Here is a 68,872-nt window from a genome sequence, read left to right on the forward strand (position 1 = left end):
GGGCCAAGCTTCCTGGCTTTGGTCTTGCTGCCGGGGCACGAGCACGGGATCCCTTGACAGATGCTCCGTCGCCCCCTCCCATGCATCGCTTACATAATAATAAAAACACATGTAATTTAGTCAAGGCTTCTAGCTTCTCCACAAGGTTTCACTTTTCTTTTCTCGTTTGAACCTTAGAGCATAGTTCTAAGGTGAGAGAACAAGCATCACCCCATCTTACAGATGAGGAGGCATAGGCCAGGTGCAGGGGGACAGTCGAGTCACTGCGGACAGTCGGGGTGGAGCTGTGCACCATCCCAGCCCAGCCTGGGGCTGCATCAGCGATTCTCCAGTGTAGCACAGACATGCAAGTGTCTGGGGTGAAGGCTTGTGAGTAAGGATGGCTTTGGAGGCTGGTTCCTGCACATTAGGGCAGCAGGTCCTCAAAGTGAGGGCCTGAGCCACAAGGGGCTCTGCAGGGCGAGTCCTCGGGCCTTTCCCGCTTCTCAGGAGGGCTGGGCCCAGACCTGAGATTTTCACTGATGCTCCAGGTGCCCCTAACGCAGGCGGACCCGGAGCCGCTTGTGGAGAAGCACAGTGCTAGGGGCTGAGAGGAAGAGAAGGAGGACACCTGGAAAAGCTTGTTCCAGCTCAGGGCGAGGACGGTCGGGAGAGGATGCTAGTGATGGGCACCGTGTGGGCCTGTGGTAGGTGGGAAGAGAAGGGAAGGGACAAGGACCCTTTAGAGCCAGGATGTCTGGGGTTCACGGGGTTCCCAGCCTCCCCAGTTCCGTGCCTGCTCCTGAAGAAGCTCATTCTTTGGAATTTAGAGGAGGAGCTTCTGTGTCTTTCTTATGCAGGAGGGGCATCCAGATTGAGTTGAGGGGGACACGATAGGAGATGGAAAAGGGGCGGGAGCAAGACAGCTGGGAGGCTTGTGCACCTTCGTGGCTCTGCTAATAGCATCAGGCTCACAGCCATTCCTAGTGAACGGCTGGGTTCACGCTGCCAGCTTCAGAGGCAGAAGAAAAGGACTCTGTCCTGATGGGTCATCAGCCAGGAGAGGAAGGAAGGAAGGACCAGGCTGGGGAAGATTCTGGAAAGGAGGGCTGGGAAAAGCAGGAGTTGGGGTGGTGTGAGGGGTTTCAGGGCCCCTCCGTCCCTGGCCAGTGACTAGTCCATCTTATATGGAGCAAGTGAGGTCGGGGGGCAGGGAGCTTCCAAAAAGATGGGGCTTTTCCCCATGTCTGTGGAGCAATTCATTTCTGAGAATCAGAGAATCTTCTCCAGGATGAGTCAGGTTGGGGTTCAAGGACTGTTCAGGGGTCTCCTTTCCCCGAAGTGAGTTGTAAACAGAGTTCCTGGTCTCCACGTCCTGCTTTTTGAGGTGGCAGGGGGGCCTGATACACGCTCACCCTGGCTCTGCTCTGAGACCCTCCTAGGACGCTCTGGGCTACAGCAGCAGCTGTCCCATCACAGCAACTCCCAAATACGCCACCGCAGGTGACACGGTCTACACTAGGGCTGTGGCCGAGGCTGCTGACAGGAAGGGAGCTGGGGAGACCGCAGGTAGAATTGAGAGGCACTTCCCGGGAGACTGGAGAATGATCTTAATGCTCCACAGAGCCATTTGGGCGCCAGGCCATCATGGCCTGAGAAGAGTGTAGCCCCAGTGAAGGATGCTCACGGCTGTGGTGTGGACCCCCTCTCTACTTAGAGTGACGTGCCAGGCCCCGGTGGCACCGAGCCTGTCCTGTTTCCGGCACTCATCCCGGTTCTCGCTCCCGTGAAGTTACTCAGAGCATGAGCCAGGCTGGGATGCATAACCACTGGCCCTCACGCTTGTGACAAGCCTTGTCTGCAAACTACAAACTATGCCCACGATGTCACTGGTACACAGGACACTGAGGAGGAGGTGCCGCAGCATCACGGTTCTGAGCACGGGTTCTGGAGGCAGCTGCCTGGGTCCCAGCCCCGCCTCAGCTCCTGCCGCTGCTGGGATCTTAGGCAAGGGATTTCATTTCCTCTTCTGTAGAATGGGGATGTAACAGAGTGTCCCACCTAGCGTCACGAGGATTCAGCGATCTGCTCTTTGTAAAGTGCTGGGAACAGGGCCGGTGCGTAGGAGGCTCGGTTAGTGTTAGCTGCTTCCGGTCAATAAAAGGAGATCCCAAGACATAGCGGGGTAAGCGAGCTGCCTGGTTTCAGAGCTAAAAGTTGGCAAAAGGCTGGAGCTCAAATGCAGATCACCAGCTCTCAGTCCCTCTTACCAATCAGATCAATATTCTCTGCACAGACTAGTCAGCTCCCGGGCTAGAGGGTCATGGGCTGGAAGCCAGAGCTGCCGTCCTTGTCACCCTGCCAGGCACGGTGCTGGGGGCCTTGTGGTCTTCAGCTCATGTGATCCTCACAACAGCCCCCGTTTATAAGACCCCAAAGTCCAAGGATTGGGACTTGAACGTCTCTGATTCCAGTGCTGTTCTGGGTGCAGATCAGGGAGCCCCAAGGTGCCCCCCTCCAGAACGGCCCAGGGGTCCCCTGCAGGAGGAGGCGCTGTCCGCAGTGCTGACTCTGCTCTCACGATCCTCAGACCAGGGGCTCTCGTTGCTCAGAAATTGGGATGCTGTGTAGCTGGGAGAGCCATCTCTCCTGGGAGGGGCGGTACCGAGAGCTCCCGGATACGGCACAGAGTGTGCAAGTGTGCACGCACGTGACGCGAGTGCTGGGCACCGGCGAGTGTCTTGGAGGCATCAATCCGTATCCCCGTGGTTCTGCGCAGGGCCACATATATGTGTGAAAGCGCGTGGGCGGGCAGGTCCGAACGTGGTGCCACAGCACCTGTCCGCGTGGGCGGTGAGAGCGTGTGTCCCTGGAGTGTGTGGTGTGGAGAGTGAGGACGGGGGTGAACGACTGCAGCCTGTGGTGCTGGCGGTGCAGCGTGGTGAGGAGCCCCGCGAGCTGGGCTTCATTTCCATCCCCGCCCCGAGCCGCTCACGCAGGTGCACACGCGCGCACACACACACCTGCACCCTCAAGCCTGTCCACACCTGCTTCTTCCACATCCACGGGCACAGGCAGCCCAGCAGTGGTGCAGGGCACACGCACACAGAACGTGAGCACGCGCGTCCACTCGGCTGCCGCCCTGCGCCTCCGCGTCCTGACCTTCAGCCCCTCTTCTCCGGAGCCCCTGTTCCTCGTGCTCCCCTCCAGCCCCTCGGCAGTGGCACTCCTTGGCCTGGTGCTCGGGGCAGGTCCACTCACGGGGCTCGACACCTGCCGCTTTTCCTCCAGACGGGCTTACAGGCGGCTCCTGCTGGCGCCACCTGCTGGTGGCCACTCCCCAGTGTCTGCATAGGTCGGGGTGGGGAGCTGGGCCCCCGGAGACAAGAATTGGGGCGAAGCCCAGAGCCGCCCGGATGTGGGGCTCAGGGCGAGTCTGAGGAAGGTGGACGTCACTGGACAAGGCTCCTTGGGGCCTGACTTAGGCAAGAGGACCGGATGCCATGCTGGGTGTCCTGGCTGGGAAGGCAGGAGGTCCGTGCACGTGGGACGCCCCGGGGGCGGGAGGCTGAGGCACCCACCTGCCGTGTGAGAGCTCGGGAGGATGTGCACTCCGCAGGCGTGTACAGAGGTGGACATGACACGTGCGTGGCTGTCAGAAGAGATCCTGCTTATGGAGGTGGGCACAGGCGTGTCCCGCATCACGTGTGTGATTTTTCATGTGTGAGTGAGTCCCTGCAAAGGTGTGTGCACTGTGTGTGTTTGTGGAGAGAGGTGGGTTCCAGTGGTACAAACATGCCACACGGTAAAGCCTTGGCGTTATCATGCCAAAGGCTTCAACCTAGGCAGGGACCTGGGACGGGTCCACGTATTTTCCTGGGCGGTGAACCCCTGACCCCACCCTCTAAACGTGCTGCCCGATTTCCAGCTGCTTCTTCCCTTCTCCCCCTTTCTGCCCCCCTGTAAATACCCGTCGTTCATGGGGGACATTCAGACGCTGGAATTCTGCATAGAGAGAACAACCTCTCAGGGGACTGAAGGCAGTGGAACCAGCCATTGACCTCCTTCTTGTCCACCAGGGAGGACCCTTTGCTGCTGAGACTGCAGACCATCCACCCGGCCCCGTGCCCCGCGCCTTTTTGCAGGGCTCATGCCTCAAAGAACCTCCACAAAGGACAGCAGCCCCGGGCAGAGAAAGGCTCTTTCTCCCACAGCAAATGCTCTTTTCAAACCAGCCCCCCTCCTGTTGGAATGGAGCAGGGTCGTCTTGGTGCCCCTCAATTAACCTTGGGAGGCTGCCAGGAGAGCAGCCGTCATGACAGCCTGCCCCCCCGCCCTCTCTCTGCACAGCCCTCCTTCTATGGGCTCATTGTCCTGGGTCCCCCATGGGATCTTCTCAGCGCCTCAACGGGCCTCTCCCACAAACCCTCCTGCCCTGGGCTTCCCGGGCAGCCATGACTCACCCCCCAACCCCGCCGCCACCACTGTCCCGCAAGGCCATGGGCTTTCCCAAGTGGGTTTCCTAGAAAGGGAGGGGGGAGGGAGCTTAGCTTCGAAGCCCTCAGAAGTTGGGGCTCTGGAAGACTTCTCCTCCTTTCCAAAATGGTGCTCATCGCTGTTTATGTCTTTCTCCCACGCTACCCCAGGGAACACACCCTTCTCAGAACACACGCCAGAATCTCCCTCTAGCTGGCTCTTCCCGGGTTGGGTCGGCAGTCCTCTCCTGTGCAGCTAAATCTTCACTCTGTCACGTTGTTTCCTAGTTTCTAACCACCCAGAAACAGACAATGGGCTGCAGTTCCCCAAGGTTAGAGGTTCAGCCCCATCTTCTAATTTTAACCGGTGCCAAAGCGGCTGCGTCCCACGGGGGCTCTGGTACACCTACTTCTCCAGCTACGGGCTGGCCACTGCGCTGACCCTTTAGCTCTCTGTATGCTTCTGGACAACCCTATCGGCTGTTAGCTGTAAGTTCTGTGACAACAAGGATGTGTCTGCCTCGCTCATCCTGCACCTCGCGGGGTGTTGGGCTCACAGCAGGTGCTCAGTACGCATTTGTGAGTGTCAGCTGCTGATTACGTGGTTGGACGTTTCTGGAATTCCCAGCGAGGCTTAGGGAAGTCGCACAACTTTCTTAGGATGCACTGTTGCTGAGACAAGGCAGGGAGGGGACTCAGGTCTCCTGACTCTGGGTCCAGCAACTGGTTCTTTACACCATATGTACCTTGTGTCCAAGCACCATGGCAACTTGTTGCTGTGGTACCCTCTGCCATGGATGCTTTTTCCAAGAATAAATCCGGTTCTGTCTCCAGGCTCCCCATACGACTCTGAAACCCAATGAGGGGAGCAACAGAGAGGAAGAGAAGGAGAGAAAATTGGGCAGTGAAGGCTCATGATAGAGGGGGCGGTGAAAGAAGGAGGGCGGCAGGGGCAAAGGGGCGGGGTGGGGGGTGAGGGCGGAGCCGCTGGGGGCAGAGGAGGCTGGGGACGGGAGGGCGGGGCTGCATCTGCACCCGACCTCTGGCTCCTGTCTGGTCCCCAGTCCCCCCTCCTGTTTCCTGCACCTGGTAGAGCGATGCTCATGCCAAGGCTCTGGGGGAGGGGGGGCACGGAATAAAGATGCCCTGGGCATGTCCCAGCTCTCCCGCACAAGGCCCTTTTGTGTGGGGGCTGAGAACCGAGTGTGGAAGGGCCCGAGAAAGAGAGGGCTGGGGGTGGAATGTGTGCCAGAAATAGACCCGCTCGAGCCCTCCAGCTGTGGCTGCACCCCACCCCCGCCCGTCCATCTGTGGGTCCAAAGCAGAAGCGCAGCCCCTCCCCTTTCACTGCCTGGGCCCCTCGTTCCCCCCGCCCCCGCCCTTGGCCCCTTGGTTTTACTTGAGCCGATAGAGATGCTTCTCTTCAGCTTGTTTCTCGCCTCCCCCTCCTTCCCCCTCTCCTATCTGCTGGCTCCTCCTCCGCACCTTTCCTGGCCCACCAGTTCCTCGGTCCTCCAGTGCAGTCTCTGCTGTCCCCGTGTCATCGTACCACCCCACCTGTAGGTCCATCCCCACACTCGCCCACTGAACGCCGCCGCCTGGCAGGCACCAGGGTACGGAGAGCAGAGAGTGAGGCGGGCCAGCTCTACCCTCGGGGCGCCCAGACCAGCAGGTTCCCTGGCAGCAGCACCTGTTCCCCATCCTGCCTCCTTTGCTCCTTCACTGAAGGTTTAGCTCATTCCTCACGCCCTCCACTCAGCTCTCACCCGTCTCCGCCTTCTGGAGGTTCGAGCCTGGACCCCAGTCTCTCCCCAGGCCCCCGCTGACAGGGTAATAAGTGCTGCTCAAGTGCTCAGCCTCATCCTTCCAAATGGATGCTAAGCTCCCGGGGGACAGGGATGCTGGCTTGTCACTCTTCCGTCGTCCTCCTCCTCAGTGCCTGGCACAGTGCTGACTGCAAGCTGGTTCCGAGGCTGCCTGTCAGTTGGAGAGTTCCTTCTTCTGAAGCTCCTCGAGCCCTGCTCCTTGATCTCTCCATTTCCTGCGTGTTGGCATGACTTGTTCTTTGGCGGATTCCCCATAAATTCCTGATCCTCCGCTGACATCAATCTTTTGCCAATTTCAGTGATGCCAGGAGCTCCAATCCATGGCTCCATGTGCCTCTGCAGAAGCTTCCACACTATACTAGAATCCCTGGTCAGTCAACAGTCTTGGGATGAGGCCGGGCCCAGTTTTTCTCCGATGTAATGCAGCAGGGGCACAGAACCGGACACAGAGAAATAGCACATACGTCCTTTCAGATTCCTCTCCTGCAGACCCTCATCCCCATTACCTTCTCCTGTCCCCTCTATGGATGGAGGGAGTATGGCTCGGACAAAAGAATGACCCAGACCCCCAGCTTGTTAGGGCCAGAGCTGGAGGGCTCCTTTAGACACCTGGAAGCCAGAGCGTGTAAGTGAGGGCCACAGCTTTCCACCTGCTCCAGCGCCTCGCTGCTGGGCCTTTAGTTCCGGGCAGGCAGGGGCAGACTCCGGTGGAGTCCTGTGAATCACATTTTCTGTGACGCAGCCTTTGGCAAGATGAGGGGTTTCTGAAGAGTGACGACCGCGTATTCCTGTGGGTACGTCACAGGGAGGGCTGTCATTAGGGCCCCTAAGCTCTGTAGGACAGATCTATGCAAAGCAGAGAACCTCTTTTCTGCATTCTTTTTGTTTGTTTGTTTGTTTTTTGCGGTACGCGGGCCTCTCACTGTTGTGGCCTCTCCCGCTGCGGAGCACAGGCTCTGGACGCGCAGGCTCAGTTGCCATGGCTCACGGGTCCAGCCGCTCCGCGGCATGTGGGATCTTCCCGGACCGGGGCACGAACCCGTGTCCCCTGCATCGGCAGGTGGATTCTCAACCACTGCGCCACCAGGGAAGTCCCCTACATTCTTACATTAAGCCACAAAAACATGAAACATGTCTTCTCTGAGACTGTTCAGAGCTGGCCTGGAAAGCCACGAAGGAAGAGGAGCGTGGCTGGTAAGGCTGAGAGGGTTATCATCTGGTTTTCAGATAAAATCATCCTAAATTATGGCTCTACTTTCTTCCTTGGGTAAAAACTTGATCTCTTTTCAGCCAGCCAAGAAACGAATACAGTTTGGCTAAAATTCCAAGAACTGGCACCCACCTGCTCTATCCCACCGTACACACGGTTCTGCAGTATCACGCTCTGTAACAGGTGGGGTCCTGGTAGACCCCCTCCCATGTTTGGGAACCCATCTGGATGAGACATCATAAAATGATCCTATGTGGTGGGGAACAGGTGTCTTAAGCCAGGAAGGCCTGGATCTGTCTCTGGGCCAGTCACCACCTCCATCTCACCAAGATGTGGCCTTCAGGGAAACTGTAACTGAGCAGGAGAATACTGGATATTCTGGGAAATTAGAATCATAATGAAGTTTGAGTTTTAAAAAGAAAAGTCTCCAGGAATTTATTTTTGGAGAGGACAAAGTGGACTGTTAGAATAGCTATTCAGGTCCAGAAAAACAACGTATGGCCAGAGGCTGCAGGTGCCTGCAAAGATCTGTGAGCATTTTGAGCTAAGATGGAAAATTCTTATGATAAGGAGGTTTAGAATCCTGCGAAGATTTTCCCCACTTCTCCTGCATCAGATCTTAAGATGAGATATTTATACTTCGGAAATCCAATTTCCTTTGTTTATTTTCTTCTCTCCTTCCAAGTTCTTTTAAACATGCTGACTGGTCTCTGGCATATTGAGAGAAAACAAGGTGAAAGAAGTTGCTTCATAAATGGGCTAGGCTTCTGTAATGGTCACGCTCACATCCCTGTGTGCCTGGGGCTGGTGGCGGCAGCTTGAATTCAAGCAAGAAAATTCTAAGATCTAGATACTGTCTGTCTACAAATGCTTTCCTTCTAGGGATTTCCTCTAGAGTTCAGTTTTGGCTGAATTTTGGAGACTGTTTTCCTGGCAAATTGTATCATTTCCCAAGTGGCTGCAGCATGACCTCACATCCCACGAGCTTTGGGATGTGGACACCGCTCCTATCAAGAGGTAGGGATCTACATTCCCTGCCTTGGAATCGGGGCAGGGTTTTGACTCTACTGGAAGTGGTGCTATGTGTCTTCCAGGGCTAGGACATAAAGGGAAGTCTATCTTCTGCCTGGTTCTACTGGGATGCCAGCTCTTGGAACCCGGCCACCATGCTGTAAGGAAGCCCAAGCATCCCGCGGAGAAGCCCACCTGGAGAATAACTGCAGTTCTTTGCCTGCAGCCCTGGCTGCCAGCCAGCATCACTTGCTGACCACGTGAGTGAGCCGCCTCCAGCGCTCAGCTCCCCTCCCCCGGTTGGTCAGATGTATGAAGCGGAGAAGAGCTGTCTCCACCATGCCCTGCCCAAATTGCAGATTTGTGAGCAAATAAGTGACTCTTGTTGCTTTAAGTCACTACATTTTGGGATGGCTTTTTTTTTTTTTTTTTAATATGGCAAGATAACCGATACAGTTCCTGACTATAGAAACACTAAACACCCTCTCTGGTGCTCATTGGGGTAAATTACTTGGACTTGGAGATGACTCTCTTCCTCACAAGCAGCTGTTCTGATGGCTGTCCTCACCTAGATTCTACAAAGAGATCTGGGACCACTGAGGAAGGGGGGATGACAGTGAGTGAACAACTGGTTTTGAGTCCTACGTGCTCAGTGGGTGTGAGGAGGGAGTGAGTACCCCCTCCTCTTCTAGATTTGAAGCTTCCGCAGCCACCTGTCCTTCAGGGCTCCAGGGGGATGTGTGGGTAGGTAGCTAGATGGTTTTACATGGAGGAACTGATTAGACTAGCATTTTGTATTTCCAAAATGTAGGAGGGATGACATCTACTCCCTTACCTGATGTACACACCTGCATTATTAGAGACACTGATGACTAACCAGGTACACCCAGGAGCTGCTCCCAGGAATGGCTTACATCCTTCCCTCATGTCCGTCTTGGATGCTGGGGTCCACGCTCACCTTGAGTCCATTACTGGACGTGTCCCATCCTTCTTGGGTCCCGAGATTAGCCATGTGCCAAGAGGGAAAGACTTAATTGTCTCATTCCTCACTGGGACCTGATATTGTACATCTCTTTTGAGTTGATATGAAACCAAACTGAGACATGTCTGAGGATGATGTTAACTTTTCCCTTTGAATCTCAACTTTCCTCCCTTTTCTCTCTGCCTTCACTCCCCTGTTCTGCTGCATTTCTGGTAGATTTATCTAGAAGAAATTTAGTCCCCTTTTCAGATAGATCTTTTGAAACCCTTCCCAGCCGAACTCACACTCTTAAGCTCTTTATTTTTTCCTTTCAGTCTGACAGACAGTTTTAGTTCCCTAGCAGAAACTACCATGCTGAGTAGGACAAAGTCAATGACCAAGCAAATACAGTCAAGATGACGGTGAGAGTGGCTCCACCCCTTTCCTTACCCTTCAGGCCCCTAGAAGAATGTTTCTCACTCCTCTGCCATGTTTATGCCTACAAAGGGCTAGGGGCTGGGGCGGCCCTGGGGGACCCAGCATTTCTCTTTAGGCCAGCTAGCTGCTTAGGGGCTTTAGAAAGAGAATCCTGTTATCGTTAGTTCTGCAAAGGGATCCCTTAAGGCTCATAGCCCTAGGACCCTGGTCACGTGTATATGTTGAGGGCAGAGCTCTAGTTCCTGGACACTCTGGCTGGGAATCAGCCCTTCAGTGGGGGACCAGAGCTTCCAACTCATTTCACACCCCCAAGAAAGGCATCTTGGCAGAGAAAGAGACCCTAAAGTGATGGCTCAGGGAGAACTGTCCCTGCATCACCAGAGTTATGTCTCATGACTGGAGCAGTTGGGCAGGGCAGGATTCTGGTTCTCCAGGTTACATTCAAATGCTAAACGTTACCAGTGTATTTGCTGCTCTGCTGGGGAGGGGTCCCAGCTTTCCATCTCCTGGCTGGCGGTGAGCTAAGAGGGTTCACCTTCCAGGGAAGGCTGTTTCTCCAGTGTTCAGGCCACTTTTGATGCATGGGTGTGTGTGTGTGTGTGTGTGTGTGTGTGTGTGTGTGTGTGTGTGTGTGTGTGTGTGTGTGTGTGTGTGTGTGTGTGTGTGTGTGTGTGTGTGTGTGTGTGTGTGTGTGTGTGTGTGTTCTTAGAAGCAAGTTTCCCTCTTGTTTTTTTTTTTTTTTCCTTTGAGCTCCATGTCCTAGAGCCAGTGAGCTCCCCTTTGCTGCCCCTCTGTGTCCCCTCTGCAGCAGCAGCCCATCCTGGGGAGCTGCGCCCCTCTCACCACTGCTCTCACTCCTTGAAAAAACAGGCGTCTTCACTGCAGCCTCAGAACGCCCGTTTGAGGGGATTGTTTGTAGTAGATGTTTCCATGACACTCGTTTATTTCTTCTGCAAATACAACTGCACTGGGGGAGGGGATGAATTGGGAAACATGAACACCTTCCAGTTTCCTCCCCGTCCTCTACTGAGGGAATAAGAAGTCCACTTTCCCGGGGTCCCTCCATCCCAGACCCCTACACTGCTCCCCAAATCCATTTGGCTTCATGCTGCTGAGATGGGGCCAGGCTCCCAGGAGGTTGGGGAGGGGGGAGGAACCTTGTGCTTGGGGAGACAGCCTTTTTAGGAGAAGAAGAACAATTTCACTGCTCAAAGTCGAGATTTCGTGGTGATGAGCAACTATGACCCGCACTGGGGGTGGCAGTGTGCACACGTGTGTTCCCGACGGGGCCCGTGACTCTCCCGCAGCTGAGCCAATGAATCACCCCAAATCTTAGCGACTTTTAGAGGTCACTTTAGTCATCCCCCTGCCTTTGGGCTGGATGGAGCTTAACGTAATCTCACATTTGGGTGGGAGGGGGTGCGTTGGGGAGAAAAGAGTGGCCGTGTGTGGAAGGGAGGGGGGTGGTGGCGGTAGCGCGTGACCCCTTTGGAAAGATCTCCGGCGAAGGACGTTCCCAGCTTCCCCAGGCTGCCGTTCCCGGGTTTCCCCATCACTGAATCAGCACCGTCCTCACGGGACGCCTTTTTGCTGGATGGAAACCGGATGCTGGGCTCACTAGGTGGGCGGGGGCGCCGACCCCTCAGACCTGCAGGGTACCCGAGACTCCAGGGTCCCGTTAGCCGGCCCGGCAGCCACATTCCCTCCCCCAGAAACTTGCCACGCAGCGGGAGCAGGGAGCAGAACCGAGCGGAGACGCGGTAGCGCCTTCTCCCCGGCAATGCGCATGATTCTGCGGCTCTGGGCTGGCCACACGTCAACGCACCTTGAATAGGCTCGCCCCCCTCGCCGCGACGGGCAGGAGTCCCAGCCAATCGGGCTCCGGGTTCGCGAGCCGCGCCCAATGGGCGGACGGCGGGGGCGGGCCTGGGGCGGTGCGGCCGGGCTTCTCCTCGGCGCTGGCTGCGCTCCGCTCGGGCTCTAGTGCAGGTGCCGCTGCGCCGGGCGGGAGGCTACGCGCCGAGCCGAGCGGAGCCGTGGAGGGATGGGGAGCGGGCCGCCCGGGCTGCAAGAGCCGCAGGAGCCGCGGGAGCACCGGCACGGGGCGTAGGCGGCGCGGGGCACTTTGCGATAGGATGAGGCTCCTGGCTGGCGCGCGGTAGTACTATGATTTGGTATGTGGCCACTTTGATAGCAAGTGTGATCAGCGCCCGAGGTCTTGCGGCTCAAGGTGAGTTGAAGTGCAGCGTCCCTCCCCTGCGCCTCCCGGCGCTCTCGGCCCCGTCCTCCTGCCGAGCCCGCGCCCTCCCGGCGGGCGCGCTCCGAGCACCGCGGGGAGGGCGGGGGCCGAGGCCGCGGCCGGCGGGAAGGGCCTGAGCCCGGGCTGCCGGCGGTCGGGAGAGGACGCCTCGGGCTTCGGTCCACTTTGCCACCCTTGGCCCCAGGGCTTCAGAGCGGGTGCCGCGCCCGGTGCCCTTCGCGGGCGCAGCTGCCGCCGCGAGCGCTGGGAAGGCGGCGGCTTTCTGAACTCTGCCGCCGGGGAGTTTGCGGGTCCTCGGGCGGCTGCGGCACGCTGGACCCCGCGCAGCGCCACCGCTCCGCAGGAGAGCCGCTGTGGGGCTTGGCTCCGGCTCGCGTCTTTCCGGACCACACGCCTTGGCAGCTGGAGGTCGGGTCCCCTCGCAGGGCGGGGCGCACGGAGCCCCGCGAGAGGAGAAGAGTTGGTTCCGCGTGGGGTCCCTCGCCGGCTGCGAGGAGCGGCTGTCTTCGGCTGGCCCTGCCCACGCCCCGCTCCGCCGCACCTGAGACTGGCCGGGCAAAAGTTCCCCGGGAGCGCGCCGCAGCCGGGCACAGCTGGCCGGGGGCGAGGGCGGCGGAAGGGGGTCCCCACTGTCGCGTCTCCGGGCGGAGGGAGGTTTTCCTCTTTCCGTTTTTCCGGTCTGAGCTGGGAAGAGGCCAGAGGGAAGCCCGCGCGTTGGGTGATGCGCGCGTGAGCGCGCGGGCTTGTGCTCTGGAGACGGCAGAGCCACCTGCGCGCCTCTGTGTGACACCACGGCTCTCGCCCCTTGTATGGAAGTAGGAGCGGGGCCTGGAGGTGCCGGGTCTCTGAGCTCACGGTGCTCAGCGCGCAGACACGACCCGGCTGCGGACAGGTTCCTAGGGCCGGGAGGGATGGCTTCCGGGGAGAACCGCCGGGAGTGGGCGGCAGCTGGAGGACCCGGAGCGGGATACCCCGCGTCCGGCCGCGCTCGCGCAGGAGGGTCCTCTCCTCACCGTGTCTGGGGCTGTGTAGGGGGAGGGGAAGTGATTTGGGAAAGTTTCTGGTATGGAATAGGTCTCCGTGCTGTTTGGGGGTGTGTGAATACAGAGGAGGGCGAAGGGAAGGGTGACTTTGTTAAATGGTGTGTGACCTGGATGGTTTTAAAACTCTCCCTTTGTCACGTGGGGAAACTGAGGCCAGAGTGACCGCAGAAGCTCGTGGAGTGGGGTGTGAGGTCGTTCGAGCTGCGCTTGAGAACCTGTCTCCAGCCTCAGCCACCCCCCCCGCCCCATTCCCTTGTAGTCTTCCGATGCCCGCAGCTTCCTCCCCTCCAGTTTTTGGTATGTTCCTGCTATGGGACTGTGGCTGAAAGCACAAAAGGATGTGCTGGGATCTTTGAATAAAAGAGACTCCGAAGGGAGGCTCTGAAATAGCCTCCAAGCCTGAGACTTCAGGGGATGAGACTTCAGGGGAGGCGGATGGATTTTTTGCAAGTTTAAGCACAGAATAAAGGAAAATGGGCTTTATTACAGCAGCACACAAGGCGGCTAGACAGAAGGAAGGACTTCCCAGCATTGAAGGTTGTTGGTTATGAAGCTTTTGCCTTCTTCTGTCTGGGGTGGCTGAACATGAACCCCTGCCTGCCACCCCTGTGGGTCTTGGGGGTCTTTTTAGCCAAAGGGGCTCTGCGTGTGGCGGTGAAGGACCTAGGTCTAGTTACAGGACCTGGACTCAAGTCCGGCTCGGCCACTTGCTGGCCTGTGACCTTGGACACGTTGCTTCGCTTCTCTGATTGTCACTTGCCTCATTGGGGGTTAACAGCCTGAGCTTGTAGGGTTTTTGTGAACATTAGGGTTCTGTAGTAAGTAAGTAAGTAAGTAAATGATGATGATGATGGTTTCACTGTCTGGGGCTTCCAGGCACCCCTCTCAATTTCTTTCCCTTGAGCCATTCAGGGCATTGGGAGCTGGGAATGCCTTGGGGTAAAGTTCAGGTGCTGCCTCTGTCGGGAACCAAGTTTGGTTTCCCAGGCGGACCTTGCCCGGGGAGATGTGGAGGGCTGCTCGGAAATCCTTTGAAAGATCTGTAAAACTGGAGTTTTGTCAGTGGCCAGAGCCTTGTGGGAAGGATGCAGGGAGCCCAGGAGGCAAGCAGCTCATCACGCACAGCCTCCGGGGGCAGGAGACGGGCCTGTGAGGCTGCTGCCTGCACACTGCCAGCATTCAGATGCTGCTGTGTGAGCTCAGCTGTTCTCCGACTGGCAGAGGTGACTTCCGGGAGATTCCTGAGGGGAGGGACTTTGCGGTGCCAGCCTTAGGGTTTGGCTGAGCAGGGGCTGCTCCAGCAGAGGGGCGAAAGGGTTGTGACAGAGGGAGGGATGGGCTTGAGTCACGTGTGTCCGGGGGGGGCAGTGGAGAGGTTGGGGAGGGTGTGCAGAAGAGCCTGGAAGATGGCTATTGGAGTCTGCATCCCAGACTGAACAAGCCTGGGGGGAGGACCTGGGCCTTTACCGCCAAGGCTGCCTCCTCCTGTTGACTACAAATCCTGCATGACTAGTGTCCCCAAAGAAAGTGGGTTCTGACTCAGATCCTGCTGGTAGCTGGACCAGTGCCCTGTACTCTTGGCCTGGCCCTGACCCTCCTCCCTCCCTTTGGCAGCGAAGGTGGGAGGGAGGAGGTTTAGGCCTGGAGGCTGCTAGCGAGACCCACGGGCAGCCTCTCAGCTGAGCAGGACTTGGCTCAGGACGTGGCCAAATGGCATGTGTGTGTGTCCCCAGCACACACGCTAGAGGCAGGGGTGTGTCTGGCAGGCTGCGCTCAGGAGAAGTTGAGCAGGGGGTGTGTGGGAAGAATCAGCTTTCAGCTGCTGGCCCCAAGATCGGCGTGTGCTGGACCTGGAGCTGCCGGGTCCCAGGGCCGGTGGTTTCAGGTTTGAGGCTCTGAGACAGAAAGCTGGGATCTGGTTACCCAAGGAGCAGACGCTGCCTGACCGGGAGGTGCTGAATCCAGCCTTGTTCTGGCTGCCCTCTGTCAACTCCTGGCCCTGTGGTCTCCTCCCTCAGATCTCCCTTCCTCGGGCCTGGCTGCCACAGCCTTGCTGCGCTGAGGGAGTGAGGGCGGACCTGGGCGCGAGGGGGTGAGGCCCGAGAGGGACGAACTCTCTTCTCTCTGAAAGGCTTCCTGTCCCCCTGCACGTCCCATGCCTCCTCAGCCTGGGCTCTGAGCAGCTCTCTCCTGTCTGCGCCCGAGGATGGGTAAAGCAGCTTGTGTGAGAGTGGGTCTGAATTGTGGAAAGAGCTGTCACTGGTGCAAGCTGCTGGAGGTGACTGCACACGCGCGCGTGTGTGCGTGCACATGTGCGTGTGTGCACGCTGTGTGTGCAGCTGTGTGTTTGCACGTGCACGTGAATGCAGCAGACAGGCGACGCAGAGGCTCTAGGAACGAGGTGGGGCATCACTCCCATCTGAGTGTTGATGGCCGTGGGTGGCAGTGAGGCTAGACTTGGAGCAGACGCCTGACTTTCCCTGCCCGCTGCTCCACACCTGAGTCTGGGCAGCCCAGAAGCTCCCAAAGTTGGAGGCTCAGCCCAGTGGCTGGTCGAAGGATGCCTGAACTCCCCGAGAGAAAGCCTCAGTGGGGACACACACGGGCAGAGCCCCGGGGACGCAGAAGTCGGGTCTGTCTTGTAAGGTGGGCTCTGGCCTCGGCTGCTCAGTAGCCCAGACTCCTGGGTGGAGAAGGGGCTGGGTCCCTGGGGAGCCGGGCGCACAGGCAGCTCGTAGCCTGGCCCTGCCCATCGGGGGGAGCCCAGCCTGCCCGAGGCAGCTGACCTATTTTTCTTAGGAATCTTCCTGCTTTTCTGTTCTCTCTTGCGTGAATAAGCAGAAGACCGGTGAGCAGAGTCGGGGCCTCCATGAAGGTTTCGGAGAGCAATTCCTCGTGGGCCAGACTGAGCGCGGTCTCAGCCAGCCTGCCTGGCCCCCTGGAAGGGAGGGGACTCGGTGCTGCTCTCAGCCCGACCCTCTACCCCGCCCCGCCCCCGAGCTCCCTCCAGGTCCAGGCCCGGCCACAGGCTGTGGCAGGTACTTTGCACACACGTTACGAGGGGAGCCGCTGTCCTGTTTTCTGGCTGCTGAGTAGAGAGTGCTGACGCTGCACTGTGAGCAGACATGGGCTTCGATCCCCGCTTACTCGTGCCCACCTGGCGCCTTACCCGAGGGCTCTCCCGGCTCGCGGGCACTTGGACCAGGCCTGCACCCACCCGGCAGGCGGGCAGGGTGGGTGTCGCTGGGTCTGTCCGTGGAGGAGGCGCTGCAGGGGCAGAGCGGAGGTTGGATTGCTGACTGCTTCCTGCCAGTGGCTCCTGGGGAAAGGCTCTTGGAAATACAATCTAGCCCAGAGCAAATTAAGGCTGCTAATACCGTCGTTGCTGCCTCTCGGGCTGCCTGGGCCAGGAGGGTTAGGGTGGAGAGGCGCCCACGGAGGAGGGGGCCTGCAGATCCTGCCCCTCCCCCAGGGCCTCGAGAGAAAATGGGAAGGTTCCCAGCCAGGGCCAGGCTGGGCTCAACTGACCTTTGACTTGGGCCCTGAGAGTTTGATGGGGAGTGGGGGCCAAAGGGCCGTGAGGACAGCACTGGGGAGACCGCAGAAGGTGGGGACCTCTCCGAGGATCTGCCCAGGTAGGGGTGGAGGTCCCGGCCGGAGGCAGGCTGTCCCGGTGCCCTCTGGCCCACCTGCCTTCTGGAAAGGACAACCAGGGTGTGGCCTGACGTGGACACAGCCGTTCCTCCATCTCACACTTGGCTTTGGGTGGTATGTCTGTCCTCCGCTTTCCTCGTGCAAGCCTCTGGCTCTCCACCCCCCGGGTAGGGGGTGGGTGCTGTTCCGGGGGAGCCTGATCACAAGCTCCCTGGAATCTCCTGGAACCCCCTGGTGTGTCAGGGAGGAGGGATTGGGGGACTGTTGGGGGCTGTGCCATTTTTGGACTCAGCAGGGATTATTTTTAGGCTGGCAGATGGAGGTGGTGGCTGGCGCTGGTATTATTAGACAACAGGCCTGTGGTTTGGGAGCCTGGTGCCCGAGGGGGATGGGGACGGGGGCGTGGGGGGGTGGGTGGAGGAGGGGAGGCTCCCTGAGGACTTGTACTCACAGAGGAGGAGGCTGGCGCCGCCGCCACACCCAGCCGAGCTCCCGGGTCCCAGGTTGGGGGGGGCTCAGCCCAGTGCCCGCAGCTGCCTTCTGACCCAGGCGCACCCCGCCATCCTGCTTGGGTCCGGGGCTGCAGAGCTCTGGCTGTGAGAACCCGTCCAGAGTGTGTGGTGTGGAGGGGCTGGCCTGACTCAGCGGAGGGGAGGGGCTGCTTCTTGGGTCGGCGCGGGAGGGGCCTTCGTTCTTGGTCCCTGGGCCTGTGGCCGGGCCAAGGGGAGACATGGCAGCTGGAACCTGCTCCGACCTGCTGCCCGGCGGGCGGCTGAGCCAGCCAGGGGGCCCCCAGCCTGCTCACCTGTGAGGTGGAGATGGTAGTACGCCTGTCGGCCAGCGCTGAGACCCAGCACGGGCCTGGTATGTAGGAGCGGCCTAGAGGAAGCCGGGTTTGCCTGGTGGCTGGCTCTCCCCGCCGTCAGACCTTCCGGTCCTGGCACCTCTCCTCCCCCAGCCCCGCCTGTGGAAGAGCCCCAGCTTGTGGAGGGGGGGCGTGCCAGGCCCTGGATGCCCCGTGGTCCTGTGCTCACAGGGGATCCAGTGGCAGCCCTGGACCCGGCTACCCGCCGGGCACCACCTGGCCCAGAGAGCAGGCGGTTTGTCCCCAGTGGGCTTTCGGAAAGGTCAGCCAGACCGCAGGGGCACCGCGTCCTCCGTTGCCCTCTCTGCCCACCAGGGTGTGTCCCCAAGATGCAAATTCGCTCTGCTGCTCCGGGTACAGCTGTGTCCTGCCTTCTCGGAAAGGGGTGTGTGGCATCCAGGACACGTTCCACCCCTGCGGTGCTCACCCAGCAGATGCCAGCGTCCCTTTGAGGCTCGCGGCCTTGTCCCTCGGCTGCTGCAGGCTTCTGTGGTGGGGAGGGGTGTGGGGCCTCCCCCTCCTGCAGCCCTCCCCCTCAGGTCACCACCCATCCCCGTCTCCCCCTCCCCGCTCCTCCCTGCTCCCTTCTGAGCCAGCCAGCCGTGAGCAGCCTGCTGCTCCCGGACTAACAGCCTCCCTTCTGTCCCCCTTCGGCTCTGGGCCCTCTGAAGGCCTGTGTCTCTGTGTCCCAGGCTGAGTCCTGTGTGCCTCTGAGCTCTCTCTGTCTGTTTGTCTCTCTGTCTCTGTCTGTTCGCACCCTGACCACCTGTTTCCATTCTTGCCCCTGGACTCTCGTTCACTCTTCGACTTGGGTCGTGTCCTCCTAGGGTTGAGGTCATGTCTCTCCTCCATCAAGCTCCTCTTCCTTCTCTGCTGCCAGCAATGTTTACTTTTTTTTTGCAGTGAGCTTTTCTGGAGAAAGTGTTTTATTAGACATGCTTGGCTCAGAAAGGCTCAGGCTGAGGGGGAAGTGCTCGTGGGTGATGGAGTGAGAGCACACGCTGTGCGTGTGTGTGTGTGTGTGTGGCTGTGTGTGTGGGTGTGTGTTGAGGAGATGAGGGAAGCTGATAAATATTTTAGGACTCAGAAAGCCAGGAGGGCTGGTCTGAGCGTGGGAGCTGGGGCAGAGCCTCCCCCCCGCCCCGCCCCGGCCTTCTTCCTGGGAAGCGGGTTTCTTTTGGCTTTGCTCCCCGTCTCTGCACTGCTGGCCTCACCGTGTCCTCTCCCAGCTGCCGGCCGCTGGTGGAAGGGTCCTCGGGAAGAACCGTGGAGGCGGGGCTGAGGCCCGAGTGGGCCTTGGTGGGGTGGGTGCGTAGCCCTGAGTCCAGGCTGGGGGGGGGCCGGTGTGGGAGAGGCTGCCTCGCTGCTGTGCGGTGAGAATGAGGCAGCCCAGGTGCAGACCCTCACCCTGCCAGAGCCTCCAGAGCCTTCGCTGTGAGAGGGGGGCAAGCGACCCTGCCCCCTGCCCCAGGCGCTGGGGCCGGAGCCTGGGAAGGAGCCCCTTCTGTGGAGCCCTCTGGCCCCCAGGTGACGGACCCCGGGAGGAGCCCCTCCTCTTACCCTGGTTCCTGTATTTCCTCTCTTCTTCTCCTCCAAAGTCTACACACTCACACGTGCACGCATACACGTACACACACGCACACACGCGTGCACACGCGCTGCTTTCCCTGCTTGCTCAGGCGGCCTGCTCCTTGCCCATCCCTGCAGGGTCCAGCACCAGCCTTTGTGCCCGGGTGCTGCGAGGCGGGCTCTGTCCCCACCTGGTGCCCCTGGGGTGTGTGTGTGGGGGTGCCTGCTGCGCTTTCCCTGAGGGGCTGTAATTCAAAGTTAGCCTAAAGCAGGGCTAGGAGGGTTGGGAAACCGGCTGGGGCCTCAGGCAGGTGAGGGCAACAGTCTGCTCTGCCCCAAAAATACTCTGTGATCTTAGCTCTTTCTCTAGAAAACAGTGATGTCACCGGTAGCCAATCAGCGTCTGGAAGGGTTGCCTCCTCCTCCTTCCGCAATTTGCAGGAGGAGAGGGAGCTGGAGCGGGAGGGCGAAAAGGAGAGACAGACAGAGACACAGACCCAGAGAGATGGAGGCAGAGCGCACCACGGAGACCGGGCAGTGGAAAAGCAAAACCCCTTCCCCGGCACAGGCGAACAGAACCCCACAGGCCCCGCCAACACACACACGCGCTGATAGAGACATATAAACGGGGAGGTGGGGAGAGACAGGCAGGTAGACAGAATCACCCATGTAGCGGGGAGCTAGAGAGAAAGTGACAGAGACACAGCGAGACAGACGTTGGAGGAGGAGCCAGAGCCAGCCAGAGAGTCAGAAAGACACAGAGACACGAAGGAGAGACGGACGAGAGGAGCGGGGCAGGAGCCGCCAGGGGTGGGAGGTGTGGTCAGAATCAGGCCCAGAGGCACGTGGAGGACAGGGGCTGCTCTCCTGGGCGTCCCCGGCTGGGAGCCTCCGCGGAGCAGCTGCTGTCCCTGGTGCTGCCTGGAGGGTCCCAGCCGGGACTGGAGGGGAGGGGCGGGGTGGAAGGGCTGGGCTCTGGGGGATGGTGTGGATACTGGAGGGAAGGCAGCGGGAGGGGCCTCTTTCACTTGGAAGGGAGCTGGACAAGGTGCCTTTGGGCTGGAGGTGGCGTTGCAGGCCTCGGGGCGGAGCCTGGGTTAACCGCTTCTCTCTGCGGCTGGGGGTGCGGCTGCTGGGGAGCCTCTCCCGCCTCATCTCCCGTCCCTTCCAGTCCCTTTCGGGAGGGTGGCTGAGCCCTGTCCAGCCGTGCGCCTCGTCCTCTGCCGGAGGTGGGGATGTTCCCCTTAGCTGGCTGAGGTTAGCAGCTCAGGGTCCCCCCTCCTGCGTCCCTAGCCTCCTGCGGTCTTAATGGTGATGTCTGGGGCTTCGCAGCCTGATAGGCTTGGGGCGTGGAAACTGGCGGCCTGGAGGCCCCTCCCGCCCCCTCAGAGGGAGGAGGGGCAGAAAGGCCAGCTCGTGCCCCCGGGGTTTTCCCTCTGGTGATGCCGTGAGCAGCCTCTGCTCAGCCTGTTCGGGATTCCCCGCTCCTGTATGGAGCACTGTTGTTTTGTGCTGTGAACATCAGGCTGAGCTGGGGGCGGGGCATGGGAGGACGGCTGGCTCTGCAGCTCCTGCCAGGCTCCAGTGGGAAGCATCCTGGTGCAGGAAGACGTCCTATGTTCACCCGCTGCAGCGCCCAGGCCACGGTGTCCACAGAGGGGCCGAGGCCCCTCCACCTTCTCAGTGGCCACGCTCCTCAGAGTTGGCGGGGGTGTCATGGGGGAGGGCGCGGTCGGGCTCCGCTCTTTGGGGTTGGCAGGGCAGGGGTGGCCTCTGCGGGGGCCGGGCGGGATCTCCTTTCACCTCCTTCCCTGTCTCCCCGTGTGGCTGTCCCAATAGGTGCCCACGGCCTGCGAGAGGAGCCCGAGTTTGTGACCGCGAGGGCCGGCGAGAGCGTGGTCCTGCGATGCGACGTGGTCCACCCGGTGACGGGGCAGCCCCCGCCCTATGTCGTGGAGTGGTTCAAGTTCGGGGTGCCCATCCCCATCTTCATCAAGTTTGGCTACTACCCACCCCACGTGGACCCTGAGTATGCAGGTAAGGCCTTCCCGCCTGGCTCCGGGGCCCCCGCACCGTCCCTCCTGCCTGTGTCTCGTCGCCTCTTGTCTTTTCCGACGGGCCTCTTATCTCTGTTTTCCAGTCGCTGTCTCTGTCCTCCCATCCTTTGCACTCTGGTAGGTTTTAATTAAGTGGTGTGAGGAGAGGGACACGGAGGTGGGGCAGACACAGAGCTTCCTGCACAGCCCCGCTGGGCCGCAGGGGGCAAGGCCGGAGGAGGAGAAGGGAGGCCAGGAGCCCGATGCGTGGGAGAGGAGGCCGGCGGGAGGGCGGCTGGCTCGGCAGCAGCAGCTGCGTCAGAGCCATGGCGGCCGCGGGGTTTGCTCTGTCTGGCTTTGCCCACTCCCTCCCTCTGGCTCTGAAGTTGGGGCTTCATCCCGTCCTGAGTGTGAGGAAGTGTCTGGGCGCCTGCTCCACTCGCTGCCTCGTCCTCCGGCCTCCCTCGTCCTGGCCCCAATGCTGTCTTGCTCTGCAATTACTCCTGCCAGCGGTGGCCTCACTGAGTCACTGTCAGGGCCTGCCCGCCAGGGAGGAGGGCGTGGGGCGGTGTGAGTGAGGGGCGTGTGTGCCTGTGCGAGGGTTGCACGTGGGCTTGTGTGTGTACGCATGCGCGTGTGTTGGGGTTTAAAGGAAGAGAGGAAACTGGTGGGACACAGCTTTTATCTTTACCTCTGATTTCTGAGGTCTGCATTGCATTTTTCTCAGCTTCTATTTTTCTTTCTGTCCTTCTGTGTCTGTGTCTCTCCGGCCCTGGTTGGTTTCGACTGTCTGGTTTGTAGGCAGATTGCCATTACCGAGGAGACAAGGAGGAAAGCACAGGAGGTCGTGACACTGGGGCGAGGAGTGGGCCTGAGTGGAGAGTGAGCGGAGGGGGGACCCCGAGGGCTGCTCTGGGGAAGGGAACGGAGTTAGGGAGGGCGGCTCGGGTCTTTGCTCGCCTGCCAGCCGCTCCTCATTCTCGGGCTACAGGCCCTGCGGCCAGACTTGGAACCTGGGCTCTGGCTGGATGAACGCTCTGCTCTCTGGCCTCCATGACAGGACTAGGAGGGGACGCCGGCACCCTGTCCCCAGCGGCCTCTTCTCTGCCCACCATAGGGGTGCTGGGCGTGGCAGCCACGGGGACCTGCTGGGGCGGGGTCCCGCTCCTCCTCTTCTGGCTCTCTGGCCCCCTTCCCGCCAGCTCCGTATCCCTTCTGCCTTTCCTTGGCCCCAAGAGAACGGGAAGTTGCAGGGAACTGAGGCTTTCTCGGTGCAGCTGGCGGGCAGCGAGGCTGGGGCTCTCGGGGCCGCCCTGCTCTGGGCCTGCCCGGCGGCGGGCTGGGGTCACAAGGGTGCTCTGCGCGGCCCTGACCCACTTTGTCCCCTTTCCACAGGCCGCGCGAGCCTCCACGACAAGGCGTCCCTGCGGCTGGAGCAGGTGCGCGCCGAGGACCAGGGCTGGTACGAGTGCAAGGTGCTCCTGCTGGACCAGCAGTACGACACCTTCCACAACGGCAGCTGGGTGCACCTCACCGTCCACGGTGCGTGCGTGCGCGCGCGCGCGCGTGGGCCTGTGCGTGGTGCGTTTCTGCGTGCAGGCATGAGAGTGTGTGCGTGCGTGCGAGTGAGCAGGCAGACGTGCGTGGTGCGTGCTTGCATGAGTGCGCGCAGGCGTGTGAGCGTGCGTGCGTGCGAGTGAGCTTGCATATGTGGTGCGTGCGTGTGCGCTTCCTTTGCGTGCCCCCGGGCTGGGGGCCCCAGGCCCCCTGGTTCGTCCTGGAGCCCCTGGGGGCCGTGGGCGCAGAGGCCTGGCAGCTCCCGGCACCAGGGCGCTTGCCGCCGGCGGGGTCGTCAGAGCCCAGCGCAGGGAGGTGGAAGCCGGCATCCGAAACCCGTAGGGTTGAGGATCTGCGGGACGGACTCGGGAGCAGCCGCAGGAAGATCCTCTTCGGGCATCTCCCCGTTACAGCCTTCCTTTAGTCCATTCGCCTCAGTAACCGTTGGGCGCTAGTCTCTACGCTGGATGATCCGCAGCAGCAGAGCACACCCAGGGCCGGGCGGGGGTCCTGCTGGTCCCGGTCCGGAGGGCGCCTTCTGATGCCCGCGGGTACTTACTGCCCAGGTGAAGGGTGACGGGCCTCGTGCTGTGCCGTGCTTCCCAGGGCTCCGGGGTTCCCCTGCACCGAGGGTCCCCTGTGCCCTTGGGAGCCCTTGCTTGGGAGGGGACATTCCGGAGGAGCCGGGGGCGCTGGAACCGGGAGAAAGTGGAAGGAGAAGTGGTCCCCACGGTGGAGGGGAGCAGGGTTTTTGATTTGTTTTTCTTTTTTCTTTCTTTTTTTTTTTTTTTGGTACGCGGGCCTCTCACTGTTGTGGCCTCTCCCGTTGCGGAGCACAGGCTCCGGATGCGCAGGCTCAGCGGCCATGGCTCACGGGCCCAGCCGCTCCGCAGCATGTGGGATCCTCCCAGACCGGGGCACGAACCGTGTCCCCTGCATCGGCAGGCGGACTCTCAACCACTGCGCCACCAGGGAAGCCCTTTGATTTGTTTTTCTGACCATACAGTTACTCTTGCTTCAGTTTATGAGCCGACGTGTTCAGCCGCCGCGTGTTGCAGACGCTGCGTTGGTTATTGAGGTGTCCACAGTGTGTGTGCTTTGGATGCGCCCCTCACTGCTTGCCTCTTTCTGGGTGTGATGTCTGTGACCCTGGGTGCTGCGGTCGGGAGAGAGCAATGGGCGCTTGCCTGGGTTGCAAGTTTCTCTGAGCCTCGAGGGTCCCTGCCTTGTGGGGTCAGGTCAGGCCGTGCTCCTTCCACCTTGAAAACCCATCCAGGGCCCTGGAAGAACAGAGTATTTTAGCCAGAGCACTGGTCTCTGGAAAGCGAACTTAGGGACGGTGGCCCTGGGTCAGTGGTCCAGGCTGCCTGAGCCCCTGGATGCAGGCGCTCCTGCTGGTCAGTCCCCAGAGACCGATTGGAGGCTTATTTAAATCTTGGTTGGGCTGTCCCCACCACCCGCGAGTTTTTGAGTCATCCCTTTTCGATGCCAGCTGTTGTATGTGCCCAGAATGAAAACTCGGCTTAATATTAGCCCAAGCAGAACATAATTAGGAAGGTAAACCTGCTGCTGACAGCATCCCTGACGAGCACCGAGCCAAGAGCCCCACGCTGCTTGCTTTCTTGTGCCCTTTCCCGAGGCGGGCCGACGCCTCCTGCAGCCCCACCTCCTCCCCTCACATCACTGCTGGGTCCGGTCCAGTGAACAGAGAAGCAGGCATGCGCAGACACTCCGAGCCGGGGACGCAGAGCTTCGTCCAGAGTCGTGTGTCCTGTTAGAGCTCGGGCTCCGTCTGCACCAGGGGGAGTTCATGGCTGGGAATTCCTCATTGCTCGGATGGACCGGCACGGAACGCGGCCCGATGAGACTCGGTTTATTTCACGCATCCACTGCGTTAGCTGTCTGATCCCTGGCACCCATATCACTTCTCTGAGCTTCCCTTTTGTGTTTCCAAGAACAGAGCCCGTTTGTAGGGCTATTGTGAAGATTAAGGGAAACGCTGTGGGCGAAGATGTCTGGCACCGTGCCTGGAGGGTTGGCTGCGCGGGGTCATTGTGTGCAGGATGCTGGTTATCCTCCTCCTTAAGGGAGAAAAAGATGAAGTCGGGTAGCACAGGAGGCGCCTCAGGTTGGGAGAGGTGGCCTGTGGTGGTCGGAGAGCCCTCAGGAATACACCCACGATCACCCATTCAACACACAGTTTCTGAACATCCACTTGGCAGGCTATGGGGAAACGCAGTGGGTGTGACCCAGACCCAGCTCTGAAGGACACGTCAGGAGGCAGTCAGGTCCAGAGAGAATTGCAGTATGGGCTTTGGGAGCGTGAGGGATGGAGGGCTTCTCTGAGGCAATGAGCCCTGGGCAGAGACCCTTCGGGGAGGAGGAGTCTGCCAGGTGCGGGGGCAGGAGGCGGGAAGGGTGTTCCAGGGCGGAGGGAACAGTATGCCTGGAGGCCCAGAGGAAGGAGAGCCGGCGCATTTAGGCAACCTGGCAGGTTGTTCGTCCGGAAGGGTCAGGCTTTAGCACTGGGGCTCATCATCGGATGCTTTCCCTCACCAGGGGCCTCCCTCTCAAAGGGTGGACACCACAGGCACCTCCCAGCGTAAGCGATCTCACCCTTTCTTCCTCCTGCATTCTGAGGTTCCTTCCCGCGTAAATACTTCCATTATCGAAGGAAAGCGTTTGGAGCACCCACGTTGCGTTGCTTCCAAACTAGAATATTTAATGTCAGGCATTTCTGACTGGGATCACCTTTGGAAAATGAAAAATTAGAATCACAGATTGTCTTATTCTCCTTCTGTGTTTTCTCGAAGACCAGTTGGGAGGAAACAAGCCCAATTATTTTTTTATTGCTTATAAAATACCTGGAAAGCCAGAGTCAAACCTTGCTTTAGGTCGATGAATTGCTTGGAGGAGGGGCCAGCCTATTTCTAACGTGCACGATTAATTATAGGGCATTTGTGAAAAAGAATTAAGCCTAGAAATGCAGCTGGTAAGCTCACACCTAATCAAGTAAATAATCGGGAGTCAAACCATTATTTTCCGGAAAACTCGAAATTGTTCAAAGTGCTTTCCTGATTAGCACCTAAATAGTAAAGTGATTATGTAATTAGTAATTAATTTGTCACTTCAGGATGTAATTTACCATATTATCTTTTCTTTAAGTGTGACACAGAGGTAACAGAGGCCACGGCTGTGTGAGCTGGAATTCAAGGGCAGGTGTGGCGGGAGGGCTCTGTTGGGGTAAGCGCACGGCTAGGCCAGGAGGGGCCTGGGGTTCGGATGCCAGGTTCCCTCTGCAAGGACTTGGAATGAGTTTTACCATCACTTTTGGTGTATTAGACGTTGGGTGAGGATGGACCTTCTCAAGGATGTGTCGTGCGTGATGAAGCCTGCTTCCTGGTCACCCAGTCCTCACTCCTGTGCCCCCTTTGTGGCCACGCTCAGCGGAGGAGTGGGGAGATCGTCGAAGAAAGCCGTCTCGCCATGGTCTTGTCTTCGGTTTTGTGTTTGCATTTGTGTTGGTCTGTTGTGTGTGTGTGTGTGCGCATGCGTGCAGGTGTGTGGCTCTTTCATTGCATTCATCCATCTGTTCAACCAATGTTTGTTGAGACTCTGCTACATGCCAGGAACTGCGCTAAAAGCTGGGTACATAGTGGGATTCTTGGAAATCTCTGCTCTCAGGAGACTTGGTCGTAAGTGCTTTAAACAGTCTGCGGAGACAGGAATGCAGCAGGTGCCTTCCTAGACCGGCTGACCAGGCGAGGCAGAGGTGGCATTTTAGCAAAGGCCAGCAGGCACCGAAAGGGTGAGATGTGGGTACAGCCCAGGAGGGGGGATGGCCGACGCAGAGCCCCCAGGAATGGAAGTCCTTGGCATGTGTAGGAAGACGGGAAGGCTGTTGTGTCAGAGCAGAGTTGAGGGGTGTGCAACAGGAGGTGAGGCTGGTGGCAGGTGGTGGGTGGCCGCGACCCCCGGCGTGTCCTGGGCCTGGGGCAGGGCAGCCTCCGAGGAGACCCCTCTCACAGCTTCTCGTCGGGGCCTCAGGAGCCCTGGGCGGCCGACGGTGATGACAGTGGTGACAGAATGACCACCATTTCACGTTTTTTTACGTTTTACCAGCTCCTTTCACGGACTTTACCTCGCTAATTCCTACCACTGGTCTTGTGGTAAACTGGGGGTTAGGTAGAGCCCAGAGCGGCTGAGCCCAGGGTTACAGAGCGAGTGGCAGCTGGACTTAAACTTGGAGCCTTGAGCCCGGTGCTGTGGACCCTAGGCTGGTGTCATCAGTGCCCCCACCTCCAGAAGACCCCGAATGTTCAGCCAGGGAGTTGGGGTTGATCAGGTGGCTTCTATAGGCAGCTCAGACAGGCGAGACAGAGTGTGTTATTCGTACCGATGGGATTTTAGTCAGAAGCCTGAGGCAGGTGCTGGGGGACAGTGTGGCACAGTCTTTGAGAATTCGGAAGTGAGTAGCCTGTGGACTGGGCTGTCCTGCCTGGTCCCCAAGGCAGCTGCGGGGAAGGTGGGGGATTGTCGCTGCAGAGCCTGGGTGATTCTTTGTCACCTGGCTTGTGATCCGTGCTAGGCCTGACAGGGCTCAGACGGCAAATGTCCCAGAACTGTGGGCCTGGCTGGGCTGGGGTTATAGAAGGAGGGGTGTCTGGATGATCGTGGGGTGACGGGTGCCTCGTTTATTGCCGCATCCCTGGTGCTGAGCATGGGGCGCCTGTGGGTACTGGAGAAACAGTCCTTTATTGGGAATTAGGTGTATGCAATGGGGAAAGTTTAGACTTGGGATCCAGCCACAGTGACTCTGAGCTCCAGGTTCCCCCCCCACAAGGCAGGGCCTGTCACCTGTGTCACCTCCCACCTCCTGGAGGGTGCTAGCCTCGTGGGGTGGCCCAGCGCAGGGCCCTCGCTGTGTTCAGGGCCGCTGGCTGACCCCACCCCGCGCCTTGGGTCTCTTGCAGCTCCTCCCACCTTTACAGAAACACCCCCCCAGTACATCGAGGCCAAGGAGGGCAGCAGTGTCACCATGACCTGCACAGCTTTTGGGAACCCTAAGCCCATTGTCACCTGGCTGAAGGAGGAGATGCTGCTAGGTGCCAACGGCAAGTACCAGGTGAGTGTGGGTCTGCTGCGGCCACTGCACCCACTTCTCCTTGCCCTGCGCCTCCATCCCCGTGACAGTTCACGCTTGCGGAGGCGCAGGTGGGGCTGGAGGCGGCAGGCGGAGCGGCTGGCACCCGTGTCCTCGGAGGGAGAAGCCTGCTTCCGTGTCCCCAGGTGCATGGGCCCCAGGCCACTTCCACCTGGGATGGAGTTGGCGGGCCCAGGGCTGGGAGCTGAGCCCGACTCTCCTCGGCCCCAGGTGAGTGACGGCAGCCTGACGGTGACGTCGGTCAGTCGGGAGGACAGAGGTGCCTACACCTGCCGCGCGTACAGCATCCAGGGAGAGGCCATCCACACCACCCACCTGCTCGTCCAAGGTGAGAGCGATCTGGCCTCTACGCCCTGGGCCTCTGGCAGGAGTTCCGGCCCCACTGAGCTTGGGGGGTTCTTCCCAGGGCGTGCGTGGCTCAGCTGGGGGTGGTGGGAGCTCCTCTCCATATCGTGGGGCTCCTTGGTGGGTTTCTGCTTTCTCTGAATGTCCAGAAGGCGTCCCGCTGGGCCGCCTCCTTCCCCGGGGGAGGAGCCCTCTCTCAGGCTTCCACCCTCTGATGATGGCATCAGTCAATAAAGATAGGAATTCCGTCCAACCCCAGAGGGTTAAATAACACGGAGGGCGTTTGGTGGCGCTGGTGTCTGTGGGGTCAGCACCTGAGGTGCCGGCCTGCCTTGCCTGGGGCCCCGAAGCCCCCAGAGGGGGCGGCCTCCGTCCTGCTCGAGGGGTGGGGTGGCGGCTGCACGCTGCTTCTGCGACTCAGGCCTGTCTGGAAGGTGCGCACCACCAGGGCTGCTGGAGCTCCACCCCTCTCCTCCCCTTCCCCGACCCGCCGGCCACCCTCATCCGGTCAGCCCACAGCCTCTTACTCCTCTAGAGGCAAGGCGGTTCCTTTCTCCTTGCAGGGGGGGTGGGGGGTGTGGGGGGTGTGTGTGTGCGTGTGCGCGCGCGCCTGTGTAGGGGTTAGCTGGCTGCTCGGAAGCCGGGTTTACAGAGGGGCTGTGCATGGGGCGGGCGTCTACAGCGGGCTGGGAGCACACGGCCACACCTCCGGACCCCTTGCATCCCTGGGACCTGCAGGGAGAGGAAGAACCTGAGCACAGGCAGCAGCTGGATGCGTCTCCATGACAACTGCTTGGTTGCGCTGCCAGCTCCTGGACCAGTGCCTTCCCCGCTGTCCTTCCCAGGGCTTGGGGTGCCCCTTCCTGAGGGTCGGAGCCTCCTGGGAGCCCAGTGCTGCGGCCCCCCCACCCCACCCCCGCCAGGAGAGGTCATGCTTGTTCCTGTCCCCCCAGGACCTCCCTTCATCGTCTCCCCTCCTGAGAACATCACTGTCAACATATCCCAGGATGCTCTGCTCACCTGTCGGGCAGAGGCCTATCCCGGCAACCTTACCTACACCTGGTACTGGCAGGACGAGAATGTCTACTTCCAGAAGTGAGTGCCCGCCCTTCCCTTGGGGCCCAGCCAGGCCCCCTCGGGGTGAAGCTTCCGAGCAGGGGCTGCCCTTGGGCTCTGGGAGCTGGCAGGGGTTGGGGGCATCCGGTCCGCGTGTCCCTCATGCTGAGGCCAGTGTGTGTGCAGAGGGCGCCTGCCCCCTCCTCAGCCGTGTGGAGGACTCGCTGGCATGTTGTCCCAGCGTGGAATGGAAGACGCCTGCCCCCACCCCCCTGCCATTGTGTCCTGTGTTCTGTGTCCCTGCAGCGATCTGAAGCTGAGGGTGCGGATCCTGATCGACGGGACCCTGATCATCTTCCGGGTGAAGCCTGAGGACGCGGGGAAGTATACCTGCGTCCCCAGCAACAGCCTGGGACGCTCGCCCTCGGCCTCGGCGTACCTGACCGTGCAGTGTGAGTGGGGCAGGCTCAGGCCACGCTGGCCACACAGGGGGCTGGAGGGCTGCGTGGAGGCAATGTGGGCGGAGGAGGGGCCGAGGCGGGGACGGGACAGCGCGGGAGGCGGCCTGACCCGGGCTGGTCAGCGGAGGTGAATCGAGCCCCCGCCAGGCTCTTCTCCAGGCCGCACGGCCGCCCGTGTCCACTAATGCATTCCGTCAGCCTCGCCCCGGTTGGGCTTAGGGACAGGCGGGCCTTCTGGACACTGTCCTCATGCCGGTGCTGGCCAGCTCCTCTGTCCGCACCTTGAACAAGGTGTTTTTTTCTCAGTATCTGAGGGCATGTAGCTCAGACCCAGTGGGGTAGCTCTCCTGCCGCTCTCTGCTCCCCTGCTGGGTGGGCAAGGGGGACAGATCCTCTCTGGGGCGACTACGCCGCCTCCCCAGCACCGGGCCCCTGGTGGCTTCCCTACCGCGCCTTCCAGGGCTGCCCGAGACCCAGGGGAAGGAGCTGCTCTTGGGCCGGAACGACCGAGGGCTTCTGTGCAGCATCATTCAGCTTGCTGGTCTCGAGTGGGGGAGAGGATGAGTGCCGAGGGCTAATCTCTTCCTCCTGATTGGAGGATGACTCCGTCACTTTGACAATAAAGGCCCCTCTTGACGTGGTAGGTGACAGGCTGTCCATCACACAAGGGCTCATGTGCAAGAACCACTCCCTCCCACAGCACGGAGGGGCGGGCGAGAGTATGACCATCTGGAGAGGCGTGGCCCAGAGGTGGCATCTGAGCTGAGGACATTAGAACAGCTGGTGACCCCGGGAGACGGGCTGAGCATGGGCCCGGTGGTGGGCCCCCCGAGTCCCGACCTCACTCCCTCACGTAGTGATGCTGCTGGTGGGGCCAGAGGCTTCCTCTCTGCTGTCCACAGCCGAGGACGACTCTCAGCTGCTGTCTTATGAGCCCCGAGTTCCTAAGAGCTGTGAGGCCTAAGGAAAGCTGTGTGACCCAGAACCCCAGGCCTGGCTTTGATGAGTTCCTTCCTGTGTGCCCAGGCTGTGAAGGTGCCAAGGGCAGGGCAGGCTCCTTGTGGAGCGGAACCCCTCTGCCTGTGTCACCCGGGCACGGAGGGGGCAATGGCGGAGGGGGAGGGCCAGCAGGGGTGGTCTCCAAAGGACGATGATCCACCAGGACCAAGGCTCCCGTCCTCCAGGCTGTGGCCGTGTCTGCTGAGGGAAGCGTTTCCCTGTCTCCCTCTGGCACCATCACCCACTCCCACTTGTCGTTTTTTACCTCTTTCCTGCCTTCAAAGAGAACCTGGGGGGTGAGATTTTCAGGTGGGTGAGACAAGGATCTTTATTTCTGCTAAAAAGCAGTGTTCAGAGTATTTCCCATTCATAAACCCTTTGAAAACCTTGGAGGAGAAAAAAAAATCTACCATACAAAAGTAGGAAGCTATGTCTAAATATATATTTCGGCCTGGTATTTATGTAATGCTCTTCTCTGAAGGGCTCCAGACGCTAACAGAGCCGCCCATTCATCCCCACCGCCTCCCGGGGAGTTCTGGATCCTTCTCCTCCATGGTCCTCGGGGAGAACCTGGGGAGCCTCCGAGGGGATGACTCACCCACGTCACAGGGCTGCTGCTCCTGCTCTCCTGAGAAACTTCGAGCGGCTCCGTGGCTGACTCTGCACCCCACCTGCACAGATGGGAAACCAAGGCAGAGCAGAAAAGCAGCCTTGTGGTTCCGCCCCTGGTCGCCGTCCGCAGAGGATGTGGGGCGAGGAAGGGCTTGGGGTCCCGCAGAGACTTGGGAGGGACGCTGCTGTCCTATGAGTCCCGGCGGCTGTCGCGTCTCCAGGCGGAGGTGTCTGGGGGGAGCTGCAGGCGGGCAGGAGCAGCGGTGCCTCCATGCGTTCAGATGGGTGTTCTTAAGGATGCAGGGCTGGACACACAGGACGGTTGCTGTGGCCTCTGGGCGGTCAGCCCGGGGGGTGGGCTTTACCATCTCGTGGTCCCTGCTGGGCCGACCTGGCACTGCGCCGAGTGGGGGGCCCTGGGCTGCTGGGTGGCTCGCCCCCCCCGCCCCGCCTTCTCACCTCTGCTTCCCTCCCCACACCCCCGGCCCTGCAGACCCAGCCCGCGTCCTCAACATGCCCCCCGTGATCTATGTGCCTGTGGGAATTCACGGCTACATCCGCTGCCCCGTGGACGCAGAGCCACCGGCCACCGTGGTCAAGTGGAACAAGGACGGCCGCCCCCTGCAGGTTGAGAAGGTGCCGGAGGGCCATGTGCCGGTCGCGGGAGGCCCCCGGCCCTGAGGTGCTACCTCTGGGGATCTGGTTCCCGCCAGGGCCCTTCCCCTCCCCCCAGGATTTTGGGAGAGCAAAGAGCCATTTCCCGTGGGCCGAGTCCAGCAGGGCCTGGCCGTTCTCGCATCGCGAGACGCCCCCGCTCCCGCAGCCTGTGCACGGAGGAGCGGCTCAGGTCCGGCTGAGGGGCCCGGGCCGAGCACCGGCTCCTGACCCCAGCTCCCCTGCGCTGTCTGTGCCCCAGCAGAACCTGGGCTGGACCCTGATGGAGGACGGCTCCATCCGAATCGAGGAGGCCACAGAGGAGGCTCTTGGCACTTACACCTGTGTGCCTTACAACACCCTGGGGACCATGGGCCAGTCTTCCCCCGCGAGGCTCGTCCTGAAGGTGAGGCCGGGGCTGCGGGCCGCCTCCATGCGGGCGGTGGGCGCCTGAAATGCCCGACATCACAGCCTCGCCGCGCTCTCCTAGGACCCCCCGTACTTTACGGTGCTACCAGGCTGGGAGTACAGGCAAGAGGCCGGCCGGGAGCTGCTCATCCCCTGCGCTGCCGCCGGGGACCCCTTCCCTGTCATCACGTGGAGGAAGGTACCTCTGGGCTCCGGGGCTCCCGGGGAGCGCGGTAGGGGCACGGCCTGGGGACGGCGCTGTTCCGACGGGGCGGGGGCTGAGTAGCGACGGTGACTCCTGGTGCGGGGGGGTAGGGAGGGCTGCGGGCTGGGGCCCGCTGTCACCCGTCCTTCCTGGACCCCTGAGTGTTGGTGGCTGCTCTTCTTCCCTGCCCCTCCTCCCGCCCCTGTGTTTGGCCAAGGTAGGGAAGCCCAGCAGAAGCAAGCACAATGCCCTGCCCAGCGGGAGCCTGCAGTTCCGTGCCCTGAGTAAGGAGGACCACGGAGAGTGGGAGTGCACTGCCACCAATGTGGTCACCAGCATCACTGCCAGCACCCACCTGACTGTCATCGGTATGGGGCGTGGGAAGGCGGGCCGGGCTCTGGGTGCGGGGCTGTCTGTCCCCGGGTCCGGGCTGGGCCTGGCACAGGTGTCCTCTTACCTGGGGCTCCGGGCACGTGTGCCCACTTCCTCTGCCTGAGACCTTGTCGCCAGAACCTCGGCCTGCACGTTTTCCCTGCCCCTTTGGGGACAGACAGCCACAGTTGTAGCAACAGCCAGTGCTTTTTGAGCATTTACCACCAGCTTTAGGCTCAGCACCTAGTGGGGCCTCATCACACACGTGTGTGAGGTGGGAGCTGGTGTTCCCCCCCATGCTCGCTCATGGAGACCGAGGCTGGTTTGGGTGGCACGCCCTGCCTGGCGTCACTGCACTGAGTGGTGGGCCCAGGACTCGGGCTCCTGCCGGAGGTGTTGACTGCCGTGCCGGGCTGGTGGGCGGCTCTCACGTTGGTGTTTGGGTCTCAGGCCAGAGAGCTGTGTGGGACGGGGGCCTTTGGGCTTTGCCTGTGGCCGTCGGCAGCACTTCCATGCTCTCCAGACGAGCCCAGGCCTGGTCGTGGCTGATGACCAGGGGCTGGTTTCCCTCCGGCCCTTATTCCTGATACTCACGCATCTCCTGCTGGAAGGACAAGCCTGCGTGCGGGACGGTTTTCCTTCTCCAGCCCCATGACCCAGCAGGGCTGGGTGCAGCTCCTCGGAGCGTCCTTGTCCCCATCTCTCCCCCGGGGCACAGCTTTTGCCAGGTGCACGAGGTCACAGCCCGGCTGCGTGGGCTCAGTTCCTCCCACCTGAGGTGTCTGCTTCGCCTGCAGGCACCAGCCCCCATGCCCCGGGCAGTGTCCGGGTCCAGGTCTCCATGACAACTGCCAACGTGTCTTGGGAGCCAGGCTACGATGGAGGATTTGAGCAGACATTCTCTGTTTGGTACGGACCTCTGTGAGTCACCCCCGCACGCCTTGCTCTCTGCTTATCCCCCCACCCCCGCCACCTCAGTCCCTGGGGTCAGGGGGCAGGTTATGAGAAGGGTGTGGCTCTCCACCTGCCCTACCTCCCTCCGGACGGTGGGGTGTGTTGCCCGGTGACCAGGCTCCAGGGGGTGGGGTGTCTGGGATGACGACGGGGCTGGGGCCTGGATGGTCCGTCCCCCTGTGCTGCGCGTCCCCAGCTGACCTCGCGGCCCCTCCCTGTCCTTGGCTCGCTCCTCCAGCTTGCTCTGTTCTCTGGAGCCCAGAAGAGACTCCTGATGTTCAAGGGCATCATAAGACAGCCAGCCACAGCATAGATCTAACTTTTACTCTGGCCCTGCACCAGTGGTTCCAGAAACCAGTGTGAAGTGGCGCTCACCTTCCTGGCCTTTTCTGCACATGTGCATTTTCTCTCTAGGACTGTGTGTCTGTCGTCTTTGTACCTGGTTATACATTCACTTAGTGAAGTGCAGAGATTTGAGATCTTTCCCAAACCTCGGGGTACACAGACACCTTAATGCATGAAGCAGGCTGAAGACAAGAGGTGTAGAAAAACTGGGAAGAGAGGCCTCGGCTGAGGTCCACCCCTCCCCTCAGGATTTTCTCTCTCCACATCCCTATCCTGAGCCAAGCACTGGCCACCTGCATCATGGGTGACATCCTCGAGTGGGGAGGGTGAGCCCTCACCTCCTCCTTTCCAGACCTGTCTCATCTGGGTGTGTAGCCCCAGCCAGGCTCACCAGGTCGGGGCGGGGTGGGGGGCGGGAGGAGGAAGCATAGTCGGGGGCGCCTGGAGATTGAGGGAGAGTCCTCTGTGTACTTCTCAGCAGCAGGGAGTAAGAGGGACCTGGCCTGCTTCCCAGACTCTGATTACCTAGGCGTTCTGAGCTCTGGATGCCAACTGGACCTAGGTGGTGAGCTTGGGGGGCTCGGAGTTGAAACGGAGCCCCCTCCCATCCCCACCTGTTCCCCAGGGCAGGCGGGACGCTGCCAGGCGGCTGCGTGGCCAGGGCAGGGCGCGTGGCCGCCTTTGGGGAGGCCCGAGCTGAAGGTCTGGGCATGGACTGGTTCCCCCATTGCCTGGGCTCTGCTTCGCTTTGTCACTCTGCTGCCTGCTGTGGTGCCGGCGGGGGAAGGGCGGTCACGGGGCTGGGGAGGCCTCCTTCCCGCGCTGGTTTCTCTTTGCTGTGCTTTCGGCTGCCTCCGCTCCGATTCCTGGGCAGAGGCTTGAGCTGTGAGCCGTGAGCCCTTGGCCTGCAGGGGCCTCGCCTCCGCGGGGGTCCTCAGGCTGCTGAGGGATTGTGCGGCCAATCCCAAGGGACGATGTGTCCTCCCCGTGGGGGCGCCGGGCACTGTGCCTCGGTGCTGGCTTCATGGCTGGCAGGGAGTCAAATGGGCTGCAGAGCAAGGGTCGACCCTCACCTCCGGTTCCAGTGTTCTGTAGCCACAGCGCGGCCTGCCTTGGTGACTTCTAACCCAGAAAGCCTTAGGGGTGGGTCCTGGTCCCCATCGTGGGGAAGCACTGGGCATTTTTGTCCTGTGCCCAGCTCCTCCTCAGTGACTCAAGCCTGCTTGGACAGATGGAGCCCTCGGGGTCACGCAGGTCCCGTTTGGCTGTCCCCGGGAGGCCGGGTGCCCTTGGCCACCCGGCCTCCCCCTGGTCCTGCTCATCCCCACTTTCCCACTTTGGTACCTGCCTTGTCCCCAGTGTCCTCACTCCCAGGGCTGCGCCACTCTTAGGGCTCTGACCAGGGTGAGATTCTCCCAGAATGCAATTGGTAATTTGACCAGTATCTCGAGCGTCAGTCGCCAAGGGTCCCTTTTCAGAGAATAGGCACCAGTAGTGGCTGGGGACCTGGCTTCATGGGGACCGGCACCAGCCACAGCTGGGGGGTCATGACCTGCTCCTGACCTCTAACCTGGGGAGGCTGGGGCAGCGCCCCCAACTCCAGCACCTGTGTGCCCTCTCGAGTCTCCAGTGTAACCCACCCCACGCCCTTGTCCCCGATCCTCTCTCTCTCGGGCAGGATGAAGCGGGCACAGTTTGGGCCCCACGACTGGCTGTCCCTGCCTGTGCCTCCGGGACCCAGCTGGCTGCTGGTGGATGCCTTGGAGCCCGAGACAGCATACCAGTTCAGCGTCCTGGCCCAGAACAAGCTGGGCACCAGCGCCTTCAGTGAGGTGGTCACTGTGAACACTTTAGGTGAGGCCGGGCCGGGGTGTTCCTGGAGGAGCTGGGATGGAGAGCAGACATTTCCTGCCTGCTGTGTGCGGGCGCCTTGCTAAGTGCCTGACAAGACCAACACTGACCTCCCAGTGAGGGTCTGTCCTACCGTCCCGCGGGGTTTGTCCGGGCCAGGGTGCCTCGTGCCCCGTCTGAGCGCCGTGGGCTGCCCTGACGTGTCCTCGGACGGATGGAAGAGCTTCAGTTCCATCGATCCTCGCTGGCCCCGTGTTTGCATCTTTCTGTGCCTCCCGGCAGGGTGGGGGTCCTTCCTCCTCCTTTTGCACTCCCGCTGCTCCCTTCCTCTGGCCCCCGGCCTCATCTGGTGGCAGGCGTAGGGTTGCCTCTTCCTCCCTGACCCAGCGGCTCACCCCGCCCTCCTGCTGTTGCATTTGGCCCCTGTCTGTGGCCAGAGAGGTCGGCTGGGACCAGGCAGCCCCACGCCAGCCTTGTCCCACATTCTTTCTTGCCGTGGCTCACCCCGCTCCGAAGCCCTGTGCCCTGGGGCCTGTTTTTCCACCTGGGCCAGAGGGGAACGGATGGAGTGAGCAGTGCTAGGGAAGATGTTCCTCCTTCCTTGGAAAAGAATGAAAGATACGTTTTGTAGTATCTTTTTTTCATTTTTAAGATATATTTGATGTGGACCATTTTTAAAGTCTTTGTTGAATTTGTTACACTGTTGCTTCTGTCTTTTATATTTTGGTTTTTTGGCCCCGAGGTGTGTGGGAGCTTAGCTCCCTGACCAGGGATTGAACCCACACCCCCTGCATTGAGGTGTGTGGGATCTTAGCTCCCTGACCAGGGATCGAACGCACACCCCCTGCATTGGAAGGTGAAGTCTTCACCACTGGACTGCCAGGGAAGTCCCTATAGTATCTTTTCAAAGATACTGTCTTATTCAAAAGATAATTACATTTCCTTCTTCCCTGAAGTTCCTGACTCTTTTCCTTTCACGGGACCTGATGTCCTTGTGTGTGTCGTTAGAAGTGCTCTGGAAATGGAATCAGGAGGCTCGGGCCCACCCGCCCTGCCCCCTTCCCTTGGGTCAGGAGGGCTCTTCATGGGACACGTGTCCTGAATTGATGCCTGCACCCTGGGGGTGTGGCCCTCATCGCCCCGGGGTCACTGCCCCTACAGGGACATGTGGGTAGAGGGGTTGCAGCGGCCTCGGCACCCCCGCCATCACCCCTCCCTCCCCCGCAGCATTCCCTGTCACAACTCCAGAACCCCTGGTGCTGGTTACCCCACCGAGGTGCCTCACAGCCAACCGGACCCAGCAGGGTGTGCTCCTGTCCTGGCTCCCACCTGCCAACCACAGCTTCCCCATCGACCGCTACGTCCTGGAGTTCCGTGTCGGAGAGCGCTGGGAGACGCTGGATGACGCCATACCTGGCACTGACGGGGACTTCTTCGCCAGGGACCTGTCCCAGGTGAGGTGCCTAGCATTTTCCCTGCTGCTTTTCTCAATTCCGGAAGTGACGTGACTCTTCCTAGAATCACCGGAAGCTTTGAGTGACCCAGCTCAGGTGTGTGTGTGCTGCTGCGTACCGTCCCACACCTGCACTCTTGTGCTCCCAGGTCTCCTGCCAGGGTTTGGGATCCTCAGATCACTTCAGCTGAGGTCCGCAGGTTCAGGGCCTGCCCTGTGGCCGCGGGGAGTGCTGTTCCCGCTTGGGGGGGTCTCCAGGTGCCGACACGAGCCAGGGTGGGCTGGGGCCCCAGCTCCCTGCTGGAGTCTGACGTGGGCAGAGGCTTCCCAGAAGGGTTGTCTTCCACTTGCCCAGAGGAGGGTCCCTCCTTTAACAATTCCGAGCCCCTGGAGGAGATGACGGTCCTTTTTTCCAGCGGACTCCCTTTAAACCGGGATGTCTCTCTAGTCGGAGAGGCAGCAGCTAATTTCTCAGATGCCCACCACCCCACCCATCTTCCCTCTCCCTTCCCTGCACTCCTGAGAGCCCGTGTGGCATCTCTGCCCAACTCTGCTTTCAATGACCTCACATTGGTAGCTTGAAATCGGCCACGGTGGGAGTATTTATCCCATGGAAATCGGCAGATACTCCGAGTCGCAGAGCTGGGGTGGGGGGAGGATGGGCGGCTGTTGCAGGTCCGGGTCGCTTGGCTGACGACGGGGTTTCCTCCCTGGGGCTGTAGGACACGTGGTACGAGTTCCGGGTCCTGGCTGTCATGCAGGATCTGATCAGCGAGCCCAGCAACATCGCCGGCGTCTCCAGCACAGGTACTTGGGGGGAGGGGCGGCGTCTGTGGAACAGCTCTTATGGGAAGAGGCTGAGCTGGAAGTAGAGCGAGCGCCAGCTGAAGCCTGCCAGGTGGGTAGGATTTCTCCATCTAAAGAGCTGCGTTCATGGCCGTTTCTATAAGGTAACCACAGAGAGAAATCCAGTTAAGGCTCTTGTTAGAATAGTCAAAAAGGACTTAAGCCCTTTTGCTGTAACATTTCTGTTCCTCCGGTGTCATCCTCTTGTGGGGCGGGGGGCGAATTGGAGCGAAGAGACAGAAACAGGTCAGCAGTACTGACGCCTCTCGTTAAGACGGCTTCATAATTAGGGTGTTTCATTTGGAAAATTGCTGTTTGGTGTTGTTTTCCTCCATTCCTTCCTCTCCGTAGATACTTTCAGGCTAAATAAAGCCAACTCCCCAGCATTTTCTCCATTTCTCTTTCTTTCTCTTGGCTCTGGTCCCATTTCTACACATCTTTCTCCAGCTACACTGCCTCACATGGAGCAGGTCCCTCCCCCAGAAGTGGTTCCCTTGGTTTGCAAAGAGGTTTTTGCTTAGTGATCCAGCAGTGGCTCACGTCCTCGGGCAGCGCTTGCAGAGCCCCTCGGAGCCAGTGGGCAAGAGCTGGGCCAAGAAGCTCATGCTCGGGCCTGGTAGAGATATGGGGGCAGCGGGGAGGGCAGGGGGTGGGCGGGCGAGAAAGCCCGGGGTGGGGGGAGCGGCTGCGGCTTCTGTCGCGTGTACTAGGCACCGTGGGCTGTTGTTCTCTATAAGGAGGTGCCTGCTGTAGCAGCAGAGACGAGCGTACTTCTGTCTTGGCTTCCCTCCAGGGAAGAGAGCTGCAGCCAAGCTAGAAGAGAGGACTTGAGGGTTTGGGGGTGCCTCTCGTGAACTGTTCTGCATTCGGGGGCTTTATGTCTCGTTCCCGGCAGTCGGGAGGTTCCTGTGGTAAACAAGGATGCAGCTCCCTCAGCATTCCCTGTCTTGAAGCCTCCCACTTCCAAAGGCTGAGCCTTCATTTTCTACTCAACCAGTCAGCATGATCTGGATTGTTTAATCCCTTGCTGTCATCGACATGGCAATGGATTCTGGCCAAATGTATCAAGATATATAGGCTTCCCCTTCGATGAGCCTGTAGAGCAGCACTTACTAACACAACTGTGGGGTGACATGTAACGCAGTGGACTGGTCCAGTCTTGGCTGTCACTCTGAGCTCTGCGCACCTGGGCACCAAGTGAGGCTCACTTCTGCCTGTAGAACAAGGATGTTGTTTGATGCCCCTATCCGTGCCAGCATGTGCCTGTGGTGACCAGGACGTGCTGACCCCCTGCAGAAGTTGCCTGCCTGCACTGTGATGGTTAGAAAGGGGCACCTGTGTTCTGGATCAACAGCCCTGTTGCTGTTGCAGAGTTTCACCCTCTGGACCCTGGTCCTATAGGGAGGCTGGTGGGAGTCACGATGCCCGTGTGATGCTTAGGCCCCTGCAGTGTCCAGTCAGCTAGTCACGGGTTCTGTGTAGAGCATGCTGGTAGGTGAGGGTGGCTGGTAAGGTCCTGGGCCAGCGCAGACCATCACAGAGCTGGCGTCCCACAGGGAAGAGATAACAGATGGGGTTTCCTCTCCACATGCAAGGTAGCGATTCCTCGGTTCTGTAAACGCCCTCTTCTCCGTCTTCCCGCCATGCCACCTCTTCATTTTTAGGGCGGAGCCTTAGTGATGTCTGTCCTACACAGGTGGGGAACCACCTGGGGCCCTGGGGAGGGAGGGTCTAACCCATGCTCTCCCCCTATCCCCCCAGACATCTTCCCGCAGCCGGACCTGACCGACGAAGGCCTGGCTCGGCCGGTACTGGCTGGAATCGTGGCCACCATATGCTTCCTGGCTGCGGCCATCCTGTTCAGCACCCTGGCCGCCTGCTTTGTCAACAGGCAGCGCAAGCGGAAGCTCAAGCGCAAGAAAGGTAGGTGTCGCCTTGAAAACTGGCAAACTGGGACCTCGTGGGCAGAGCTGCTGATGGGACTTGCTTTGATGGTGGGAGAGTCGGCTGGGACCGAAACGAGGGTGGAGGCAGACCCGGTGGGGGCACGTGATCCTGGACCCAGACGTGCCAGATGCTAGGGTGCTGCTTCCCGGCGGGGCTTTGCTCTGGACCCTGCTGACAGCTGGGGAGGGCTGTGTGGCGTCAGGCCTCAGCGGGCTCCCCTCTTTCTCCCTCCAGACCCTCCACTCTCCATCACGCACTGCAGGAAGAGCCTGGAGTCTCCGTAAGTGGTCTAGCCCCAGAGAGACAGGGTACGGCCATCTGGGGTGGAGGGTGGAGGGCTCGCTCCATCCCGTGACAGTGTTTCTAAGCTGTTTTCCCTTAATTGATCTGCATGGTAATTTTAAGTTGTCCGCACTAACAGGGGGAGCAGTAGTGTAGATGACCCAAAATAGTAGATGAGCTGTTTATTTCTTTGAGTTTTTTCCATTCTAACAGTTGTGTCTTCTCAATATGCCTTGCTTAAGTTACTCTTAAAATGAGCTTGCATTCCTTGAGCAACCTGGGAGTGAAGTTGCAGGTGTGAATGCAGAGAGGTAGCAAACATAGGAGCAGGCAGAACAAACGTGGAAACGAGGTGTCCATTTGGAAAGTGGACAGTGCACGCCTGGACAGTTGAGAGTTGAGAGTCGCCCAGAGTATTTCACGCCAGCACACGCCACCCGCCAGCATTCCTCCTCCTCACTAGCGTCCTCCTAGGCGCGTGTGGTACTTTGCAGGGAGAACGGAAGGCAGTAGTGTCCTCTGAGCTTCCTCATGCCTGCTGCTCTCTCCCTGTCCCCAGCTTGTCCTCTGGCAAGGTCAGCCCCGAGAGCATCCGCACACTCCGCGCCCCATCCGAGTCCTCCGACGACCAGGGCCAGCCGGCGGCCAAGAGGATGCTGAGCCCCGTGCGGGAGAAGGAGCTGTCTTTGTACAAGAAGACCAAGAGGGCCATCAGCAGCAAGAAGTACAGCGTGGCCAAGGCGGAGGCTGAGGCAGAGGCCACCACGCCCATCGAACTCATCAGCAGGGGCCCCGACGGCCGCTTTGTGATGGACCCCTCTGAGGTGGAGCCCTCTGCGAAGGCTCGGCGCATCGAGGGCTTCCCGTTTGCGGAGGAGACCGACATGTACCCTGAGTTCCGCCAGTCGGACGAGGAGAATGAAGACCCGCTGGTGCCTGCGTCTGTGGCCGCCCTCAAGTCCCAGCTGACCCCTCTGTCATCCAGCCAGGAGTCCTACCTGCCACCACCAGCATACAGCCCTCGGTTCCAGCCCCGCAGCCTGGAGGGCCCCGGCGGCCTGGAGGGCCGGCTCCAGGCCACTGGCCAAGCCAGGCCGCCCGCCCCCCGGCCCTTCCACCACAGCCAGTATTACGGGTACCTCAGCAGCAGCAGCCCTGGGGAGGTGGAGCCGCCGCCCTTCTACATGCCGGAGGTGGGCAGCCCCCTGAGCTCTGTCATGTCCTCGCCGCCGCTGCACGCCGAGGGGCCTTTCGGCCACCCCGCCATCCCCGAGGAGAACGGAGAGAACGCTTCCAACAGCACGCTGCCCTTGACTCAGACGCCCACCGGCGGGCGCTCCCCAGAGCCCTGGGGCCGGCCGGAGTTCCCCTTTGGAGGACTGGAGACCCCGGCCATGGTGTTCCCCCACCAGCTGCACCCGTGTGATGTGGCTGAGAGTCTGCAGCCTGCGGCCGGCCTCCCCCGAGGACTGCCGCCCGCCTCCCTGCAGGTGCCCGCAGCCTACCCGGGCATCCTGTCTTTGGAGGCGCCCAAGGGCTGGGCTGGCAAGGCGCCGGGCAGAGGCCCTGCCCCAGTGCCCCCCGCCGCCAAGTGGCAGGACAGGCCTGTGCAACCTCTGGTGAGCCAAGGGCAGCTGAGACACACCAGCCAAGGCATGGGCATACCCGTGTTGCCTTACCCCGAGCCGGCCGAGCCGGGGGCGCACGGCGGCCCCAGCGCGCTGGGCCTGGACACCCCGTGGTACGAGCCTCAGCCCCGGCCGCGGCCCAGCCCCCGGCAGGCCAGGCGCGCCGAGCCCAGTTTACATCAAGTGGTGCTACAGCCCTCCCGGCTCTCGCCTCTGACCCAGAGCCCCCTCGGCTCGCGCACCAGCTCCCCCGAGCTCGCCGCGCGGGCCCGGCCGCGCCCTGGCCTCCTGCAGCCCGCCGAGGTGTCAGAGACCGCCCTGCAGCCGCCGGCTGTCGTCAGCTTCTCGCGCAAGTCCACACCGTCCACGGGCTCCCCGTCCCAGAGCAGCCGCAGCGGCAGCCCCAGCTACCAGCCCACCGTGGGTTTCACCACTCTGGCCACGGGCTACCCCTCCCCTCCGCCGGGCCCCGCGGGGCCTGTGGACCACTTGGATGTGTTTGGACAGACGCCTTCCCCTCGGAGGGTGGGGGAGGAGCTGCTCAGACCGGAGCCCCCCCCGCCACCGTTACCTACTGCAGGGTGAGTGTGAGCCGTCTCTCCTGCCCACCGCCGCCTGGTCATCTTCCTCCCCCTTCCTCCCCTGCCCTCGCCCTTCCATCCACCGACTGACAGGGCTTGTCGGGACACGCTGCAGCATCCCTTCGGGAGAGGAGCGCTGGTCTTGGCAGCGGCAGGGAGTGTCACTGGGGTGGGGGTGTGGCTTACCTGCCCAGGTACCCTGCCAGGGGCATGAGGGATCTTCCCCACCCAGCCCAGAGCTCTCAGGATGCCATCTGGGGGCCGGGGGAGAGGACGTGGCCAGGGGGTGTGTGGTGTGTCCCCATGAGTAGTCCCCCGGGGCCTTCTGGAGTGGAGAGCCCACCACGTCCCCGTGAGCCTGGCTTTGGGTGGTTCCAGGGTTGGCCCAGAGACCTTGTATCCAGCCTTCTTTTCTTCCTCGGCCTCTCCTCCTTGAAAGCAGGACCCTGGAGCCTGACTTCCCTGGACCACCAGGCTCCCGTCCCCAACCTCCTGCCCTTAGCAGCCTAGTGAGTGCTGCCTCCCGCCCCCACCTGGCCCCCCAGCCTCCCTGGAGGCTGCGTCCTGGAGGCTGGGAGCAAAATCTCAGGCCTCTGAACCGTGTGCCCGAGCCACACGCCCCACCCCAACCTGTGTGCCTCGCAGGGAGCTGCAGACAGACAGACAGACAGACAAGCCCCTGCGATCAGCCGGCCTGGGGGAGCCCACTGTAAACTGTAGCAGCTGGTGTGCCAGGTACCAGTCAGCCTGGACGCCTGCCCGTGTTCTCTCTCTCTGGTCTCTTTTGCTCTCCTCCCTCCTCCTCCCACTACTTCCTCCCCCTACTTCCTCCCCAAGTCCGTCCTTCTGTCCGTCTCTCTTCCTTCTCCATCTTCTTTGGGTTGGCCCGACTTGCTGGGAAGAGCCTGCACCGTCCGTAGTCCCCCATCCCTCCTGCGCCCCGCCCCGGTTCCGTCCTTTGGTCTCTTCTTGATGTGGCCGCCTGTGCAGGGGAGCAGGGTCAAGAGGAGGCTGGCCTGGTGGTAGGCTGACGGGAGGAGGTCGAGAGGAGGGAGCCCAGCGCCCTTCCCTTGCCCCCTTCCCTCCCCCCCACCCTGGTACCTGGAAGCACAAGCCTCACCTCCCACCCCGGCTCAGGTGGGGAGCAGCTCGGGAGGCGGAGGAGAGCTGCGTGCTGTCTGTGCAGGAGATGCGGGGGGCCGTGCCCTGTCGTCTGTGCTTTGTGCAGCCTCATCTGCTTCGTCCCATCGTGCCGTCTGGGTCCCTGTCTCTCTCCTTACTGCTCCTCACCCCATTCTCTGGCCTCGCTTGTCGGTTCTCTGGTCCCCATGCTCCTCCCCTTCCCTCTGGGTGTGCGTGGGTGGTTCCCCCGCACCCATGTTGATAACCGCTTTGTTTCTGATTGATCTCAGCTATCTGGGCAGTGTTGTCGAGACAAGCCTCTCTTCAGCTCAATAGGTAAGGGAGCTCCGGCTGGGTGGGTGGGCAGGGGGCGGACCAGCGGACGGGCTTCCGCAGGGCCAGCGCTTCCTCCACAGGGGAATCCAGACCACAGCCCTCGCCCCTCTGTGGGGCGGCAGCCTCCGCTGCGATGGCCCATGGCTTCTGGGTCCCCACGCCCTGCTGCTACCACAGCTGCCGGGCCTCGCTCGCACGGCCTCGCTGCAGCTTCTGAGCCCCTCCCAGAGCCTCCCTGCAGTTTTTGCACTCAGACACCTCGCCATCCTGCTGCCCAGAGCTTCCCACAGAAGCCCTTGGGGCCCTGCATGCACCCTCGGGGGCCTAGAATGCCTACGAGCGCTTTGCACCTCTGCACCTTGGAAACCTGGCTGGGCACGTGGTGTCTCGGAGCACCGGCCCCTTTCTGCCCGGTTTCCCCAGTAGTAGGCATAGAGGCCCCCTTCCTCCCTAAGCCCCCCGGGTGCAGATCCTCCCCTGGGGTGGCCCCTCCCTCACTGTCCTCTTGGGATCCTGCTGATGATCGGTCCTCCCAGGAGCACGGGGTTGGGCTATGGCCCTGCTCCTTTCCTCACCAGCCGGGTCTTTCTCAGGACCAGGCCACCTGTCCTCCTCTGAGGGCAGGGGCGGGGAGAGGTCACCACTCCTGAGCCTGCTCTGCAGCCTGCTGGCTGTCACAGGACTGAGGCGTGGACCTCGCCCGCGGGCTCACGTTGCTCTCAAGGCCCCTGCAGTAGCCACTCCTGATGTCCCTGGGCCACAGCTCCGGGAAGGGGTCTTGGAGGAGCTCTGCCGGAGGAGAGGACAGGCCCCCGGGCAGAAGGCAGCTCTGCTGTCCATGTGGGCGACTCCTCTTCCAGGTGGAGGTCTCAGGAACTTGACAGCAGAGGGGTGCCAAGTCTCTTTGAGAGGTTTCTGTGGTCCCCTGAGGCCTGCTCAGTCTCATGGCAGCTGACAAGATCTTCCTTTTGCCGTGGACGCCAGTCCCATGCTTGTGGCCACAAGCAAATGCAGGCACCAGGCACTCAGATGGGAGAGGGAGCCTCCTCTGGGCGCTTCGGGCTTCCCGGGTTGAAGGCTCTGCATCCCTTCCCCACCTGGAGACGGCAGGAGGGCTAACGGTCCTAACTCAGGACCATCAGTCTCCTCTGGTCGTAAGGATGGCCTGCCGTAAACAGGACGGCCGTGCCATCTCCTCGTGATCTGCAGCCATGAGAGTGTCCGCAGCCAGAGGTCGTGGGATTGTGTGAGGCTGGCCGGGTGCCACGCCGCAGCCATGAGCTTGGGGAGACCAGGGACAGCGTAGTTAGGAGCGGCCAACGGGGTGATAGTGATGGGACCGCCCTCCACCTTCCTGCTCTCCTCCCTGCCCCCAGTTGTGACCCCCCTGCTGCCCCCAGAGAAGTGATGACTCCAGGCCCAGCTCTCACTCCAGTCCGGGAAAGTGCCTGGGCCCGGGCCCCGTTCTCGTTCGTGACCGCCTCCCCGGTGTCCCCACCTGCCAGACCCGGGGGCTGAGTGCCCTCTCACTGCTGTGGTAAAACCCAGAAACCAGGGGCGCAATGCAGGGTGGTTTCCGCCCGGCCCGGCCAGCTCCAGCCTTGGGGAGTCAGGCCCTCACCGTGCTGCCTGCCGAGAGCTCTGGGTGGAGGCCGCTGGGCCCTTGCAGGAGCCAGGCTCCTCCTCGGGCGCCACCCTCACACTGCCTTTGCATGTGTCCCCGCTGGGTCTCGTTGGAGGTGGTGTGACTCGTCTCGTCCACGTGTGTCCTTGCTCTGTTCCCACTTCCTTCGCTCTCCCCTGTTCTGCTCCCGCACTCCCCGCCCCACCCCTCCTCCTCTCCCCTTTCCTCTTCCTCCCAGCTCCCTTCTCTACGTGTCCCTTTGTGGACGGGGCTCTCAGTTCCCTGTCTGACACCAGTAGCGGCCCTGTTCTTGCATCCCCTCTGATCCCCCTTCCTGTTCATACTGACCTTGGCCTCCACGAGGCAGGTGGGTTGGGAGCGTGCTGGGGCCCCTTGTACTAGGTGAACCTTGGGAAGGAGGTCCCGTTGGTAAAAGCGTCTCCCAAGTTCGGAGGCCACACACTTGGCCCACCAGAGGGGGGGCTGTCTGTGGGCGCAGTGGTGGGCACTGATCTCCGGACTCCTGGCTGGCTGTGCTGTGCTATGACAGAGGGTGGGTTCACCCGTGTCCTGGCTACACCGTGGATGTGAGTGGGTGTCCTCGGTCTCCACCCCAGTCCTGTAGTCAGAGATCAGAGTGTCCGCTCAGGAGAGGAAGGAAGTGCTCCTTCATCACTGCTCTGCCTGTCACCGGGCGCGGCAGCCCCTGGGGTAACGGCCAGCTCTTGGGGCAGGAGGGCAGGAAAAGTCTGGAGGATTTCGACTGTCCTGCCCTGTGGTTTGCCTTTTTGAACCTGGCTGTGTCTTTCTTCCACTGCTCTGGGTGAGCATAGAGATACACACTAAGGCCTCTGGGGCTACCTGGTTGTGGTTTGGATTTTGTATGGATTTTATAACAGGTGAGAGAGAGAAAAAGAGTGTTAAGGTCAATTTCAGGCTGTCTTTGGTAGGTGTGAACCACAGAGAAACACCTGTGGGACAGAGAACTGGGGTTCATGGGGAACACGCTCCAGAGAAGCCCCTGGGCTTTAATTTCAGGCCTTCACCTTCCAGTACTGCTCGTACTTTCTGGGGGATGGGGTCCACGTTTGCTGAATTCTTATGTGTTCTGGAAGAACTGGGGCTGACTGGAAAGAGAACTCCGGCCTCACCTCCCTGGAGGGCAGGCACCCCACTGGTCAGCCCTGGACTCCCTGCTGCCCCTGTTCCAGGGATGGGATGGAGCTGCTTCCCCCAGCCTCCTACGTCATCGGCGTCAGAAGTCCATTACCTGAGAGTTCCGTGGGGGGCTCGGCGTTGATAGGGGACATGGTCCCCCTTCCCCCTTCCCAGAGAAGGGAGGTGGTTTGATTCCAGTCTGCTGGGACACATTTCATGTGACTTTTCTACATAATTAGCTGAATATAAAGACCCATTTTGCCCCCTCCCCTGTACCTCCCGTCCTTCCAGACCCTTTTATTTTTTGCCTCCTGTACCGGGAGAGTGTTCCAGTGCCTTGGGGAGCCTTCTCCTGTCGTGCATCTGAGCCTGAGCACCAAGCCAAATGCGAAAACAGGCGGACAGCAGGTGTCTTGGAAGAGCTGGAGCTTGGCTGCTTCACAAGGGAAAATTGGCTTCCCCCACTCAGTGGATTGTTGCTGCTCCGGAATCATTGCCTGAGGGCATAACTTCAGCCAGCTTTTCCCCTCTGCCACCGAAGCAGAGAATGTCAGTGACTGTGGCAGCGAGTGCGTGCAGGGCAGGCTGATTGCTCAGGTGCATGCGAAAGCAATGTTTCCCTTCCATGTAGGTTCTGCACCTGTTTCCCTTAGGAAGAAGTTGGACACGCAGTTTATCTGATGTTGAGAGTCCTGGCTCTTATCCCATGATAACTGGATTATAAGACAGACTGCCTAACCTCTCTAACTTCAGTTTCTCCATCTGAAAAGTGGGGTCAGTACAGTATTTGCCTCTTAGGGATGTTGTAAGGGTTAAAGAAAATTATTGCAGGGAACATAGAGCAGCGCCTGGCGTGGTAAGTGGTAAGTAAATGCCGTATGATACAAGTGGTAATAGTAGTAATTTGTTGCTTGTAAGAATAATGTTGGCCCTGGAACTTACAGCTGGCTTGGAGAATCCCTAGGAGTTTTTGGGGGCACCCTGTACCCATTTCTCTCATGCCCAGAGGGTCACCCTGAATTGCGTTGTTTGCTTACTGGACCCTGGGTCCACTTGCTTGTCATGCGCCTCCTCAGACTGTACACCATTCATCTGTATGGCCTTTTGGAAGACTCTGGCCAGGACCGGGAGGCAGATGAACTGAGGTGTGGATTCATGTCTTTTTCCTTTTAGGCAGCACGAAGAAGCCTTAGTCCAGGATGAGCGGGGGGTGAGGACGTTGCCTCAGCTCTGGGAAGTCCTGCTCCCTCGTGCCCTGGCCATCTCCAACCTTTGTCTGCCTCCCAAGTTTCCTTCCAACTGCTGCTGTGCAGGGTCTCCATGGGTCGGCTGTGGGGTTTGTGAAGGAGGAAGGAAGGGGGAGGTGGCAGTCAGGTCTTTGGGGTGAAGGCCCGGCCTCCAGTGGTGAGCTGGACTCCTCCTCTCTGAGACCGTGTGTGCATGTAGCTGGGTTCTTAGTTCTGTGCTCTTAGGGGGCTGTTGAAAATGAACACGTCTCTGACCTGAACTTGGGAGGAGCTTCTCCATGCTTTATCTACTAAAGGACGATGGAATGATGGCGTTCGTCAAAGAAGATGTAGGTTTGCTTCACTGTCAGTTAGTGCAAGAAACCCCGGGAACCGGAGGCTTATCCACAGTTAGTCTGTATGTTTTTCTTTCTCGTCCCTGCAGAGACATCTGATGTTGGGGGGATGCGGCTGTAGTCTTCCCACCCCTCTTTTTTTTTTTTTTTTAAACCTTAGATTGCTTGCTCACCACTGGGGACTTTTTTTCCCCTCACAGGTTTGGCTGTCTACTCCTTCCTGTCAGAATTTACCCACCACTGATTGTGAGGGCAATGGAAGAGGGAGGTGTGGGGATGGAGGGAGAGTGACTCGCCCCCATCCACCAGGGTCCTGGAGTGTCCCTGCTTCCCTGATGGCGTGCTGATGCCAGCACTGGAGGGAAAGAAAGAGCGACCTGTCTCCCTCTTCCCCCCTTACTCCTCAGGGTCCAAGTTTGGCTTACTTTGAGAAGAAATGGCATTGATCCATGTCTTCTAAATTTTTTTCTTTTATGACCCTTGAACAGTTCTCTCCAGTAAGTGCAGACTGTCACAGACAGTCCATCCTCTCAGCTCTCTTTGGGCCCCTTTGTCACCTGGGCAGCACAGGCTCCAGTTAAGTTGTTGCCTTTGTCCTAACCATGCAGTTGCTCTGTTAGGCAAATGGCTACACCCACTCGACAACCGGGGCAGAAAGAGACGCTGACGTAGGTGGTCTCCTCTCCCATAACCTTGGTTTTTCTGTCGAATCTTAAAATATGGATCCACTGGATACCTGCTGCGGATGTCAAGGGCTTTGCAAGCCTGATTTGGACACTCTCACCGCCACAATCCACTCCCATCCTCTTCTGTTCTCTCACGTGACTGATGAAGTCTGAGCCCAGTTGAAGTCTGAGCCCAGTCTGCTGCTGAAATGTTGGTGGACGACAACTGTTAGTTGCTGTTGGCTGCCGGGGCTCTGCCTGAATCTTGGCGATGGAGGGGATGATGTCACTGGGCATTGGGTTCCCATCTGGCCCGGCCCTGTCTTTCCCGGAGGAGGACAGTCAGTGGGGTGGGGTTGTTCTTCCCCTCCTTTAATCTGCCCCTTTACTTTTCATTTCAAGGTCTTGACTGTGATGATCCATAAACTTCAGACATCAAAGCTGTTTCCTTCTCCAACTTCCTTGCCCCAGCTTGAGTGCCATGTGATGGGTTTGCCATTAAAGCCTGTCTCTCCCTTTCCTAGGTCATCCGATGGCTCTACAGATCGGTGTCTACCTGCAGCAGGCCTCCCACTGCTGGAGCTCTCCACTGGGGTTCTCTCTTCCAGGAGCAGCAGGAAGGCAGGTGTCACGGAGCCGTCATGGGCACCTGGGACTCCGTAGAGCTGGGCTCTTTCTCCTCTGGGTCAGCTACTTGGCTTTCTTCCAGCTCCTCTTCCAAAGCTCTCTCGTCCGGGAGCTGACCTGTGCCTCTCCAATTGTCCCTTCCAGGACACGTCCACTTGCTCCTGGGAATGCTGCTGTACCTGAGAGGCTGGAGGCTCTGAAATACCAACGGATAAAGAAGCCCAAAAAGTCATCCAAGGGCTCCTCGAAGTCAAAGAAACGATCCGGTAAATGTCGAGAAGCACCCTGTTCCTCTCTTCCCACTCTGACCTGCCACTACGGGCTTGTCTGGCTCAGGACCCCAGCCCTGGGTTCTCTGCACAATCGACTCCTCCAGCTTATCTCGTTCTTTGCTTCTCTTTAATACTAATTGTCAAGTAATACACAAATAGAATTTTCATATCAAAAAATGAGAAAAGTAAGGTTAAAAGTCTCAGATCATCCTCCCAGTTCTGTTTGATCCAACCTGGGAACCATCCTTCTTGGGGGTATGTGTGTTCAGAACCCTTCTGTGCATACGCCTTTAGAAAATACGTGGCATTGTTTTAGTGTATTTTTTTTTTTTTTTTTTTTTTGGCTGCGTTGGGTCTTTGTTGCTGTGTGCAGGCTTTCTCTAGTTGCGGCGAGCGGGGGCTACTCTTCGTTGCGGTGTGTGGGCTTCTCTTTGTGGTGGCTTCTCGTTGTGGAGCACGGGCTCTCTAGGCATGCGGACTTCAATAGTTGTGGCGCACGGGCTTAGTAGTTGTGGCTCCCGGGCTCTAGAGCGCAGGCTCAGTAGTTGTGGCAAACAGGCTTAGTAGCTCCGCGGCATGTGGGATCTTCCCGGACCAGGGATCGAACCCATGTCCCCTTCATCGGCAGGCGGATTCTCAACTACTGCGCCACCAGGGAAGTCCCCTGTATTTTTTAACAACCATAAGTAGTACTTTTCTTTCTCATTCTGTCATATGCCTTGGACATGTCCCTATCTCCTTAAATATTTCCTCTTTATCATTTCAGGCCTCTGGTTGGACATGAAATTCTGGGGTCCTACTCAGTGTTAAGGGGTCACTGTGGCATGGACTCAGCCTCTGCGGGCTGGCCAGACTTTTCTCCATGAGATAGAGTGAAATGAAATTGCTGTATTTCATGAAACGCACACCACTACTGAAATGTGTGATGTTTATCCAGCAGCGATAGGTAACTTATAATATAGTGCAAACATAATTCAGCCCTTTTTCAGACTTAGAAAATTCCTTAATCTTTATCACGTGCTCTCTTCTTACCCGTGGTTTTAGACGTGCTGTGAGAGGCCGTCCAAGAAGACCACTGCACAGCTTCCTTGCCAGTCTTCCTTATCTACCGGAGTGCAACTTTCTGCAGAGGCTGGGTTATGGAAGAGTGATGCACAGAGGCCCTTGAATCTTTGGGAGGCAGGGAGCACTTAGTTCTCACTTAGCCTTCAGGTGGTACTATTATCTTGTTAGTTTATAGGTTGGAATACTGAGGTGGAGAGAAAGAAAATGAATTTTTTAGGTTTTGAGAGAGAAATTAGAGCCCAAAGCTGAATTTTCAACCCATTTAAGCCCATTTCAGGTTAAGACCCGTCTACATACCTACCTACCTACCTATCATTTATCTATTCTGTTTTTTTTTTTTTTGCAAAAATTCGCATGAGGTGCCTGTATTCTCTGTTGTTCTGCTTGCAGTGGTCCTGTTCCCTGTCATACGTTCACAACTCGCAAATGCCCTCCGTCTTTAGCCCAGATCTTGTCCGTGAGCTCAAGTCTCATATGTTCAGGTGCCTGCTCCACATGCAGCTGGACGGCCTGTAAGCCTTTACCGTGTCCAAAATAGAGTTACTGATTATCCAGATGTGCTTCTCCTCGGTTCTTTCCCAGTTTCATAAAAGGCACTCCTACGTGCCCAGTTGCTCAGGGTACTTCATCCTTGACCCTCTTCCTTTCACGTCTTACATCCAGTCCATCTGGTAAGGTCTGTTGACTTAACTTTTAAAACACATCCTGAATCTGACCACTTTTTTCTGTCTCAAATGCTAAAGCTAAATTACGAGTCATTCCCATCTCTCACCTTGCCCAGAGCAGCGGCCTCCTCTCTGGCCCTCCTGCCTCCATCCTGGCTCCTGCAGTGTATTCAACACACAGCGACCAGAGTGATTTTTAGAAAGTCACGGGAGTGTGCACACACATACCCGCATGCACACGTACACACACACTTCTGATTAAAACCCTCCAGACGCTTCCCCCTGCGATCAGAACAGACTTCTGCCTGCCTCAGTGACTCTGCTCGCTCTGAGTTACCGTGATGGCCTTCCTTCGGTCAACAGGTCACGTTTGCTCTTAGCCTGGGGCTTTCACACTGAGGGAACTCTTCTCCCCTAGGTCTGTGGAAGGTTCCTAATTCAAGACTCGCCTTGGTGTTACTCCTTCAGAGTAGAAGCAGTGCCTCGTTCATTTGCCATCTAGTGATCCTATTTTATCTTTCTTGGTAGCACTTGCAGTATCTGACAGTTTTATATCTGTAGTTTTTAAGTCTTTATAGTTTGTCTCTTCCTCCCCATTGCCACATTGAAGTATAATCTTCTAGAATGCAAGGGCTTTACCTCTGTGTCCCCAGAAGGACCATAAGGCAGAGGGTGGCCCTGGCAGTCCAGGGTGGGCCAGACCTGACTCTAATGCGTATGGATAAAATCTGTGTGACGTCCATCACTGCCTGGGGGGGCGGTGGGGGGAAAAGTGTGCTGAGTCCCAACCCCAGTACCGAGAACGATGCCTGGTACCCAGGAGGCACTAAAAGAGACATATGAATATTTCTTTAATATCGATAAATAGAAGAAATATTAGATAAAAGGTACTGAATATATTCAATATTAAATACAAGATGTAAAAGAGATGTTGCTTGGCTAGATCTGTGAATCTGCAGGAAGTACAGCCACAGCCGTGCTGCTTCCTGGCTCTCACTAGGACAGCACTTGGGGCGGCCCCGGGCGCTGGCCCTTCATGGTTTCTCTGCTGCACATTCTGCACTTGGGTGATTCCGGCGTGTGACACGAGAGGCCGGGCACCATGCCCTGCAGAGGACGGCTGGGTGTGTGAGGCTGCCTTCTCCCTTTCACCACTGTCTTCTCTTTTCCTGTGTGTGTGCACCTGCTCCTCCCCAGATGGTTCTGCCTCCCAGGCTCAGAACCTTCCAAACTCTCAGGTCCTGTGGCCCGACGAAGCTGTCTGCCTCCGGAGGAAGAAGAGACATTCCCGGCCCGACCCCTTTGCCCGACTCTCAGACTTGTGCCACCGCCAGCTTCCGGAAGACCAGACGGCAATTCTCAGCAGCGTGGAGCATGATGACCCTGGCCACGCCACTTTGCTGTGATGCCACAACTTAAGTGTCCCCTGGGCAAGGATGCTGGCCGAGGGGCAAGGGTGGGCACGGGCGATGGGTGTGCGGGGCTTCATCCTATCCTGCCAGTGGAGGGGTGGCCTGGCCGTTAGTTTCCAGGGCTGCTCAGACCCTGGTTCTGCTTGTTCTCCCTCTGGCCTGAGCGGGTGTCTCCTCTGCATCCTGACCTGCTGGCCTCGTGTCCAGCAGAGAGGGCTGAGGGCAGACGGGCCGCTGTGGCTGTGTGTAGAGCTCGGGAAGTGAACTGGGGACGGGGAGAGAGATGCCTCCTCCCCTGCCTTCCCCTCTTCACTGGATGGATTTTTCCCACCTCCTCAAATATCTCTGGAGTGCAAAAGAGGAAGCAATGGCTCTCACTGCTATCTGCTTCTGTTCAGTTTCTCAAGTCCTGAAAGAGGGCTGGACTTCCTGCCATCTTCCAGACTCTACATATATATAGGTATAGATGCAAATGCGTATGTGTGTAGTTTGTGGGTTTATGTATATATATGTACGTGGAAGCAAATGCTGTTTACTTCTGTGGTCAGTGGAAGGAGGAGGGAGAGGGCAGCTGGCATGTGGGCTTTGTGAGGGGCTGGCGGGGGCCCTGGTATCTATATCTCGGGAATGAGTCCTTCTGAAATGGGATTCATGCCTTCTCAGCTGAATTCCCCGTTTGTCTTGACCTTCTCCCATTCAGAGTGGAAGTAGGGGCTTGCCATGGTTCCTGCTGCCTGCTTTGGGGGGTTCAGCAGTGAGTTACCACAGGACTAAACACAGCCTTTATTTCTTGGTTCTGGCTGAAGAAGGGTGGCTGGTGAACGGCCAGACAGGCATCTCTCTTCGTTTCATGGTTTGGCTCAGAAGTAGAAGCTGCTTAGCAGCGGGGCCGGGAGGGGGCCCTGTGCTCAGACTCAAGCTCATCGTCAGCCCCTTGGTCCAGCCAGGCCGGGTGCCCTGTGGCCGAGGGCCTCCCACTCTGGAGCCATCTGTGCCGAGCACCAGGCGCCGCGGCTCTATTTATATCCCAGCCTGGCTCCGCACCCTCTGGAGCGCTGTTCCAAGGCCCTGATTGGATTCCTCCTTTCCTTTTGTGGGAGCTAATTCCCCAGATTGATTAATTGCCACGTGTGGGGAGCCCGCCTGCGCTCCTCTCCACGCTTCCCACGTGCAGCCCGCCGCAGACCTGAGCTCCCACAGGATGGGATCAGATAAAGCTGGGGGGCCTCAGATTCTGGGTTCTGGGGGTGCTCAGGCCCCCTATTCCCCCAGGTCTGTTTATATAGAACTGGCTGAGGCCTGGGAGTGAAGCTGGAAGGGGTGGGAGGCAGGAGCCAGGCTCCATCCTTTCCCTGCCGAATTTTTGTCCTAACTCAGACTCTTAGCACCCAGAAGCTTCTGCGAGGTCGTCTTACAGCGACTACAGATGTATCTCTCTCTTCCAGTAAGGTAACGGCACTGCCCTCGACAGGCAGAAGGCCTGAGTGTGGGTGGAGTGTGTCTGGCCTCTTTCTCCTCCTCTCGTGCAGGAGCCTGCTCTTCTGGCCACCCGAGAACCGAGGGGGCTGTCAGGTTCCGCCAAGTACTTCCTTCTTGGTGCTCCTGTCTTGGTGGGTTTGGGGACATCCCTTGTCCCCAGATACCTGCTTGGATGTTGGCCCAGTCAAAGCACTGGAGACTTCTGTGGCTCTCAGCGCGGTGACCCAGGCGAGGCGGCCCGAGAGCGGGCAGCTGCACATCCCTGGGAGCTTCCATCCTAGGGGTGAATCCGCTGCCACGCAGACCCGCCTTGTGCTTCCTTCTCTTGCCCAGCGAGGGGGGACCAATTCCACCCTTGAGGCTCTGCCTCAGGAGTCACAAAAACCACAGTTTCTTTCCAAATGTGACACATTGTGGAGAAAGAAGTGGCAGGGGCAGCATTTGTGGCCTCGCCGTGTCCACTGCCCAGCCCCCGGGTGGAACCTGCACCTTCTGGCCAATGCACTTCGCTGGGCACCAAGTCCAAGTCCAAGCCACCCTCCGGGCGGCAGCTCCACCGAAGCAGCGACTCTGCTTCTTTCCTGAGGCGGCACTACCTCTGCCACCGTGCCCCACAGGGGACGCATGGGCACCTCCTCTGGGCCCTGGGGTCGGTTGTGGCCTTTGTCCGCACTCTCATGGTGGCTGTTTCTCGAGCAGAGCAGATCCTGCTGGACTGTACGTGGGACGTCAGGGCTGTGTGTCTTCAGGGTGACCTAGGCCACCCTTTCTGAGCCCCATGCTGGGACTGTAGGCCCCGAGGTTACAACAGAAGAGGAGATGGGGGAAGGCTCTGCTGCTTTACGGTGGCATACAGGGCCCCGCCCGTGAGCCATCCCCAGTGGTGACAAAGGTGCTGACTTCTTCCTTCCTTCCTCTGGCTGTGCCCTGTACCTCAGCAGATAAGACCAAATGGTTGGAGCTGTGCTTTTTGCTGGCCACTGGGTGGCAGCTGTGCTGGGTGTCCCCAAAGCTGGGGAAGGACATAAGGCCGACCTATCTCTCAACAGCTTCGGACTCATTTCTCCTCCCAAGAGGGCTTCCTTCTTGTGACAGTGTGCATGGAGACTGGCAGCCTTCCTGCACCTTGGGGAGCTGGTTCAGTACCTCCTGTAAGGATTGCAATGGAAACTGGCAGAATACAGTTCCCTCTGTCCATGAGATGGAGACAGGGATGGCACGGGCACACACTGAAGTGCTGAGTGTGAGCATGTGCAAGAGGGTGTGCTTGTGAATGTCTGCATGGTGGGGTGCAGCCATTTCTAAGGGCCAGATGTCCCTTGCACTCTGCCCTTGAACAACTGCAGTGACGACTCTGAACACGCTCCAGTCCGTGGGAGATCAGGTGTCTTCTGAACTGCCCCCTGGATCATCTGGTAGCCTTGCATAGGAGTAACCTGCCCCTTCATCCTGCATCTTGCCTGGAGACTGCAGCTGTTTCAGGTTAGGTGACTCGGAGACCAGGGAAAGGGTAAAGTGATGCCATAAGTTGTTTGGGGAAAAACAGCAATAAGGAAAGTGGGTTTCCTGTTTCTTGATTTGCTGGCTGACCAGGTGTGGTTGAGTGTGGACCCCGCCCAGCACGCGGTGGTCAACTTTGTGAGCTCCCAGCCTGTCTCCCTCAGCCTTCCTCAGAGACACGGGTCTGAGAGGCCTTCTGAGACTCCGCTTTCTCCAGGGGAAGGATGCTTCATCCCACAGGGCGGGCAGGGTCTGCACCCCCTTTGAGGAGGAGCCCATGTCCCATGATCGTGTGCAGGGGGGTGTCTCAAGCAGGGGTGGATTGGAGTCAATATTTTTCAATACTCTGTCTTTATTTTTGATTTGAGATCTAAAATATTTGGGGTTAAACTGATTTCAGCTGTTTTCCTTTGCCCTTTTCATGCAGAGGAAACCTGGTAGGATTCACAGGTGAAATTTCCTGACTAGGGTTTTTTTTTTTTATTAAAAGGTTGACAAGATAGCTTCAGGGAGGAAACAGACTTCACAGAGCATCAGGGCGACTTTGTCACTGGCCAGGATTAGAATTCGGGGCCAAGTGTGCATAGCTGGAGCTGTTTCTTCCACTTTTGTTAGAAAAAGCCTTCTGGGGGATTGGGGTGGGCTGGGGGGAGGAACTGTACGTAAAGTACACTTTATTACTATGTAGAGAAACACAGGGAAAGAAAAGTTCATGGTTAATCCAAGGCTTGCTTTGCTTGCACGTGACAGAGCTTTTGGGGAGGGGGCATCACAGGGATTGTTGCGCAACAGCAGGAGGGTAGAGGAAGGCAGGTGCCTGGGGGCTCCCCTGAGTTCATCCCCCATCCGCTCTGGGAAGCGGGCATCCATGGCTCAGTTCTGCCTTTCTATCTTCAAAATAAAGGGAGGCTGGAGGCTCGGAGCCCCGTGGGGCTGCATTGTTGCTTTGAGGAGAGGACCCAGGAGTGTTTTGGGAAGGGCGTTAGAGAGCTGGAGTGTGGAGAGGAGGTCGGCTTTCTGCCGTGTGTCTGTAAGGCCGGAAGGGGAGTAGACAGCCAGGTCGGCCCCGGAGTGGGAGGCAGGGATGGCCGTGACAGTAAGACCAAAGCCAGGGACACCAAGCTTACCTTTCTTTCTGGGCACTTGGTAACTTAGTTACTATTCAGGGTGCCGTGTACAGGTTGGGCGTGGCCCCAGGAAGAGAAAGAGGAGAGGCTGCCCTGGGGTGGGGTGGGCTGGGGGCGGAGGCAGTGAAGACCTTTGCGGGGGGGGTGGGCGATGCAGTCATTGAAAGAAGCCTGGGGGTGAGTCTCGGATCCCGAAGGGGCCTTGCTTCTTGGCTGGACCTCCTTGCTCCCTCTAGAGTCAGCCTACGACACTGAGTGCCCAAACCAAGCATGGATGTATTCTCTGTGATGTCAGTTTGTGGGGACTCCTCAGGCCCAAAGCTGGAGACTTATCTTGAGGTCCCCATGCTGCCACCAGCTCTGTGCTAGTGGAGAAGGAAGAACTGTTCTTAGGGATTTGCGTCTGTTCTTAGAAGGAGAAGGGCAGGTGGCCTCTTCCATGATCCTGAGACACTGTCGCTGGGGATGGAGAGGAGGGACTGGGGCTGGGTTACACCTTTCCTCCTGAGGGGGCAAGACTGCTCCAGTTCACAGAGCTACACAGAGGCTGTGTTCCTACAGCTTTCGTCCTCACCTTCTCTTCTTTTGTGAGATGAAAGCTACCCGTCTGGTGGACGTAGGAGGGTGAAAGGGTTCCCCCTGAAGTCAGACCAGCCATTCCTCTGTCCTCTTTGATGTCTCCAAACCTGCCTCCTTTCACATCAAGAGGCAGAATTTAAAAAGTTGATAAACCAAGGATCAATGCCCAGATTGGACTTCAGCGCTTTAGCAACTGGATGTTTGGTTAGGGGTGTCCATTACCACCCCCTCTGGCTGGCAGTGAATCCACACTGGTCCAGTGCTTTATTTCTGGGCCCCTTGTCTGTGCTTTCAAATAAGTTTTTCATGAGCAAGTGTAATATTTTGTTTGTTGGGTTACTGAGCGGGTAGAAGTGTTTCTATGACCCATTTTAAGCTAGAAGAACAAATCAATAGGTTGACTCTTATCCAAAGACATTCTCACACCCCAAGGGTTTCTGTGTAGGATGAGGAAAAGTGAGGCATAAGTGCAAACATCACTGCTGGCTGCCCATACCTTCTAGAAGAGCTGGTGCCTCTTGAATGCTAAATACTCTGGTAGAACAGCAGCCATTAATAAAATCACTTGGACAGCCTCCTCCGTGGTGGATCAGCAGTGGTAGTTAGGGTTTCTGAAGAAGGCTGATGAAACAGTTACTAGCTTCAGATCACTGGCTGGGAGAGCTGGACTGGGGGGTTAGGGAGAAGCGGTATGAGTTCTCAGTTCCTGTCCCTGGTCCTTTGCCATGTGTCTTTCCCATCCCACTTGATGGTGACATGAATGGCTGCTGGGCCTCTTCTTTTGGAGCTTGAAGAAATATGCTCTACCAATTCCTCCCCTCCCTGGCACTGGATTCCCTGGCTTTATTTTAGGACCCAGGCCACACTCTCCCTTCCGCCCCATATACACACCAGTTACTTCCTTTTCCTTCCTATCCCACTTCTTCACGGCTCCAGGGATCCTGACCTTGTGCATGGTTTACGATGGGGAAGTGGTTGGGTGGGGAAGGGAATCTGAGAGGGGAGAAGGTTTGGGCTGGGGAGGGGGATTTGCATTTTCAGCCTTACAAACACTGCGAGCATGCTTTTGATGATGTGCGACATACGTAGAAGGAAGGGGCAAATGCCGACTTTCCTCCTATTGGTTGATGAGGGCTTAGGGGCTTTTTGGTCCCTTTTGGCTTATGGCATCTAAGAGACCTTGTTTCTGGTGTGGGGAGTAGACCTCCTGACGGCCGTCTTGCAGTCTTTGGAAGGGAAACTGTCAGTCTCAACGAATATTTCTATTGCCTACTGCGAACCAAGAGGGGTCTGTTGTGAGCAGACAGTGTCCAAGCTGGGGCAGAGAGGTGGGATTGTCTCACCTGTCTCTCTGCAGTCACCAGGCTGTCTCCCTGGTCTCTAGCCCCAGCCAGCTGTCTTGTCCATGTTCCTTTCCTGGGCTCAGGAAGTGAGAGAGAGAGAGAGTGAGTGTGTGTGTGTGTGTGTGTGTGTGTGTGTCCATGCACGCATGCATGTGGTTTGTGACGTTTTGTGGTGTGTGTGTGTGTGGTGTGGGGTGTGCGTGGTGTGTGTGTGTGTACCTATGCATGTGGTATGTGGTGTGTTGTGTGGTGTGTATGGTATGTTTGTGGGGTGGTGTGTTTGTGGTATGTATTTGAGTGTGTATATGTGTAGAAGAGGTTTGTAGGGACACACTAATTGGCCTGAGTAGCCTCAGGCCTAGGAGATCCTCTTTTTGGTTGACTCTTTCTTTGCGAGGCAACTCCTACTTCGGTAGGAGGGTGAAATTAGTAATATACCATCTTTAGTGTATTTTTTATGGAGATTGTATATAAAATTATATAAATACAATTTGTTCTATTTTAAGGAGAGAGGGGAGCTTATGTAAGGGGCGGGGTGGGTGCAGGGATAGAGTGCAATAGTCATGATTGGGAGGCTTCAGGTAGTGGGACATGTGGGGAGTGGGAAATGGGAGGGCAAGAGACTAAAGCCGGGCGAGAGGATCGGGGATCCGTGCCCTCGGCACACATATATAAATGGACAGAAAGCCTATATACAGTCTATCCATCTAGCTTGTCTATATATCTATATGCAGTCATAGTTGGCTTTATTTTTGTACTTGTGCTTAGAGCTGTGTGGGCAGGACCACCTGGGTGACCTGGGATTCTAGCTCATGCCTTGGTGCCCCCCCTTTGCCATCCGTCCTCCATGCCTCATCTTTTGAGACACTCTCTGTTCAGAGTTGCTTGGGTCTTTCTGATGGACATGTGTACGTACAAGTTAAAAAACTAAAGAAGCAAACAGTGCTCCTGCGGAGAGGACAAGTGAGCCGAGGGTTGTGGGAAGCTACTGGATCTGATAGTCCTGGAGGGCCAGGATGCACAGCGTCTCTTGTTACCGGGAGGAGACACTGCGGCTTGAAGGCTTTGGCACAGCTGCTCAATACGGTGAGTGTGCAGAGGGGCAGACTGAGTCCCTCCCCATATTGCTGGGGTGGGGCCCTCATCGACGTTTCCTGGGGGCTGACAGCAGCGCCTATCCTGGTTTGCAGCACTTTGACGCAAGCACCCCTGCAGGCATCTCAGAGGAGAGTTGTGTGAGGCCGGTGGCATGGGCCCCGTCTTGGAGAAGAACACCCTGGTCATTCTTGCTGCAGATTCTTGGAACCAGTGTGGCTGTAGTATCTGGAATAAGTACATCATAGACGCTTCTTCCAGTTATTATTTTAATTGGAAAATAGGTGGCATTGGAAACAGAATGGTCCAATCCTGGGACACTGAGTGGAGGATGAGAAGGGGGAGGAGAACTTGGGGCATAATGGGGAGGACGGGGCCGCTGGACCCTCCTTCTGGCACCCGGCCTGGGACTTGCGGAACTGAACAGTGTATCAGTAGACTCTGACCCAGAACGGGAGATTCTGGGGAGTAGGCATTCAGTGGCACTTGAGCAAGAAACTTTGTGTGCCCCGAAGAATACCTCGCTGAGAACTCAAGACCTCAAATATGCTGCAAGGACCACGTACCCCGCAGCCTCAGCAATCGTCTCTGGGTGCTAGCTTTTTTGTTGACGTGCCAAGAGCTCAGAGTGATGTGTTCGAAGCTGGTGCAGGGCCAAACGGTGCAGAGAGTCAGGAGAGACCTGTGGAGGCAGTCTCTGCCCACACGCTGCTGGTCAACTAAAAAAATGCAATACTAACCCCTCCTCCCCAACTAGAGTGTCATGCTAGCCAAGAGCTTTTGTCTTATGGAGTCTGGTCGTTAGAGGAATTCAGATGCCTCAGCCACGGGAAGGGCCTTTTTTTACATTTGGGATATGAATGGGAAGGGTAGGTAGGGGTGGAGCTCGAGTTTGACTCCTGACCCTTCTCCCACCCTACTGCAGACTTAAGGGGCCCTGGCATTCACTCAGGCACTGTCCTTACTCCCTTGCATTCCTGCTCAAGACATTCTCATTTCCCAAGGATACTGAAGGAAAATGGGCTCTGTCCATGCAATACCGGGGGAGCTCCAATACTGGGTCCCACTGGCTGTGTGTCCATCCTTGGCAGGTAACCAATCTTTCCTGCAGTCTTCTCAGGAGGCCAAAGGAGGATATGGCCAGATGTTTCTTGTAAGATTTTTCAGGGAGGTTGAACAAGAGGAAAAGCAGCACATTCTATGTCCCTTCCCGGCTTGCACCCTTTTCCAACCTGCCAAAACCTCCACACCAAGAGGGCTCTTTCCAATACTGTTCTTTTGGCTCTTAGAGCAATCCTCTCTCCTTCTCCACAGACCCTGTCCCACTTCTGGTACCATGCAACCAGCGAAACAAATCACCTCGGCATCACAGGCCCCTCAGAGGGTTGGTACCCCACTGGGTCTGGGGTTACTCTCAAACTCTTGCTTCTTTCCATACGGAAGCCTAGGTGTAGCCCTTAGCATCAAGGAGTCACTGACCTGTGCGTTCCCATCCCGTCCCTCTACCTCCAGTTGGAGTCTTCATTTATGGGAAGAAAAGTGAAGACAAGGGACATAGCCCTACCTTGAGATTTCAGAGCTTGGAGGGGATGTGATGTTTATCTCTACCTGGTCTGTGATCCTGGCCCTGAGCCTCAGAAAGAAGGCGAAAGGATAGACATTGGCGGGGAAAGGATAGATAGCCCAGCCGAGACCTCCACTTTCTCTGAAGAACCAGCCTTTCACAAAGGCAGGTGGGGCAAAACGGATTGAGATTTGATTATATGTGGAGTAAGCAAAGTTTTCTGTCTTTGAACCTCTCAGTTGATAAGACGGGTGGGATGGGTACTCTGGTTGGTTAGGTCTTTGGGGGCTGGAGCCGCGCGCCGCCCCATGTGCTGTGCCATACTCCTCGGTCCCCGTGTGGTGGAAGGGATACTGAATGTTGGTGCTTCTCCCTGTTGGTAGGTGTGTGGGGGGGGGATCTACAGAGTTGTTTTACTTTTGCTACCTCTGTCCGCTCTATGGAACAGGGTTTGGAGTAGACAGATTCCCTGGGCGTTGCTCACCCAAGGATCGTCGTGGGCCGTATCCTTTCTCCTTGGTCATCGAGTAGTAGCTTGGGGAAGCAGGGTTTGCCCACTGCCCTCTGGCGCTTCCGCTCCTCTTTGCTGTAGGTATTCATGCTGACCCACTTTGGGCAACGTCAAGGCAGAAGGTGGGAGAACAGAACCCACACGGCACATTCCCTGTCCTGAGGGTCTGGCCCCGGTGTTGGCATGTAGGGGTCTCTTCTGTGCTGCCGTGCCCAGGGCCTGGGAGGGGTTGCTGTGTGCAGGGGTCTTGATTGCTGGGACTTTAGACGGAATGGCTGGTTTAGGGAAGAATAGCAGTTTAAAGCCCCCCTTACCAAGTCGTATACATCAGTCTCCAGAGGTCTTAATGCCTCGTTCAGATTTCATTTCCAAACTGCCATCTGCGGGGCCAGAGGTAGGGGCGCAGGTGGGTGTGCGCTCACCAGTTGCTCCTCCTTTTCACAGCCAATGATCCGAAGGGACTCTATCGGCTTCATGTCAGTGATGCCCGGTTCCTCTCGTCTCCAGCTTTTTCTCTTTCACCAGGAGAGACTTTATCACCCTGGGTATGATTCTTCCATCGCGCACCTGGAAACGTGTGTGGATTTCTTTTCCCCATTTCACCCAGTGGCTTGTAGACACGGAGGGGGGCGGGGAGGGGTCCCGCGGCCACCTCACCACACCCCAACAGCCCTGCGCCTCTGTCTGCCCGGGGCCTCTTGCATTAGTTCTTTTCTGAGGAATCTGGGTATGACTCTCGGTTTGGTTGTGGGAGTTCCTGCTCTCATAGCAAACGCTTTTTCCTTCTTCAACTTTCTTTGGGGGTTGCCCCCATCCATGCCAGGTCTTCTCAAACCTCGTTTCCATTTCTTGAATGTTGAGTACTACAACGTAACTGCGCTAGGGTGCTTTATGGTGCTGTTCTTGAAGAGGCCAGCTGGGCTGTACCTCCTTCGTCCAACTGGTTCCCTTAAATCTTGCTGTATTTTGTCCTCTGTTTGATTTTTCCCCTAGGGGTTTGGGGTGGGAGACGTAGGGGTGGCTTTTGTGTTCTCATTCTCTCTCTCTTTTCTGTATGTATGCACTGGAAAAAGTCAGTTATCATGGGCAGCTGACTTCATGGTATTGGTTGGCTGACTTTGGTTAACCATTAAAGACAAACCAACAAATTGTACAGATGCACACAGAACACCTTTGAGTGTGAATCTGAATGGCAACTAGAGGCTTACTTTTTGAACTTCAGGTATGTAACTCAAAAGTAAATAAAAACACTATTTTTTCAGTAAGCTTTTTTTTTCTTCTAAGAGACAACTTAGAAATCAAACGATAAGAACATTTAATCGGTGCTGTACCAAAGCCTTATTTGAACATATTCTACACTCTGTACAACCTGTCTCTGGTGAGTGCCCTGTTCTGTCACCCTCTTCTCAAAGCCTGGGAATGCCAGTGTGTGCCAAGCCTGGGGCCGGGTCTTGGGGACCTGTGGGCCAAGGAGACCCCTTGGAGCGGAGGATGATGGTGAAGATGGGACACCATTCTGCTTCCTGGGTAGACTCTGGAAGGACACCAGGCATTTGTGTGTGTGTGCATGTGTGTGCATGTGGGGGGGCTGGGGTGTGTGTCTGCATATGTGTGTAGGTGTGCTACAGGTGCACAATGCCAAAGTCAATGCACCAACCGGGGGCCTGAAGGGGAGACCCAGGCTGGCTCTGGGAGTGGGCTGGTTGTAATGAGAGGGGTAGGGTGTCCTCCCCCATTTCCTGTCTCCTTCCCTTTCCTCTCTGTCGGGGAATGGAGGTTTATGGAAATAGCTGCACTCTCAACCAGGTGCTTTTTCTTCAAAATCTCCAAAGTCTAAGCATTTATAAAGGGCCCGTCCAAGAGGCAGGCACCTCCAACCACCAAATCACAGACTGTCAGGACGGGCAGGAACCTTTCTCCTTCCCGGCTCCGGCCTGCTCTCTTGGAGAAGGGCTCCTCCTGCAGGTCCCCTGACCTCCCGTCCCGGGCCTGGGCCTGTCCCAGCTGCCACCCCTTCAGGCTGCCCAACCCCTCCTTCCCAATCCACAAAGAAGACCCGGCCAGAGGTGCCCCTTGGCCACGCCTGCTCTGTGGCCTAAGCAATAAAGCCTGCCCTGCCTACCACAGACAGTGACCTTTGGCCTTAGGCTCTTGCCAGTTGAAAGCTGAGTGACACCCCAGACTCAGGAGAGGACCTGTGGCTAGCCTCGTCTCAGGTCACTGTGCCGGGCTCCCCTCGCTGGCATTTCCAGGCTTGCTGGATACTAACCAATGCATCGCCAGTAACACTGCATGTTCATATAGTGAGTTAAAGAGCAAAACAAGCAAACACAGACATGGGCAAACAAGCAAAGGGAAAAGAAAGGGCACAATGGGAGACAAGATGTGTAGCCAGTGAAGGAATGCCGGGAGTGTTGCAAGTTAAAGAAGTTTAGGATTTAACTGCTTCTCATGTAACATTACTCTGCTTCAGAAATGTTTTGTATTTTGATATAAATAAACATTTGCTAAAAAAGTTCATTTTCTAACTTTTATTTATACCTAGGAGGTACTTTCTGATGACATCTAATCTCACCTCTGGCTTTTGGTCTCCTTAATCGACCCCAGATTTTAAACTCATGGCTCAACACGATTGTGAAAGGATTTGAGGCTGGAGGTGAAGGATATACTCTTCATTCACTGAGCAGACGTGCGCTGAGGGTAGATCATGTGTGTGTCACTGTACAATTCACTCGGGATCCATCATGAACAAGCAGGCAAGGCTCCTACCCTTCTAGGCCTACATTCTAGTGGTATATAGGGAGACAGACAGCAAGCAATTATCGCAGTAAGAAAATCACATGTTGTAGAATAAGGTGATAAGAGCTTTGGGAAGAAACTAGGGCAGGATGAGGGGCAGGTGGAGTGAGGAGGAGGCGTGGGCTGCAGTTTGAATCAGTGCTGGCGGGGGGCGCCCTCCAGGACAGAAGTCAGCCCCTGAGCAAAAGCTGAACGGACCACTCAAAGTTTTTAACTTGCAGACTTCACAATGCCTGACATCTTTAAGAACAGGGAGAAGACAGCTGACTCTAAATTTGTGTGATGAAGACAGTCTTGGGGCCTGACTCCACCTGTCTGAGCGGGTCCCAGCTCTAACGGGCCCGCGGCAACATTCACGTACAAGTCAGCGGTGCAGCGCCTGCTCCGTGGTGAACGCACCTCCTCCCACTCAGAGGGGCTGTCGTCCCTGGGGTGGATCTGCGGGACCGACTTCGAGATCAGCTCACCTTCCCCCACCACACCGGCACCCCTCCTCTTCCTTAACAGCCTCTCTTCCTTATGTTCTGTCTCGGCAACACTCTGGTAATCTATCAGCTCCTGCTATGCTTATTTTTAGTTTCATTTGGGCTTCAGGTGGAGGGCAAATACCAAAATATGATATTTCTGTTTATGCTCATGGTTCCAAGTGAAGAAAACAGCCAACCCACCGGCCAAAAAAAGAAAAAAAAAAAAAAAGAAAACCAGGTCAAGGTTCATCTACAAATGTAAAAACCCCTGCCGTGGTAAAAAGTCTCCATATAAATGCCCTAAAAGCTGCGCGCCCCGGGGGCTGCTGTGCCGGGAGCGTGCCTCTGGCTTTTCCTGCCTCGATGAACTGTCACAATTCTCCTAGTGTCTGTTTCCTGCTTCCTCGGTCCTTTTTCTTTTGGAGCCTTCATGAAAATCTTTTTGGTATTTCATATATTCTGGTCTTAAGTTTTGAAAGCAGATACTTGAAATGTTTTGTAGTCTCCCATTCTCACACAGAAGTGCCAACCCTTCAAACGCCTCTGCACCAGGCTGTGAGCCGGGACAGACCCCTGGATGGCTGAGAATATGGATCGAAATGAACCCTTCTGTTTAGATCTGTCAGCTCTGTGGCAAAGCTAAGTTTTAAAAAGATTAAGTAGCGAGGAGAAATAAATAGTTTAGGTCAGGAGGCCCTCCTCTGTGTTAAACTGTTACTTAAGGGCCTTTAATCTATTTTTAAATTGTCCCTAACTTCATGCTAACCCAGTGCCCCACACTTTAGAACATTCTTTTACATGTATGTCATTTGGTGCCCATGGTAACCTTATGGATTAAGTAAAACAGGTGGTGGTCTCTCTTTTTTAGAGACAGGAGTGGGCAGTGAGACCCAATAGAGCCAACCAACCAATGTCCCTTCTTTCCTCTCCTCCCCCACCCACTGCCTATACCATCCCTCCCTCCTTCCCTCCCTCCCTCCCTCCTTTCCTTTCCTCCCTCCATACCCCTCTTTGTTCCACAAAGGCTTTAAGGCAGCAAGAAGTTGCCTAGAAAGCAAGAAGAGGCCTCAGTCTTGAGTCCTGGTCCAGTACTTTTTTCTTTAGGCTAACTTTCAGATGGACACAAACCAGTCCCAGGGTATCTGTGTCCCCCAGTGAGACCATGTAGGGGAATGAGACTCTGGAGCCCTACTGAGCAATGTCAATACACCTATTAATGGGACTTCGGGTAAATTACGGTGACAAAAAAAGGTGGGAGAGACCATGTGCCAAGAAAACTTCATGGACTTTATAGACCTCAAAAATGCTGATTTCAGGGATCCAGACCCTTTGTTTTTAGGTTGCGGGACAGACCGGGCTGGTCCTGGGGCAGGAAGGGACCCTTTGTCACCTTGTGGATGGCATGGTACAGGGTGTGGCCGGGTCAGATCTGTAAACCAGCCAAAGCTCCTTTTGTGTCCCCAGCCTCCCCTGTTGGGGCCCTTTCCCCTATTTCCACTGAATCCTTTTCCTCTATGGTCAGGGGCCTCAGACCCTTTGTCTACAAACATGTTGTCAAGCAAGGATTTCAAGGTGCTTTGGCTTCTTCACCAGCCGGGCACACGGCCCTTTCCCCAGGACCCTGAGGTCTCAGCCCCGGATCACTCTGCGCTTGAGAAACCGCGCCCTTCTCCTTCATGCCTCAGCCCAGCCCCTAAACCATCTGCACGTACAATGTCGGCTCCCTATTTAGTAACTGATGGACGCGGGCAAACCATTTAACCTTTCTGAGGAAGCTGGTCTTGCCAGGTTCCCTCCTTTAGAAACACGGCGGGTGCGGGGTGGCATACAGGCTCAAACGTCAGGGGCCAGGGGCGCTGGGCAGTCCCTCAGGGCCCCACTTAGGCCCTAGGTTGAGTCACAGGCTCTGCGGCTCAGCCACTGGCCATTCCTACGAGAGAGATGACGAGATGACGCGCTTTCCTGCTGGGACGGGATGTCCTGGGGCCCTTGTTTCATTTGGCTCTGAGGGGAAGCACACCCTTTCTGAGCCCGCACAGCGAGGAGAGGATGTGCCAGAGCCTTTGCAGTCTCTCCTTGCAAGGCAGCCACTCTGCACTGGAGCCTCCCCAGGCTGCAGAGGCCTGGTGTGGTGCTAGGGCCGACCAGGCTGCTCCTTGGGAGGGTGTGCTGGAGGCAACCGGCTCTCTTGAGAAGGAGAGGCGCACAGCTCCTGTACGTCCTCAGTCTGGGGTGCCAATCTGAAGGCAGCAGGAGTGTTGCCTGTTATGTGCCCTTAACACTCTGATACACTTGCTCACCGTGCGTCTGCCTCACAAGTGTGTAATGTAAGCTCCTTGGGGATTAGGCCCCGTCTGTCCTGTTCACTGTTGGGGCCCGAGTGCCTATCACAAAAGAGGGACTTATTAAAAACTTACTGAAAGAATGAATGATTAGTCAGAAAACACCTATTCTATTTGGCATCACTGGACGAGGAGGTTACTGGTGACCTCGGTAAGAGCAGCGTCAGTGGGATGATGGAATAGACACCAGGCTGGAGTAAGGTAAGGCATGGGAAGTGAGCAGTTAGAGACACTGCAGACAACGCTTTTGAGAAGCCTGGTGTTTTAAAATATAGGACAGGCCAGCAGATCAAGAGACAATTGCCATTAAAAAAATAGTTTGTTACAGTGCCAGGACAGAGGGACATACCATGCCATAACGGGCCACATGGGGAAGCACCAGGGTGGTCAGGAGCTGGGGCTTGGGGGAGACTGTGGGTAAGAGCCTTTGTTGTGGTCTCCAGGGGGAGGAATGGGCGAGGCAGGGTGGCAGGCTTAGGATGGGCTGATTT

General features: G+C 58.0%; 1 protein-coding gene across 3 annotated transcripts; it reads left to right on the forward strand.

Moving 5' to 3' along the window:
- Positions 1-12,066: 12,066 nt before the first annotated feature.
- IGSF9B (immunoglobulin superfamily member 9B) lies at positions 12,067-53,569 on the forward strand (the record flags this gene model as incomplete). 3 transcript variants are annotated; one of them, XM_081240613.1, is made up of 20 exons in its annotated part: positions 12,067-12,130; positions 21,131-21,328; positions 22,723-22,869; positions 27,858-28,009; positions 28,259-28,376; positions 29,347-29,488; positions 29,756-29,901; positions 32,015-32,157; positions 32,441-32,581; positions 32,666-32,782; positions 33,006-33,156; positions 33,958-34,081; positions 36,138-36,313; positions 37,538-37,764; positions 38,486-38,570; positions 40,371-40,532; positions 40,791-40,836; positions 41,398-43,047; positions 50,306-50,427; positions 53,361-53,569. In XM_081240613.1, 20 exons carry the CDS (start codon positions 12,067-12,069, stop codon positions 53,567-53,569), a joined length of 4,320 nt encoding a protein of 1,439 aa, XP_081096739.1. The 3 variants fall into 3 exon arrangements, with proteins under 3 accessions (XP_081096739.1, XP_081096740.1, XP_081096741.1); XM_081240614.1 differs by having other exon boundaries at positions 33,958-34,069; XM_081240615.1 differs by lacking the exons at positions 36,138-36,313; positions 38,486-38,570; positions 40,371-40,532; ... (2 more) ...; positions 50,306-50,427; positions 53,361-53,569 and having other exon boundaries at positions 33,958-34,069; positions 37,538-37,715.
- Between the last annotated feature and the right edge of the window lie 15,303 nt (positions 53,570-68,872).

This window comes from Mesoplodon bidens (genome assembly GCF_964165515.1).
Source record: "Mesoplodon bidens genome assembly, chromosome: 7".
In the NCBI taxonomy this organism is placed as follows: Eukaryota; Metazoa; Chordata; class Mammalia; order Artiodactyla; family Ziphiidae; genus Mesoplodon; species Mesoplodon bidens.